At 43.6% G+C, this 52539-nt stretch overlaps 2 protein-coding genes across 6 annotated transcripts; both read right to left on the bottom strand.

The window, feature by feature from the left end:
* Positions 1–5133: 5133 nt before the first annotated feature.
* Positions 5134–14378, bottom strand: LOC133381165 (zinc finger protein OZF-like). The gene is made up of 2 exons (XM_061619814.1): positions 14299–14378; positions 5134–9719 (listed from the first exon to the last, which is right to left on the bottom strand). Exon 2 carries the CDS (start codon positions 9717–9719, stop codon positions 8367–8369), a length of 1353 nt encoding a protein of 450 aa, XP_061475798.1. The 5' UTR covers positions 14299–14378; the 3' UTR covers positions 5134–8366.
* Positions 14379–23911: 9533 nt separating this feature from the next.
* LOC133381164 (zinc finger protein 420-like) lies at positions 23912–36945 on the bottom strand. Of its 5 annotated transcripts, XM_061619812.1 has the most exons (3): positions 35057–35079; positions 34047–34440; positions 23912–28519 (listed from the first exon to the last, which is right to left on the bottom strand). In XM_061619812.1, exon 3 carries the CDS (start codon positions 28377–28379, stop codon positions 26871–26873), a length of 1509 nt encoding a protein of 502 aa, XP_061475796.1. In that variant the 5' UTR covers positions 28380–28519; positions 34047–34440; positions 35057–35079; the 3' UTR covers positions 23912–26870. The 5 variants fall into 5 exon arrangements, with proteins under 5 accessions (XP_061475796.1, XP_061475797.1, XP_061475794.1 ...); XM_061619813.1 differs by lacking the exons at positions 34047–34440; positions 35057–35079 and adding an exon at positions 36753–36945; XM_061619810.1 differs by lacking the exon at positions 34047–34440 and having other exon boundaries at positions 35057–35118.
* Positions 36946–52539: the final 15594 nt, after the last annotated feature.

Genomic DNA, 52539 nt, shown 5'->3' with positions numbered 1-52539 from the left:
CTGTCACTCCACAGCCTTATATGTTAAACATTGTTCTCACCTACATGAGTCCTGTTTTTGACAGCAGATGACTGGCTAGGTAAACCCAGAAGAAGAAATCTTACCCAGGACACTTCTTGGGGTTGAGGGTGTATCGGGAAAACTAAAAATAGAGTTCCACAGCAGAAAATCCAAATTTATATATTTATTTCTATATTAAGGTCTAGACATGCTAGACATAGAGGTAGACGAGAGTGGCTGTATACTGTAGCCAGCATGGATTTTTCACATTCTGCCATGTTAAATTAAAAATACCCCCATGTCATTCTGATGCTTCCCATAAGCTCACTTCAAAACAAAACCTTACAAAACTTACAGTCCTGAACTCAGAAACGCTTGCTTAACAAACCTCTTAAGTTTTCATAGCGATACACAAAACACTCAGAGAGATTCTAGAGTTCAAAGTCTAAAACAAGAGTAAAATAATCCAGACCCGTTGGACTTTTTTCTGTCAGTGGTCTCACAATTTGTTGAAATTAAAAATCAGCACTGTTTACAGAGTACCTGTAATCCTGTTACTGACCTTGCCCCATTCTCTGACCTTCATCCTCTGCAGTTTAAAAGTTTTTAAAAAATGCATGGCTGATTTTTAATTAATTTAAGATTTTTAATGTAGGAGTGTATGATAGTGCCGGCATGCTCAGTAAGAACTAACTGTCAGTGTTCTAAAACAGACTAACAGATGTTTGGCTTGGCTAATCAGGGGGCACACCTATGCCAGACCTTTATGCCACTTTAAACAGTCATGGCTTCCCCCGAAGAATCCTGGAAAATCTAGTTTGTGAAGGGTGCTGATAGTTAAGAGACTCCTATTCCCCTGACAGAGGTCCAGTGGCCTGAGTGGTTTAACAGTTGGCCTCTCTTCTGGTGACTGTATCTCTAAGCATGATTGCACAGGAGTAAATCCCATTGAATTCAATAAGCATGGAAATGATCAAATATACCCTTCCCTCCTCCTCCCTTCTATCCCTCCTGCCCTTTCCCTACCCCTTCCTTCCCCTGTCCCCTTCTAATCCCTTCCCGCTTCCCTCCCTCCCTTCTCCCCTCCTTCCCCCTTTTCCTCCTATCCCAGGTTATTTCACCTATCCTACGCATGATTGCACAGGAGTAAATCCCATTGAAGTTAATAAGCATGCAAACAATCAGACCTGCCTTTCCCCTCCCCTCCTCCCTCTCCCCTCCTCCTCCCCTCCCCCTTCCTCCTCCCCTGCCCACTACAGCCCTCCCCCTATCTTCAGTTTCACTATCCTAAGTATGATTGCACAGGAGTAAATCCCACTGAACACAAGCATGCAAATGATCGAACCTGCCCTTCCCCTCCCCCTCCTCCCCTCTGCCGGTTCCGCTCCTCTCCCTTCTGCTCTGTGGTCAGTTTCACCTATCCTAAGCATGATTGCAGGGGAGTAAATCCCATTAACCTCAATAAGCATGCACATGAGCATAAGCACACCGCAAAATGCGGCAGGGAGACTGCTCACTGGGGCAGGGTATCGCCAGCATGTCACCTCCCTGCTGAAAGAATTGCACTGGCTGCCCACTTGCTACCAGACCAAGTTCAAAGTTCTAGTCTTGGTGTACAAAGCCCTGTACAGCTTGGGACCAGGATACTTGAAAGACTGTCTTATCCCTTATATACCCAGTTGATCACTGAGCTCTGCAGGTGAGGGCCTCCTGCAGATATCTTATCAGGAGGTCCGTTCTGCACAACATAGGAAACGGACCTTTAGTATGGCGGCACCTACCCTGTGGAATTCCCTCCCCTTAAATATTAGGCAGGCACCATCTCTGTTATCTTTTTGGCGCCTATTGAAGACTTTCCTCTTTCAACAAGCCTTTTAAATTGAGCCCTATCCCAGTCTGTGTCTGTGTTGGAACTGCTTTTTAATATGTTCTTAAACCTTTTTTAAAATGTGTTTAATCTTGGAAGATGTTTTTAAAGCTTTTTTAAGTAACGTTTTTGAAGATGTTTTGTTTTAATGTGTTTTAAAGTTTGTTTTTATGATGATTTAATGTTTTTAGTGCTTTGGTTTGCCTCCATGGGCTCCTGCTGGATCTCATTTCTTACCACCTGGATTAAAAAGCAGAGAAATTCACTAATAGGCAAAAACCCTTGCAGTTTAAGAACATACCTATAGCCCACAGATATTTCTATCAAACTTTAAAAAGCAGGGAAATTGGGCATAGTAAATGCACCAGGGGAGCAGGAGATCTGACCTCCTCTCTGAGATATTGTACTGCCCTACAAATGTGTAAAAATGCAAACACAGTTTGGGTTGGTCTTTCATAATCCAATCCACTTCCTGTGTAGCTTGGAAGAATTTGGTAACTTGTGCCTCTATTTTTTTGGCCTATAAGTGAATGTAAATTCTTAAACAAGCATATAGCTGGCGTTATAATAATTAGAGAAGCATATAGCTGGCTTTATCTTAAACATAATAAAGCGGTTCATAGCTGGCTTTAACAACTTTAACAATTTGCAGTTATACAGCCTTATTATGGCTGGCAATTGACCCTTACCTAATAACAGCTTTATGCAAATAGCCTTATTCTCCAAGCACGTGTCTAATAACAAAGAACTTAGTGCATTTCTGATTTGTACAAACAGCCCCTTAGTTGTACAAACAAGCCTCTCTTTGGCCTTAGCCAAAGGGTTTTTAAACTTTATATAATCATTCTCTCTTCAGCCTTGGCTGAAGGATTTTATACTTGACATAATATTCTCTTTAGACACTGCTAAAGGCTCTTCAACTTATTTAATTATTCTCGCTTCAGCCTTAGCTGAAGGCTTTTAAACTAATATAATATTCTCTTTTTTATTTCAGGAAATGTTTATAACACCTGCCAATATTTACAATACAAACTTTTCACTTGGTGCAAAGGCAAACTCTCACCCTCGTGTGGGGAATCTATGAAATGTCCCAAGTTGCTTAGCTTCAGTGTTGGGCAGCATCTTTTCCTTTAATTTCAAGGACAGGCTTCAATAACCTATCTCTTTACTTTTAACCAGGGCTGTGGAGTCGGAGTCGTGGAGTTGGAGTCGGTGGCAATTTTGGGTGGAGTCGGAGTCAGAGTCGGCAGAAATGTACTGACTCCGACTCCTTCATAAATGGCAAATGTATATTAACTAGTAATAACAAATTTACTGTAGTAAAATGGTAGCACAAGGCATTTCATCACCACCACGTGAATCCAGAGCTTGGAAAAGTTATTTTTTAAACTACAACTCCCATCAGCCCCAGGCATTGCATGCAAAAGCCTCTGACTTCAAACAGCCTCAACCGCTATACAACTTTCCCTTTTTAGACATCCATAAATCTAACAAAGAATGTCCACGTACACTATCTGCCTTTCTGTCTCTGGCCTTCAGCCTCCATCAATCAGTTGAGCAGCGCGCTTAACGGTGGACCGTCTATAAAGGACTGCTAAAACCAGCCGCTCAGATCCAGCCTTTTTATAGTCAGTCTCAAGGCTGGATTCCAGGAGATTTTCCCTGAGGCACGACACGTTCAATTCTGTCACTTTTCAGAGTCTTGAGTCAGTGGAGGCAAAACATTTCAAAGGAGAAGACATTGGACAGACTTCCCAGCCAGCTGGTCACTACAGTGTGCGTGCGCGTGTGTGCAGCAGCTAGAAAACATACACTTCTGTTTTTTTCACTGCACAATAAAACTTTTATCTCCCCATTTTTACACATTTTGTTTAACGGAGACCTTGAAAGGGCCAAAATGAGGAAAGGAGCCTACAACAACATAAAATGCTGTAGAAAATAACGATGGCAGTGGATTCTGGGTAGAAGGAAACACCTCTCCATGGGATGTTCAGGTTAGAAAAGTGCCCACTTAAATTACATATCCCACACAGTGTGGGAGAAAGTCCTGAATTTTCCATTCTCTGTGCATCTTTGAGGGAGGGGGGTGTGTGCCTAATAAGATGTGTGCTATGTCCACCCCGAAAGCACCTGCTGTACAAATGGTATCGATACCCTTTTCTTTGGTGGAGTCTCTGATCAATAAGCCCTAGATGTTTGCTCTGGTTGAAGCTTTCTGCCATATCCAAATTGATTTACACCAGGGTAGGGAACCTGTGGCTCTCCAGATGTTATTAAACTGCAGCTCCTATCAGCTGGCATGTCCGATGGTCAGGGGTGATGGGAGTTGCAGTCCAGCAACATCTGGAGGGCCACAAGTTCCCAGTCTCATATTCTGTTTCCTGGAAGACAGGCCTAGCAGTATAACTTGTAGCCATGATTGCTAAATGGAACCTCCAAGTACAGTGGAAGCTTACTAGATAAGGCATGAGAATGCCATCAGCCTTTATGCCCTCTGTGTGAATCTTCCAGCAGCCTATCGATATCTACTCATGAAAACAAATGCAGGATTAGATGGACCATAATCTGATCCAATTAAGACATCTGTTTATCATGATCAGGAGGCCTGTTCTGCAAGATATAGGAACCAGGCCTCTAGCAGTGGTGGCACCTACCCTTTGGAATTCCCTCCTGTTAAATATTAGACAGGTGTCCTCCCCGTTAACTTTTTGGTGCCTGTTGAAGTTCCTCCTCTTTCAACAAGCCTTTTAAGTAGAGATTTTTCCCAATGTGCATCTGTACTGGAATTGTTTGTTTTACCACTTACGTGTTTGTTTCTCTGGACTCCCTTGGGCGGAAGGATGGGATATAAATTTAATAATAATTGTATAAATACAGCAGGTCTGGGGAACTTGTGGCCCTCCAGATATTGCTAGCCTACAATTCCCTGACCTTTGGCCATACTGGTGAGGCTGATGAGAGCCGTGGTCCAAGAACACTGAAGAGGCCACATGTTCCCAACCCCATTCTAGTTTTGCTCATATCTAATACATTTATGGCACCTACTAATGCATTCCAAATGCTATCAATGCACTCACAGTAGGACACCCAGCAGCTAATTAGATGTTGGATCCAATTGAAGCTTTCTCTAAACTAAAAGCATTGCTATTCTTCCCAAAGTGGCAGGTACTTCCAGGGAGCGCTACCTGGGATTTCCCACAGAGGAGGGAGTACAGTGTCTTAGTAATAGTTGCTTTATTTAGAAATATACAAACCAAGAGGTGCTTCCACACAGTGGCACATCTGCTACCCCAAATCTGATCCCCAGAAAATGGCTCTGCATCCTCCCCAAAGATGTTTCAACTTCAGCCAACTTACAGCTCTGCCCATCTCATATAAGCTGTAAACTGCTTCCAGAGGAGTAGCCATGATAATCTGCTGCAGCAAAAACAGTCTTGCATCTTGCTTTGAAAAAGTTTCATGAGAAAGAGCCACGGGTGTGTACACACACATCTTAGTATATAATATACAGGTAAGGCTGTTGTCACACAGCAGTTGGCTTGGCTTCCAACAGGTGCCGCTATGAATTACAGCGTGGTGACAGACTTCTGAGAGCTGCTGGGCCAGCAGAGGAGGGAGATGGTGTTTTCCTTCACCAATTGGGTTTATTATTTTATAGGTAGGTGTACCTGACCAACCTATAAATAGGATCTTTTACATTCTCCAGAACCAGCCAGTACTCTGATACACCCAGTAGACAATATGAACAGGATATGTTCATTCATTCATATCCTTTATTCACGACTTATAAAGAGTAAAACTCTGACAAGCAACACTCCACGTGCACACATAAGTTTATATACAAGCTATTAACCTGATCTATGGACAAAACAGATAGTTTACCATACCTATAGATAGCATTAACCTTTTATGTAGGTGATCAGTCTGTTTGTCTAGACTTATCTTATCTAAGCCAGGGGCCTGATGTTGTCAGATATGATTTAGCCCCTCTTTGATGAGATGGGATGTGTTGAGTGTCTGCTGCCATCACTGGTCGTCTATACAGGCCTTGCTACACCTACTCCACCTTGGGTGTTTCTACCTTATCCTGGCCACTTTGTCTATAAAGGCTCACGATCACCCCATCTGCGTCTTCTAACTTATACAACTAATGACCTCATTTGTTTTTCACTTTGAGCATGTCATTCTAGAACTTCCACTTTTCAGAGCACATTTACCCCTTATCTTCTATTCCTATCCAACATTCTACTCTACCCTTTGCTATAATTTCTCTTCAGCTGCTTTCAGGCTTAATTATTTCACTTCTCCTTAAATAACCTTATGGCGTCTCTATAGGTGGTATTGAATCCGGCCCTATTAGAGGTCCTATCATAAACAGCATCTTTTGGGGTTTCAGGCTCTCCCCAATTCCACACATACGAATTATCAGAAGGTAACAATGGAGACAGACAGGTGTAAAGGGAGGGAATACAGGTGGGTGGGGTTGGCAAGTGAAGTGAGCAGGAATGCGGCCATGTATGATATATTTGTCTGGTCCATCAAGGGTCTTCTTTTGTTTCAGCGCAGGCCAACATCCACTTGAGCTTAATGAGGTTATCAGTCCTTAATAGCTGGATTGATAAGGAAGCTCTGTGGCAGAGCAGGGGAATCTGTGGCCCTCCTGATGTTGTTGGGGCTCCAACTCCCATCAGCCCCAGCCAGCATGGCCCGTGGTCAGGGATGATGGGTGCTGGAGTTTAGCAACATCTGGAGGGCCACAGCTTCCCCACCCCTGCTCGCTGCATTTAAATATTTTTTCTCAAACATGGGTTTCTCCATGGAAAGCTGGGGTACACAACAGCAGTCAGTCCTCCCTGTGACGTGATTATGCTTTTTTGACATTTCTATCAAAGCTTAATAGCTACATGGGAGGGGAGACAGTGCCAGAAGGAAGTGGGGAGAGGAAAAGAGACTGAAGGGGAAGAAAGTGGCGGGGGAAGGTGAAGAGAACAAAACACATGGAAGGGTGTATGTATCGGTGGTTGTGTGCAGAAGAATGTGGAGTATTTATTTATTTATTGAATCTCTTAGTCACCCATCTGGCTGGCTATCCTGCCACTCTGGGCGACGTACAAATATAACAGACATTAAAAATCTGGAAACAATGACGATAAAATCTAGCCCACCCCAAAAGCCTGCCTGAAGAGCCAGGTCTTCACAGCCCAGCGGAAACTCATTATAGAGGGGGCATGGCGGAGATCATTTGGGAGGGAGTTCCACAGGGTGGGGGCCACAATTGAAAAAGCCCTCTCTCTAGTCCTCACCAGTCTGGCTGTTTTGACTGATGAGATAGAGAGAAGGTCTTTTGAGGCTGATCTTGTTGGGCGGCATAGCCGATGATGCTGGAGGCGCTCCTTCAGACAGACTGGGCCGAGACCATATAGGGATTTAAAGGTCAAAACCAACACCTTGAATTGGGCCTGGCAAGCAACTGGTAACCAGTGCAACTCTTTTAGCACTGGAGTTATGTGATCTCGCCGCCACATTCTGTACCAGTTGCAGCTTCCGGACCGTTTTCAAGGGTAGCCCCACATAGAGCACATTACAGTAGTCTAGGCAAGAGGAGACCAGGGCATGTACCACCGATGGGAGCAGATGATTGGGAAGCTAGGGGCCCCAGTTTTGGCCCCAAGCTCTACTTACCGCTGGCATGTTGCCCTTAGAAGGCTCCTTCTAAGGGAATGGGACCACTGAGCTGACCCTAATGTAAAGTAAGAACATCATTCTGACAGAAGGTCTTTCAACATATCCTATCTTAATAGGATTTCTCTTCTCTGTGGGTTCTTTGATGTGTACTAAGTTGTTGACTCCAAATGAAGCTCTATCCACACTTCTAGAACTTAAAAAAAGGGGGGGCTTGTCAAGGTTCAGCCTGAACAGGACTCCTAAGGAGACATCAGAAGGGGAGGCATAGTGTTGGGATTCTCGAAGAGCTTGCTGACTAGCTAGTCCCAAGGACATCTTGCTCTTCCCCCCTGATGAACACACACACACACCTTACAACTCATATTTTTCTCCTTTCATCTCCTGAGGTTGAGGAACTCAAAACACAACAAAACCTGGTGGGCAATCCAGAGCCAACAGAGTGCACATCTAGCTGCCACAATACTTTACCCTGAAGGAGTCTACCTAGGAGGAGGGAGAAGCCAGAGACATACCATGCATACCTTGCAAAACAGCAAGAAACTAGGAAGCCTTGCAGTAGTACCATGGCTTTTTAGCGTGTGACAGCACACACAGACATTAGTACCGATACCTCTTTTTTTTCTTGGCTGCCCATGACCGGCATTTCGTACTGGCACCTGAAAAGAATGTGCTGGCCTTTGCTGGGATACCAGCTCACCATAGGTTTCCTTTGGGCAGTCCTAGTTATTATGTGGTTTCTGTTGGCTTTAGCAGCCCTCCAACATCAGTATACTCTGTTGTGAATCCTGCTTCTGTACCAGATTCATCCTCACTCTTACTCAGGCCCAGCTTGTTTGATATGAAGGGTATGAGGAATGGACCTGACAGGTTTCTCCTTTGTGTGGGTTTTTTGATGTGTTTTAAGGTTTCTGTTTTTGCTAAATCTCTTTCCACAGTCCATGCATTTATATGGTTTCTCTCCTGTGTGGGTTCTTTGATGTAAAGTAAGGCTACTGCTCACACTGAAGCTTTTTCCACACTCAACACATTTATATGGTTGCTCCCCTGTGTGAATTCTTTGATGGGAAGAAAGACTACCACCCACACTGAAACTTTTCCCACATTCCATACATTTATATGGTTTCTCCCCTGTGTGGGTTCTTTCATGTGAAGTAAGGTTTCCACTCTGACTGAATGTCTTTTCACATACCAAGCATTTATATGGTTTCTCCCCCGTGTGGGTTCTTTTATGGATGGTAAGACTTCCACTATCACTGAAGCTCATTCCACATTCCACACATTTATATGGTTTTTCTCCTGTGTGGGTTCTTTCATGTGAAGTAAGGTGCTGATGTTGACTGAAGCTCTTTCCACATTCCATACATTTATATGGTTTCTCCCCTATGTGTGTTTTTTGATGTGTATTGAGGTTTCCACTTTTATTAAAGCTTTTTCCACACTCCATGCATATATATGGTTTCTCCCCTGTGTGCGTCCTTAAATGTAAAGTAAGGCTACTGCTTACAGTGAAGCTTTTTCCACATTCCATGCATTTATAAGGTTTTTCCCCTTTGTGAATTCTTTGATGAGAAGCCAAACTACCACTCACATTGAAGCTTTTCCCACATTCCATGCATGTATATGGTTTTTCCCCTGTGTGGGTCCTTTGATGTGAAGCCAGACTGCCACTTACACTGAAGCTTTTTCCACATTCCAAACATTTATATGGTTTCTCTCCCGTGTGGGTTCTTTGATGTGCACAAAGACTTCCGCTGTCACTGAAGCTTTTTCCACATTCCAAACATTTATATGGTTTCTCCCCTGTGTGGATTCTTTGATGTGAAGCAAGACTACTACTTACACTGAAGCTTTTCCCACAATCCATACATCTATATGGTTTCTCTCCTCTTTGGATGCTGAAGTATCCATTTAATATTGATTTATCTTTGAATATTTCCCCCTGCACTAGACATGTTTCCCTTCTCTTTCTTTTCTGATCTTGTGGGATCAGGAATCTGTAGATGTCAGCATCCTGAGAAGTAGTGGACTCCTTCCCATTCTTTGATTGGCTTCCTTTGGGTCTTTTTCGTCCCCTTTGATTTGCAATTGTTTCTGCTCCTGCTTCACCTTTGGTTGTTTCTGGTGAAACCACAGATGGGTTCTTATAATTGTCTTGCACATCCATCATCTGCTTGAACAGAGAAAAAAAATCCCATAAGGAGTTCGGTATAGAAACCAAGGATCTCATCCAGCACAAATACCTGCTTCTTTTTAAAAAAAAAAAACTCCAAAATTCTCCACTTTCCTCTCTGGATGTCTTCCTGAAACCTACATCATCTTTTGAATATGTTACTGTCTCACACAACAACAAGAATTCCTTTGGGTCCATTTCTCCCTTGATTTCGCTTGGCATAAAAGTGGATGGACTTTTTCCTCCTGTGATCCAACTGTGGTATCAATTTCAACAACATTATGTAATGAGTAGTGAAGGGAAAAACAGAAGCACACCAAAGCTAGGGGAAGAAGCAAGATCATCTTGGGAAAAGCTCACTGGTCTGTCATTCTAAATACTTTGGCTGCAGTCAAAAGAGTGGGTCAGAGATAGCCAAAGTCTTGCCCAGGAGACATTTTGAACTACAACTGATAGCAGCCTGAGCCAGCATGGCCAGTGGTCAGGTACAATGGGACTGTAGCCCAGAAAAAACTGGATATAAATCAAATAGTAAATAAATAAATCAAATAAAGAACTAGAGTAGGGTTGGGGAACCTCTGTTTCCCCAAAATCATGCCCGCTTGCCCTACACACGGCAACATACGTGACAGAGCTGCAGCTGGACATGAACACAGCAGGAGCCTTAAAGTGCACTCTTGATTGTTCCTTGGCAAGCAAAGCTTGGCCAAATCACTGCAATCATCTGGAGAAGCCTCGCCAATCTATCTCACAGTGATCTCAGCTTTGTTTAGTTTCCATGCAAACTAAGGCTTTTAGCATAATGGCACCACTACTTTGGGACCCTACAGAAATCAGACAGGCAGCTAGAATTCCGATATTTTATTGCCTGCTTTAAACATTATTGTTTCCTCAAGCATTTTTAGAGAGCTGATTTGATTCAGGGTTGGTCATTTGTTTTGTATTTTATAATCTTATAAATGCTGTTTTTATTATTTGATTGTACAATGCAATGATTTTTTTTAATGAGTTGGTGGTTTATAAATATTCTTATAGCAGACAGACATTAAGATTGGATTTGGATTCCCTTATTTATATTTGAATAAGTATCTATTGGTGTTTAAAATGATACGGTTTTTATGGTGAAAGTGATGGATTTCCAACTAAACAGGTCTGTTAAATGCAAATAAAGAGTTGATTTGCTGTTTGTCTGAGTTACTGCATCAGAATTGAAGCTCCCATGGCAGTCAGATCTTCTTTATAAAAGTATTTCTATAGTGACATATCATAAAATATCATGGCAGTTTAACATACTAAAGCATAACACTATTTATAATTAATACCTGACAGAATATCTCACCTCTTATGTATCCGTTCAATCACAGAGGTCAACTTAGCACAACATAGGAATCAGGCCTTTAGTGTTGTGGCACCTACCCTTTGGAATTCCCTCCCCTCAAATATTAGACAGGCACCATCTCTGTTGTTTTATCAGCGCCTACTGAAGACCTTCATCTTTCAACAAGCCTTTTAAGTGCATATCTTTATCCTAGTCTGCATCTAAGTTGGAATTGTTTTAAATATGTTTTTATGTTTTTATTGGTTGTTATTTGCTGCCTTGGGCTCCTTGAGAGGAAGGGCGGGATATAAATGTAAATATTAATACAAATAAAGATACAGATAAGGTGAATGGCTAAGCAAAATAAAAATTAAATAGCTGCAAAGGCCTGTCAGCATAAAAAGGTCTTCAGGAGATGCCTGGAAGTCAATAGTGAAGATGCCTGTTGAATCTCTGCCAGAACAGTGTTCCACAGCATGGGACCAGCAACACGAAATGCCCGACTTCTCATTGAAGCCAGAACATGGGGGACAACTAACAGTGCTCCTCCAGATGATCTCTGTGATCAGGCTGGGATAAAAGAGCGCAGGCAGTCCTTAAGGTCTCCTGGACCCAAGTTCAGGATTTATCAACACAAGAACATTGAACCTTACTGGTTCACTTACTGGTTTACTGGATGGACTGGCAAAGGTCAGCTGTTGGGAAATTTCCAAAGGAAGTCCTAACAGTGGTAAACCAATGTCACAATTGTACCCTCTGCCCAGTTCTGGGTACCACATTTTAAGCAGGGCACTGATAAACTGCAGAACATCCAGAGGTGGGTGTCTGGATGGTGGGGAGTCTGGAAGTCCTACAAGGAACATATGAAAGAACTGGGAATGTTTAGCCAGGATGAGAGGCGGTCAAGAGGAGACATGGTAGCAGTCTACTAATATTGGAAGGACAGAATGTACAGAAGGTGGAAAAAAGCTTGTTCTCTGTTGATTCAGAGGGCAGGACTAGAGCCAGTGGGTGGAAATGGCAGATTTCAGTTTAACATTAGGAGGAATTATTTGACAGTGCAGCAAGCTGCCTTGGGAGGTTGTGAGATTGCCTTCACTAATGTATGGATTTTATGATTGATTTTACACTTGTAAATTGCTTAGAAGCTATTCTGGCATGTAAGTGGCATATAAATATAAATATTATAATAATAGTATTTAAGCAGGACAGCACAACAGCCATCTGTCAGGGGTGTTGTAGCTGCATCCTCTTGCATCAAGTGGGGTGGAGATCTGGACTAGATAATCTTCAAGTTCCCTTCCAATTCTATAATGCTCTGATTTCAGGCTGCAGAAGTTCTCACATGAAGGAAGGCTCCCTCTTTCACACAAATAAAATAAAACATTACACACACCACACACACAGACATAGCATATCAGGGATACAACTTGGCAAAAACCTTCCTAGTTTCCTATGTGTAGTGAGCTTTTTCCTCACTCACATCAGTGATGGATAACTAACCTAACTAACTCTGCTATGAAACCTCTACAGCACTACAAGCCTCCCTCCCCCCTCAGTCATGGATTTTCTCAGGCAAGCTGTGAGGTTGGGAAAGAGTCGGGACGGCACCAGCAGTTAAGAACCTGCAGCCCCAGCAACACTCAGCTGCCAATCCTGCAAAGGAAAATGGAAATGGACTGCCTTCAAGTCGATCCCGTCTTATGGCAACCCTATGAATAGGGTTTTCATGATAAGCGGTATTCAGAGGGGGTTTACCATTGCCTTCCTCTGAGGCTGAGAGACAGTGACTGGCCCAAGGTCACCCAGTGAGCTTCATGGCTGTGTGGGGATTCGAACCCTGGTCTCCCAGGTCCTAGTCCAACAGTCTAACCACTACATCACATTGGCTCTAAGCAAGTTTCATTTGGCAGTTTTGGTATATATTTGTAAAATATTTATCATTCCTTTCCATGGCAGACAGACAAATCAAACTCTCAAGGAGAGCTTTTAAAACTTTTTAAAGTTGCTTTGTTTTAATGTATTTTAAAGTCTGTTTTTATGATGTTTTAAAGTGTTTTTAGTGCTTTTGTTTGCCTCCCTGGGCTCCTGCTGGGAGGAAGGGTGGGATATAAATCAAATACAGTAGGGCCCCACGCATACGGCAGGTTACATTCCAAACCCCCGCCTAAAAGTGAAACCCGCTGAAAAGTGGAACATTCAATAAAATGGTGCCCGACGCCAGAAAAACACAGGAAAAGCAGAACAAGCACCGTATGAGTGGGGCCTTACTCTAATTGAAAGCCACCGTATTAGCAGAACGCCCAAAAGCGGGGCCCTACTGTAATAAATAAATAAGGAGTCTGGACAAGCCCTTTCCCCTTGAGGAGTAGCAACTCCAGCTAAAGGGGAGCATTTATTTTTCCCAATTCTTTAGAAGGCAAAGAAGAGTCTAGTTAGTTGAACCCCTACACACACTCTCTCTCAAATGGACAAGCCTCAGTTCATATAAAAAAATTAAAGGACAGCTCTCCCCCAGCTCTGGCCCAGAAAATGTCCTCCCTCCTGAGCATCAGGGCAGCCCCCTCCTCGCCCCATCCACACAATGCAAGTTCGGGATCCATTTTGCAGCTGGATCCATAGGATGCCACCTGACACTGAGTCAGACCACCGAGCTTAGTCTTGTCTAAAGGCAAATATGAGCCTGTGCAGTTCAAACAGAAGGAAAGCCAAGGGGGCCTCTCCTCCAGCTCTGACCCACAATAGCAGCACAGCTGTTTTCTCCCCCCCCCGCCTTGCAGAATGCCCCCTGTGCATCAGGGCAACCCTCCCCATGTCCCGTCCGCACAATGCAAGGCTATGGTCCATGTGGCAGTTGGATACTTTTGGGTTTTTTTCAGGATTCCTGTCGCACGACTCTCTTGGAAACCGCCCGCGGAGATCAACCCAGCCCCCTTGGGCTTTGGAGAGGGGGGGTGTGCATTGGTGCAGAGAAGTCAGTCTTGATTGGCTGGGGGTGGGGAAGCCCCCCCGTCTCTCCTACATGCACACAGAGAAACTCTCCCCCCACTCCTGCCAGCAAGCAAATGTTTCAACTGGGTGGATCACCAAGGGGAGCTCCGAAGAGGATCCTGCAATCTTGCAGTTGGATTGGAAAGGTCAGCCCCTGCTTAGGATCCGGACAGCAGAGTCGGGGGGGGGGGTTTCTCCTCGGCTATTTTTATCCCCCCTCCCAAAAAAATGCCCCCTCCACATAACTTTCACCGCAGCATCTTTTACCGCTTTCTCGAGGCGCTGCAAAGGAACCTCCAGAGGCTGATTTCCCTTCCGGGAAGTGAAAAGAAAATGTGTGTTCACTATTATCTTCCCCGTTTAAAAAAAAAAAAATCCCGCTCATCTAGGAAACAAAACTCAGTTCATTTAACCCTTGGAGACCTGAAGCGCAGTCCCTCTAACTCTGTGCTCTCCACTGGACTAGCGTTGAAAGCAGCGGAGAATTCCAGACTCTCTCCCCCACAACTCCCTCCCCGTAAATCACCTGGTTGGGTGACTAAGCCTATTTCTTTCCCGTGACCCCTCTAGAAGCCAGTCCCCACAGCGTACACACCCTACGTTAAAGCACGTTATTTCTCCTCAGAGAATCTTGGGAACCGTAGTTTGTCAAAGGTGCTGGCAATTATAGCTCCATGAAGGGTAAACTACAGTTCCCAGGATTCTTTGGGGAGAAACAATGTGCTTTAGAAGTATGGTGTGCATAGGTAGAGATCTAAATAATCTGTTTGCAAATTGCTCAGGGGAGCTGAGCCCAGACCAACTCCATTACTATCAGGGAACAGACTGAGGCTAAATGCATTTCTTTTATTATTTATTTATTCCATTTACATTCCATCTTCCTTCCAAGGAGCTCAGCTGCATTAGAGAGGCATTTTGAAAGAATCCCATTGTAGAATCATGTCTGTTCACGCAGAGATGGTAGTGTTGAAACAGTAGCCCACATATTGCTGTTTTGCTCTTTCTGTAGAGGTAATCTCTAAGCAGTATTCACAGGTGGTTTACCATTGCCTTCCTCCGAGGCTGAGAGGCAGTGACTGGCCCAAGGTCACCCAGTGAGCTTCATGGCTTTGTGGGTGCCCACACCAAAATCTGCTCTGGGCCAAGACAAATCAAACACCCCAGAAAATGATAGGGTGTGCCCTATGATACTCCAGGGCTTATGGCCAGTGCTTATGATCCATGTGGAATTTTTTAATGTTTAATGTTTGTTACTTACCTTGTTACAGCGCAATTATTATTATTAAAAGCCATTGATGTTGCTGACAGAAAGACTTGTGGCAGATCAACAAATACTGATTTCCTGAAGATGTTATTTCATAGATGACACTCTAAAATATGCATGGATGGCATCTCATAGAACACACTCTTCCAGATACATGGAAGTATGATTTGTGGTGCCCCAAATCATCTTTTAGGATGGGCACCCCAGCTTCTTGTTTTCTTTCCTCTACATATTCACTATTTTTCTAATACATATATGCCCTTGTCTGTACCATATATACAAAAGAAGCTCTGAACTGGATGGGAACCCTCTCCCGCATGCATGGATGTATGACTTGTTGTTCCCAAAGCTTGTTTTGGGGTGGGAAGCCGCAGTTCCTTATATACGTTCTATATTGCTTGTGGTGCATAGATGCACATATCCGTTTTGTGTTTCCACAAGAAAATCCATGTGATGGAAAAAATATACTGGAATCCATCTTGGTCTCAGAACCCAGTATGTTTAAGACTAAGCTAGAATCCATTTCTGCTAGGCTGACAGGTCACGTACACAGTTTGCAACCTAAACTAGGTCAGGTTGTGGTTAAGCCAGTTGATGGGGAAATTTGAAATTATTGAGGGGGCACATCTGCTCTGGGCACGGGTACGTGAAATGTTGCAAGTTCCCCTTTCCACATCCTGTTCCCCATATCCTGTTTTTGCTTGCTTGTAACTTGTTTACTCAACCCTATAAAATATGTGCACCCTGCCCGGGAGAGGCAGAGAGCTTCAATTTTTGTACCTTGCACTTGGTAGATCTCTCTCTTGCTGCAGCATAATAAACTTGTCAACCCCATTTCTGAAGTGATCTACCAATATTTCCACCACACATGCCAGGCAGGATGTAGTGGCATCTCGTTGAGGACATTCTCCCCTTTGCTCAGGTGAATGATGCTTCATGGTCCACAGCAGATTTTGGAGTGGTTACCCCAAATTAGAGAGCCAGTGTGGTGTAGTGGTTAAGGTGCTAGACTATGACCTGGGAGACCAGGGTTCAAATCCCCACACAGCCATGAAGCTCACTGGGTGACCTTGGGCCAGTCACTGTCTCTCAGCCTCGGAGGAAGGCAGTGGTAAACCACCTCTGAATACCACTTACCATGAAAACCCTATTCATAGGGTCGCCATAAGTCGGGATCGACTTAAAGGCAGTCCATTTCCATTTTATCCCAAGTTAAATATTTTTCTCTACTTACTCTTCATTATTTTAGATCTGCATAATGCCCTTATGAGTGCCCTGTGCCCAGCAGAAACTATGGGCCAGGTGGGAAGTACTGGCATCTTGTAGAGGACACCCTCCCCCTTCCTGGGATGTATGATTTGTCCTGGCACAGTGCAGAGCTTGGGGTGGGCACCCCTAGGTACATATTTTGTCTACACAGTTTTGCCTATTAGATGCCCTTATCCGTGCGCTGCGCTCAGCAGAAGCTCTGGGCCAGATGGGAAGCACTGGCATTTCATAGAGGACACCCTCCCCTTACCTGGGGTGTATGATTTGTCCTGGCCCAGGGTAGATTTTGGGGTGGGCACCCTCAGTTACTTGTTTTTTATGATTTTATGACATCATGCATTTATGAGCTTTTTTGAAGCATGATAATTTTGATGCAATAAAGTTATTGTTATTCTTGACAGAGAGAGTCCCCACATTATGGAGATATATGATATGGGGTATGCCAACATATATTTGGGGGTTCAGAGACATGCTAACTTTGCTTTAGAGTTGCTGTAGCTGTGAACGTTGTTTTTTAGCGTTTTGAACTTTCATGCAAATTAGGAGCTGTGAACTAGGAACCATCTTCAGAGTCGTGGTCCAATACAGTGTTGCTGATCATCCCAGAGGTTCCTGTGTCATTGCAGGGATGTCATGCTATCTCCCATTTCCCAATGAGAGGGGCAGCAACATGTATGACTGGTGAATTTGGTAGGTGACTCATTGGGAAGTTGCCGTTCTGGGCCAATTTCCATAAAATGTATTATAGCCTGGAGCAGGTATCAGAATGTGGTTTGCAAGGACGTTGTGTGGCTTCATCCATGAATCCCATCTAATCATGTGTGACTGGTGTATTTGATAGGTCCGATTCGCTGGGAAGTTGCCATTCGGGCCAATTTCCATAAAATTTCCTCTTCTCCGAGGCATTTTAGCATGTGTTTTTAAATCGTTTTTTAAAAATGTGTTTTTAAAATTGTATATTTGTTTTTAATGTTTTTAATTGTTGTAAACAGCACAGAGAGCTTCGGCTATGGGGCGGTATACAAATGTAATAAATAAATAAATAAAATGTATTGTTGCACGCTACCTCAATCTCCGAGTGGTGAGAGAGCTCCAGGGGTCCTGCGCTTACCAGAGTTTGGTTTCCTTGGAAAGAAGGCCAGTGGAGGACTGTGGTGTCTTTAAGAACGTAAGAACATAAGAAGAGCCTGCTGGATCAGGCCAGTGGCCCATCTAGTCCAGCATCCTGTTCTCACAGTGGCCAACCAGGTGCCTGGGGGAAGCCCGCAAGCAGGACCCGAGTGCAAGAACACTCTCCCCTCCTGAGGCTTCCGGCAACTGGTTTTCAGAAGCATGCTGCCTCTGACTAGGGTGGCACAGCACAGCCATCATGGCTAGTAGCCATTGATAGCCCTGTCCTCCATGAATTTGTCTAATCTTCTTTTAAAGCCATCCAAGCTGGTGGCCATTACTGCATCTTGTGGGAGCAAATTCCATAGTTTAACTATGCGCTGAGTAAAGAAGTACTTCCTTTTGTCTGTCCTGAATCTTCCAACATTCAGCTTCTTTGAATGTCCACGAGTTCTAGTATTATGAGAGAGGGAGAAGAACTTTTCTCTATCCACTTTCTCAATGCCATGCATAATTTTATACACTTCTATCATGTCTCCTCTGACCCGCCTTTTCTCTAAACTAAAAAGCCCCAAATGCTGCAACCTTTCCTCGTAAGGGAGTCGCTCCATCCCCTTGATCATTCTGGTTGCCCTCTTCTGAACCTTTTCCAACTCTATAATATCCTTTTTGAGATGAGGCGACCAGAACTGTACACAGTATTCCAAATGCGGCCGCACCATAGATTTATACAACGGCATTATGATATCGGCTGTTTTATTTTCAATACCTTTCCTAATTATTGCTAGCATGGAATTTGCCTTTTTCACAGCTGCCGCACACTGGGTCGACATTTTCATCGTGCTGTCCACTACAACCCCGAGGTCTCTCTCCTGGTCGGTCACCGCCAGTTCAGACCCCATGAGTGTATATGTGAAATTAAGATTTTTTGCTCCAATATGCATAATTTTACACTTGTTTATATTGAATTGCATTTGCCATTTTTCCGCCCATTCACTCAGTTTGGAGAGGTCTTTTTGGAGCTCTTCGCAATCCCTTTTTGTTTTAACAACCCTGAACAATTTAGTGTCGTCAGCAAACTTGGCCACTTCACTGCTCACTCCTAATTCTAGGTCATTAATGAACAAGTTGAAAAGTACAGGTCCCAATACCGATCCTTGAGGGACTCCACTTTCTACAGCCCTCCATTGGGAGAACTGTCCGTTTATTCCTACTCTCTGCTTTCTGCTTCTTAACCAATTCCTTATGCACAAGAGGACCTCTCCTCTTATTCCATGACTGCTAAGCTTCCTCAGAAGCCTTTGGTGAGGTACCTTGTCAAACGCTTTTTGAAAGTCTAAGTACACTATGTCCACTGGATCACCTCTATCTATATGCTTGTTGACACTCTCAAAGAATTCTTTATGAAATATGGTTTATTTATTTACACACATTCCAACTTGAGCTTAAGATGGAGAGGTTCAAAGCATCAGCAGTCCAGTTGCTGTTGTTATATGCCTCCAAGTTGATTATGACTTATGGCACCCTATGAATCATCGACCTCCAATAGCATATGTTATAAACAACCCTGTTCAGATCTTGTAAGTTCAGGTCTGTGACTTCCTTTATGAAATCAATCCATCTCTTTTTTGGCCTTCCTCTTTTTCTGCTCCCTTCTGTTTTTCCCGGCATTATTGTCTTTTCTAGTGAATCATTTTAGCTTCTAGTAATAGTTCTGGTTTAATTTGTTCTAACACCCAATTATTTGTCTTTTTTGCAGTCCATGGTATGTGCAAAGCTCTCCTCCAACACATTTCAAATGAGTTGGTAGATCTTGCTTTTCCATCAGGCTTACAGGAGACATCCTAAAGCCGTGGTGCAGGGAGCTGCCTCTCTGCATGTCTCCAGTTCCCAGCTTTTTCTCGACTCAAACTAAAAACATGTATTGCCTTCAAGTCGATTCTGACTTATGGCGACCCTATGAATAGAGTTTTCATGAGGCTGAGAGGCAGTGACTGGCCCAAGGTCACCCAGTGGGCTTCATGGCTATGTGGGGATCGTAGTCCAACACCCTAACCACTACACCACTCTATTAGACTAACAAAGGGAACTCATCTGACCAGCAGAGCGGGTTTCTCAGCTGCAGAGCCCACCTCCAGGTGCAGGGTTCCAAATCAGAGGCTGGAAGGAGACTCATAGAAATCATCGATGTCAACCCCAAACCCATAACAGTATTATACCCTGGAATGGGTATCAGAATGTGGTTTCCATGGAGGTTTTGTTGCTGATTGCATCAATCCATTTAGTCATGTGTGACTGGTGAATTTGATAGGCCTGGCTTGCTCAGAACTGTTTTCAGGGCTGTTCCATTCCAAATGGCATTTTGATTGTTAAAGGGTTAATGAAATATAATATCGTAATGGTTTTGGATCTTAAAGGTTGTTCTCAACTGTCTCTAACACATCCCAACATATTTTGCACCAATTTCTTTTATAAAGGGCCCATTCTGGCATGTTCTTTTAAACCATCCCCTTATTTAGTAGCCTGCTACACTCCTGAGCAGTTAGAAGTTCTAAGGCAGTATGGCCTGAGTTTTGTTTCTTCCAGAGGAAAGAAGAGTCAGGGCTGGCCCATCCATTAGGAAAAATGAGGCAATTGCCTTGTCTACTATCTCCCCACCTTACTTTTGGTATTTTGTGGCTGCTAAGTGCAGCCTTCTCTCTGCCTCGCTCTGAGGAAGGGAAGCGGGGTCCTTTCCTCAGAATGAGGCACTGTGGAAGAGCTGGCTTGTGAGTTCGTGCCTGTACCACAGCTGCTTGTTCCAGGATTGTAACAGACATAACTATAAAAATATTTAAAAGATCAAGTTTACTTTAAACTTAAGTACTTTTTACAAGGATTGTCTAACTGCCCAAAAAAAGAGGCAATGTGCAAGCTCTCTCTTGGCTGACGTCTCCCAGAATGCCTCACTCTGAGGTAGGGCCCATTTCCCTTCCACAAAATGAAACAGAGAAGAGGCAGAGGTGGAGGAATTCTATGAGAGGGAAAAGGGAGAGAGAAGGAAGAGGGGCAATGGTTGCAGGAGAGGAGGGATGACAGCAGCTCCACAAACTTAGGGTGGCACTGATGTGGAAAATTCCAGCCCCATGATGGGCGAGGGTAATTGCACGTACAAAGGAGGGTGGAGTGTTTGAAATTCCGGTGCTGGTTTACAATTTTCCCGTGTGTAATGGCTAACAGGGAGTTACTAAGCAATTCTTCTGGCACACATCGCAGATATAAATTCTTTCATTCGCTATGTGGGATCACATGTCCTTGGATGTTGCGAGAGTATATAAGGGAGCCTCAGTCTGTGTTCAGGTAGACATGCTTGTGTGATCACTGTCTCCTTACGTAAGTAATTAAAAGCTAGCTTTCTGTCTGGAAGTCTCGTGTGCACTAATTTCCTGGGTTCGAACCATCTTGACGTGGAATGAAAAGCAATTTCCACAACAGCACCATGTCTTGCGCTGGCCCTCCCTGGAGCCCAATGGGATCATAGGAAATGGTGGCAAAGACGCCCTTCTATGGGCTACCCCACATCAGAACCCAGGGCCAGCACCAGGTATGCCAGGACCCTTGGGTACCAGCCTGCCCCGGACCCTGCTGCATGCATGCAGCACCTACTTACCTTTCCCTTGGTGAATGCTGCCCGCACTATGCATGCATGCTGCTATCAACCATGATGGCAGCCGAGGCTTCCTTAAGGGACTGGTGCCTCCCCCGCCATATTGGTTGATGGCACACATGCATGCTACACGAGCGCATCTCTGCCATCAACCAAGATGGCGGCAGGGCATCAGCCCCTTAGGGAAACCTCAGCCGCCATCCTGGTTGATGGCAAGCTTGCACCTGCAGCGCAACCAGCATTTACGTTAAGGGAGAGGTAGGTGGAGCATGTGGGCAGGTATTGTGGGCCTGTGTGTCAGTAGGGGGTGCCTGTGAGCTCCCTCTCTCGATCCATGGCAGGTTCGGGAGCCGACACTGCCATGGATCACAGAAGGGAGCGCTACCCACCCACCCTAAGGAGGGGCCCTTCAGGGGCCTCTTGGGACCCAGGGCCCTTGACCAGGGCCCGACCTGGCCGCCCTCTGGCACTGGCCCTGCCCGAGAGAAATCCTCCAAGACAAAGACTCCATCAGTCTACTTAGAACTCTGCTTGTGCAGATATAAAACTGCAAAACACTCTCCATCATGCACAGACTCCTTTACCTGTGGGGAATGCCAATTCCCCCAAGCTCTGATGCGCATCTCAGATTGCACACTATTTCCCAACCATAAGCTCCCAGTAAGGAAAAACCAATAAACAATTTTGTATCATTCACCTGTAATCTGCCAAACAAAGCAGATGGCCAGACAGCAGTGTAACAATAGTTTAGGTTGTATTAGATTGGGTTATATCCAACTACTGAGTAGACTAGACCCATTGGAACTAAGTTAGTTATGTCCATTAATTTAAATGGGTCTGTTCTGAGTATGACTAGTACTGGATACAACCTGTTGTACTGAAGCATCACCTATGCCCTGCCTCCATAGTCAGAAGCAGCAGTATGGTTCTGAAAACCAGCTGCCGGAAGCTGCAGGAGGGGAGAGTACTCTTGCACTCAAGTCCTACTTGCGGGCTTCCCATAGGCATCTGGTTGGCCACTGTGAGAAAAGGATTCTGGAGTAAATGAGCCACTAGCCTGATCCAGCAGGCTGTTATGTTTTATGTTCTTTGCAGGTGAGGGCCTCCTGCAGATACCATCTCATCAGGAAGTCTGTTCTGCACAAGACAGGGAGCGGACCTTCAGAGATGTGGCACCTACCCTTTAGAACTCACTTTCCTTCAGTATTAGAACGGTACCATCTCTGTTGTCTTTTTGGTGCCTGATGACCTTCCTCTTTCAACTAGCCTTTTAAGTAGAGACCTTAATCTGCATCTGTGTTGGAATTGTTTTAAAAGATATTTTTAGATTTTAAAAAAATATTAAGACATTTTGTTTTTAATGATTTTTTTTAGATGTTTCATTTTTAAGATGTTTTATAGATGTTTTTAGTGTTTGAGCGCCTTGAGAGGATAAATAAATAAGTTTATGTATTTTCTACATAAAGCAAGCTCACTTTTCTTGAAACAAATGAAATTTCACACAATTAAAGATCTAAGATTATAGCACAAATCTAGCAGTTATCAAGATCTCAATAATTCTTTGCAACAACCAACTTTTAAATAGTTACTTTTTAAAAAAGGACAAATAAAACCAACCATGATTCCCAACCCACTCACACCTCTAAAACTAGCTCTCTCCTACTCTCAACCATAACCCTATCGGCTTATCAGCAAGCAGCATCTATTACATATAACTGACGTCACAGAGTTGCAAAATAACAACAACAAAAAATCAAGCACACAAAAGAGAACAGTGGAGTGGGGGGAAAGGGAACAGGGAGGATAACTTCTGCTTCTGAGGAACAGCTTTTGTATCTCCTCACAGATTTCAATTTACCATGAAAAATTTCCTGGAACGTGGTCATAGGGTTGCCAAGGTGTCGTTTTTGCCCAGAGACTCCAGATTTTTGGGGTCCTCTCCAGGTCTCCGGGTGAGTCACCTTAATCTTTGGACTTTCAGCGTTCATTTTTAAAAAAAGTTTCTAGGTGGTCTGGTTCACGAGATATACACCAAAACATCAGCCGTTTCCCCCCCCCCCCAACTTCTATGAAACAATATCTTAGCTGGCTGGTCTAACCCTGCCCTTTCAGGTTTGCAGCCAAAAAGTGAAGTCAGGGTTGTGATTGACAAGGGATTTATTGGCCTCTAGGCAGTACCTAGACCCCATTGCAAAGGTAGAAACTGGTTTTTTTCCTGTTTGTCTGAAACTCTCATAAATTGAGTAAGGATAGAGCTTTCAGCAGTACCAAAAGTTGTTTTTTCTCGTGTGCAGGAGTCAAACAAGTTTAAATTTTGAAGAGGGCAGTGCTCTGAAAACCCCAATATGAAGTTTTAATCCAGTACTTGCTTTTCTGGGAGTAAAGCTGCAATGCTAATCCCACATACCCGGAGTAAGCCCCACTGAATTCAATAGGACTTACTTTTGAGTAGACATGGTTAGGCTTGTGATGTAAATTAATGGGACTTTTGACTGACCATAGCAAAAAAATCTGTTTGTGTTATAAATCTTTTTCTCCCCCTCCAAACCTATTTTTTAAGCAATCAGGCAAGACTTACATAGGTGTTACTGCTTTTATTATGTAGGAAAAGAATACTGATTTTTTAAAAAAATGTTCTGTAATGACCAACTGGTTTTGACAAGAAACTATTATATGGGGTCAATGTATTTTTACATCTCGTGTGTGTCTGTGTGTGTGTGTGTCTCTCTCCCCAACAACCCTGTGAGGTAGGGTTGGTAACTGGAAACCAAGGCAGTTCACAACAAGAAATAAATCCCTTTAAAATGCAGTAACCATAAAAATCAAGTATAAACAGTTGCAAAACAGCTTAAAGTGGCATGATTCTGAATTTTGGGTTGGGTGAGTAAAGTTCCTTATCACTTGAGGCTGCAGTTCTGTGCACGCTTCTCTGTTTGAGTAAGCCCCATTGAATACACTGGGACTTGCTTCTGAGTAAAGAAACATAGGATTGCACTACAAATATATTTACAGGTTGTGTAAATAATAAACATCTTTGACAGTCATGCTTATATAAATATTTCTTCATATTATACCCCAATAAGTATCAGTATGGTTGTACAGTATTACTTTCTCTACATTTTGAGTGTGCCCTTCTTCCTCGAGGTGGTCATAGAATCATAGAATAGTAAAGTTGGAAGGGGCCTGTAAGGTCATCAAGTCCAACCCCCTGCTCAATGCAGGAATCCAAATCAAAGCATTCCCGACAGATGGTGTCATAGTTCCCCTCTGTTGTTTTCATCCTGTGGGGTAGATTAGGCTGAGAGATGGTGAGTACCCCACAGTCACCCAGTAAACGTTATAGCTCATTTCCATTTTAAAAAATTAATTAAAACAATTTGTTGTTATGTGCCTTCAAGTTGATTACGACTTGTGGAGACCCTATGAATCAGTGACCTCCAAGAGCATCTGTCTTGAACCACCCTGTTCAGATCTTGTAAGTTCAGGTGTGGCTTCCTTTATGGAATCAGTCCACCTCTTGTTTGGCCTTCCTCTTTTTCTGCTCCCCTCTGTTTTTCCTAGCATTATTGTCTTTTCTAGTGAATCATGTCTTCTCATTATGTGAGAAGTATGATAACCTCAGTTTCATCATTTTAGCTTCTAGTGATAGTTCTGGTTTAATTTGTTCTAACACCCAATTATTTGTCTTTTTCACAGTCCATGGTATGCGCAAAGCTCTCCTCCAACATCACATTTCAAATGAGTTGATTTTTCTCTTATTCGCCTTTTTCACTGTCCAACTTTCACATCCATACATGGAGATCGGAAATACCATAGTCTGAATGATCCTGACTTTGGTGTTTAGTGATACATTTTTGCATTTGAGGACCTTTTCTAGTTTTCTCATAGCTGCCCTCCCCAGTCCTAGCCTTCTTCTGATTTCTTGACTATTGTCTCCATTTTGGTTAATGACTGTGCCAAGATATGGTAAAACGATTTACATGCAGGCAAAGTTTATTAAGTAGATCCACACAATACATTTAAAGCACATCCAACTCACCTTTAAAGGGCATGACTTCCCCTAAAGAATCCTGGGAAGTGTAGTTTTCCCCACACAGTTATTGCTCCCACCAGATGTTAAATAGCACTGGGGACAAAACAGTGCCCCATAACACAAATGCCAGAGGGCCACAGAGCATTCTCTCAATGTTACTTGCTACAAGTAGGGCTAGAACCACCATACTCTGTGCCCCAACACCCATCCTGCAGAACTGGTGCAGGAGGATACTTCAGGATGGGGAACCTCAGGCCTCCAGGCCAAGCATGGCCCCCATGGGGTCCCATTTGGCCCTCAAGACCATTTTCTCCAAACCACACCCACTTGCTGACATCACTAGTGATGTCAGCTGATGGGCAGGAGGACAGGGTTTAATCCTGTCTTGGCTGTGCAATCCTGTTCCCATCAGGGAACAGGATTGCACAGCCAAGGCAGCAGGACTTAATCTCTGCTCATCAACTGTGTGGGGATTAAAGTCTGATGCAAAAGCGCCAACTGAAGCAGCTTGCGCATCTACACACTATTTTAAAGAGGCTTTACAACAGCTCCTGCACGCCCATTTGATCAAACTAGAGTGGGGGATATCTTAAAGCCTTTTCCAAGTCTTCCTGTGTTCCCTGTTTCATCCACAGCTGGGGACTTAAAGAGGAGGGGAGATTTGGAAGAGGCCTTTCCAATATGATTTGATATAAATTCATTATACGTGCCATACTTCAAACTGTTTCTTCCTTATGTCTTTTCACTGTATTAAGGCTTCCTCTGTGACTGAATCATCTTCCAGAGAATATGCATTTAAATAATATTTTGCTTTAAGTGGATTTTCATATGGAGTAAGAATACATTTTATACATTTAAATTATTTATCTGCTGTATGTGTTCCATTATATAAAGTAAGCTTTCCACTAGAACAGCTCTTTCAACCTTTCAAATATTTCTATGGTTTCTCCCATGTGGATTCTTTCTCATCTGACTGAAGCTCTTTCAATATTCTATTCATTTATATGTTTTCTCACCAATGTGGATTCTTTGATAGCTCTTAAAGTTACTACTATCATTGGAGCTCTTTCACTACTTCATGCAGTGTTATGTTTCCAATGTCCGAGTTCTTTGATGTAAACTAAGGCTACTGCTCACATAAATTCCTTGTATTTATATGGTTTTCCCTGTACGGGTTCTTTCATGTTAAGTAAAGCTTTTTCTGCATTCTATACATTAATATGGTTTCTACCCTGTATGGGTAATTTGATGTGTATTAAGGTATCCACTCTGACCAAAGCTATTCCCACACTCTATACATTTATATAGTTTCTCATCTGTGGGTTTTTTTTATGTTGTGCCAGATTTGACCTATGATTGAAGCTTTTGCCACAGTCCATGCATGTATACAGTTTCTCCCGTGTGGGTTCTCTAATCTTTAGTGAGGTTTCCACTACTGTGGAAACTCTTTCCACAATCTATGCATTCATATGGTTTCTCCCATGTGGATTCTTTGATGAACACTAAGACTTCTACTCTCACTGAACATCTTTCCACACTTGATGCATTGATGTGGTTTCTCCCGTGTGGATTCTTTGATGTTTAGTGAGCTTTCCACTAGTACTGAAACTCTTTCCACACTCTACACATTCATATGCCTTTTCTCCTGTGTGGGTTCTTTGATGTATAGAGAAGTTTCCACTACTGCTGAAACACTTTCCACACTTCATGCATTTATAAGGTTTCTCCCCTGTATGAGTTCTTTGATGTGAAGTGAGGCTTCCACTATCACAGAACATTTTCCCACATTCTATGCATTTGTATGGTTTCTCCCCTGTGTGTGTTCTCTGATGTGAAGTGAGCTTTCCAATACTGCTGAAACACTTTCTGCAGTCTATGCATTCATATGGTTTTTCCCCTGTGTGGGTTCTTTGATGTAAAACAAGAGCTTCATTCTGTGTAAAGTCCTTTCCACATTCTATGCATTTATATGGTTTCTCTCCTGTGTGGATTCTTTGATGTGTATTAAGGTTTCCACTTTGACTGAAGCATTTTCCACACTCCATACATTCATATGGTTTCTCACCTGTGTGGGTTCTTTGATGTTTTGCAAGACTTCCACTGTCACTGAATCTTTTTCCACACTCCATGCACTTAAATGGTTTCTCCCCTGAGTGGGTTCGTTGATGTAAAGTGAGTTTTCCACCATTACTGAAGCTCTTTCCACACTCTGTGCAATGATATGGCTTCTCTCCCGTGTGTGTTCTTTGATGTTTATTAAGGTATCCACTTTCACTGAAGCTTTTTCCGCACTCCAAACATTTATATGGTTTCTCTCCTGTGTGGGTTCTTTGATGTTTTGCAAGACCTCCGCTATCACTGAAGTTTTTCCCACACTCCATACATTTATATGGTTTCTCTCCTGTGTGGGTCCTTAGATGTGAAGTAAGTCTTCCACTATAACTGAAGCTTTTCCCACATTTCATGCACTGATATGGTTTCTCCCCTGTGTGGGTTCTTAGATGTGAATTAAGGCCTCCACTGTCTCTGAAGCTTTTTCCACACTCCATGCATTGATATGGTTTCTCCCCTGTGTGAGTTCGTTGATGTACAGTAAGGCTTCCACGATCACTGAGCATCTTTCCACACTCCATGCATTTATATGTTTTTTCACCTGTGTGGGTTCTTTGATGAGAAGTGAGCTTTCCACTAGTACTGAAAGTCTTTCCACATTCCATGCATTTATAAGGTTTTTCCCCTGTATGGATTCTTTCATGTGAAGCAAGATGTTGATGCTGTCTGAAGCACTTTTCACATACCATGCATTTATATGGTTTCTCTCCTGTATGTGTTCTTTGATGTTTAGTGAGGTTTCCACTAGTGCTGAAGCTATTCCCACACTCTGCACATTTATATGGTTTCTCTCCTGTGTGGATTCTTAGATGTAAAGTAAGGCTTCCACTATTACTGAAGCTCATTCCACACTCCATGCATTTATATGGTTTCTCCTCTTTGTGGTTTCTGCAATGACCTTTTCTTACTCCCATTCTGCAATTTGTTTTCTTAATGCTTTTTTTGTCTTTCCTTTGATTTCCTATTGACTCTTTTCCGACTTCATGCTTGGTTGCTTCAGGCTTGACAGCACAAATGGCTCCCAATAGTTCTCCGTGTCCTGCCACTCACCTGACTGGGATAAGAGAAAAATGCAGTTAGGAGTACAAGGCAGAAATCAAAGCCCACTTAGCGGTTTCTGTTTTCAGTAACTTCAAGATTCTCCTCTTTCATCTCCACATGCTATGTAAGCTAGTGTCTTACACAATAATGTGACATTGTTTTGATTTCTTTTCCTACTTGATTTTACTAGAACAGATATGTTTGTTTTCCTGTGATGTAACTGGTATAAATTCCACAAGATTATGTAAACTGGGGGGGGGAGAACAAGGGAAAGAGACCAAACTGAGATCATAAGAAGAGGCTGCTGGGTCAGGCCAATGGTCCATCTAATCCAGCATCCTGTTCTCACAATGGCCAGCCAGATGCCCCAACAGGAAGCCCACAAGCAGGGCCTGAGCACAAGAGGATTCTTCCCTCTGGCAGTTTCCAGCAACTGGTATTTGGAAAGATACTGCCTCTGTCTATGGTAGCACAGCAGAGCTATCATAGATAGTAGCTATCAATAGCCTTATCCTCCATGACTTTGTCTAATCCTCTTTTAAATCTATCCAAGTTGGTGGTCATCACTCTCTTTTGTGGGAGTGAATTCCATATTTTAGCTGTGTGTTGTATCAAGAAGTCCTTCTTTCTGTCTATCCAGAATCTTCCAACATTCAGCTTCACTGGATGTCCACGAGTTCTAGTGTTAGGAGAAAAAAAAAACTTTCCTCTATCCACTTTCTCCATGCAATATATAATTTAATACACTTTTAACATATCACCTCTTACTCGCCTTTTCTCCAAACTAAAAAGCCCCAAATGCTACACCCTTTCCTCATAGGGGAGCCACTCCATCTCTTTTATCATTTTGGTTGCCCTTTTCTGAACCTGAAATGCTCACTGCACTCTGGTTCCTATCAGTTTAACCTCAGTTAAAAAAAGAGAGAGGAAATTATCAGTTACCAGTTATGGCCCAAGATAACTACACAGCTTTGCACTACTGTTCTGTACTTCAAGGGTTGCATTCCATCTGCAACCTCTGAATCTTGTCTAATGAGGGCTGGCGTTGCTGATTAGCCATTTGAAATGTTGTTTTCATTATAACCTTTCCCTCAATGAATGGATTCTCCCTGCCCTTTCCTATCAGGCCTCATCAAAGATTAGGCTTCACGCACTCACAATGAGGCAGCTGTCAGTCCTAATTGGGGGGGGCAGAGACAGGTGTGTACCCCCAAACAGGTAGAGGTTAAGTTCTAGAGCAGCAATCAGAGATTGGTGAGTCCAGTGTCATCATCCACAGTGAAAAGGATCTGAACCTTATGCAAGACAATGTCCCCATATTACAGATGAGGTGTTGCCATTTAGCCATCTGAACTCCACACACACACACACACACACACAGCCAGTCCCTCAGTGAACAAATTCTTCCTGTCTTTTCCTATCAGGCAGGGGGCAAGTTCTAGAGCAGCAACCAGGGATGGTTGGGATCAGAGGCCAGTGTCATCATCACCAACCCAGCACACACAAAGGCCTTTATTAGCACCCCTGGGTAGGATGCCCAGATTCTCAGCTTTCATTTGTAAAAAAAAAAAAAAAAAGTAAACTCTAGCCTTCCTAGAAAGCTATGAAGGTAAATGTGCAGGTACACTTCTAAACAATTTCTGTGAAATGAGTCAGCCTACATGCTTCCGCCTATCAGTAGTTTTAGCCAATGAGTGAAGTCAGAGCTGTAACTGATAAGTGAGTTGTTTGGACATCAGGCAGTAAGAATCCCTGAGGTCCTAAAGAGCTCCTGTTTCCCCCTCCTCTGTAGTACACTTTTCCTGCTTATGTCTTATTTCCTAGTCCTTGGAATCGCCAGAGTTTGCCCGTTCCTGTCTCTAGCAACCAGGATGCATCTTTCTTGTGGCTGGTTTGTCTGAAATCATGTACTCCCTAGAAGTTATTTCCTGCTAATACACCCACAGTAAGTGTGGGTGAATGTTAAAGAATGCCCCTCCTCACCCCCAAAGGCAAATGTGAAAACTTTGCAATGAGGTTCAGGCATGTCACCTCCTTTGCCAGGCTGTCATTAACAATTCATTGTATAGTTAACTTATGGTACAATGGTATGTGTGTCTACTCAGAAGCAAGTCTCTGTGTTTTCGGTGAGTTCTCTGATGTTTAGCAAGATGGAAGTTTTAGAAATGATCATCACTCAACTTCCCATTGACATGGAACACCATTGAACCAGGTCTGAAAAGACAGAGCTGGTTTAACATAGGACCACCCAGCTCATCTGCCCAAGCTAGCTCCCCTCATTCACAATCAAGTTGTGTATGGTCAATGTTTTATTCTGAACAGAAATGATGTTTAACAACATCACCACCAGACTAGGGGTTAATTGACTGGCACCCCCAGATTCTGAAATACAGGGAGGAAAGGAGAGGAGGCAAGAGCTTTGCTGTGACTAGCCTTTCTCTTCCCCTCTGCGTACCTTCACCCACTTCTGTACTTCACTCTATCTACCTTCCGGGGGATGGCAATCCCACTGGTCTGGTCCAGGCACATTGCACTTGTGGTCCACCTCTAATAACACACTAGATAGCAGATTACACTCAAGCAAAGCAAATCTCAGAGGACATCATACTAAGAGACACTTGCAATGTAAAAATATCAGATGAGACCCACACACCAACTTTTAAGATGAAATTTAAGAAATTATGATAATCTAAATGGGGGAGGTGTAGAACTAGGCACTGGGAGTACAGGGGAACAACAGGCTAGCAATTCTCAGAAGCCAAAGCACTGCAGGCCAAAACACAAATGCCAAAGACACTTCAAAAAGTGGACTGTATATATGCTAATTCTAGAAGCCTACGAGCCAAGAGGGGCAAACTGGAGTGCTTGGTCTTAAAGGACAGCATTGATTATCATGGTCATAACAGAAACCGGGTAGAATGGAGATAACCCGTGGCACACTGTTATAAACACTATCAGAAGGACAAGGAAGGACATACTGGTGGTGGTGTTGCTCTGTACGTCAAAGAGGGCATGGAGTCCAGCAAGCTACACATCCCAAAAGAGCCTGACTCCTCCACAGAATTGTTGTGGGTGGTGATACCAGGCCCCAAGAGTAACTTAGTACTGGGGATGTGTTATCGTCCCCCCTGATCAAAATGCACAATAATGCCTAATATGGATGATCAACCTGACAACACATTGCTTGAACCCCCATCTGGCCACTCCAAACCGATTGGCTTGTATCCAATGCAGAGCCAAATAAGCGTCAGTTCAGCACAAAAAATTCTGCTTAAACAAGGGGATTTCCCCCAAAACCTTCCCCCTGTGCGCACTCTGCACTCTCCCCAAGTCTGTTCTGGAGGGTTGGCGGAATCCCTGGAACAAATGTAGGGGGTATGCTGGAAAGGAGAGGGGAACTCCTTGCACTGACAGGATGTGCAGTTAGCACTGCATTGGATACTAGCCACTAAGCATATTACAATCAGATTTTTTTTTTTTTTTTTTAAATCTCCTTAAAATCATCTACTCTGTGAACTCCTCCAAACAGGTTTGCTTCCTTGGGATGTCGTAGATGGGGCAGCACAATAAATACCAACAAACATATTTCATTGTAAACATGTAGTTCTGGGAAGAAGGGTGGGATATAAATTTAATAAATAAAATAAATAAATATGCCATATTACATTTTATATACACAGACTGTACTCTGGTGATACCTTCTTATTTTGCCCTTCTAAAAACTGAGCGAAAATGCCTTGAGGGTCATATGGAGAAAGTGCATACACAGAAATGACTGACCACACTTCCTCAAAACAGCTATCAGGTACACTAATGAACATTCGGAAAACCACTTTCCCGTCGTTTACATAATTTATAATAGTAAGGGGTGGGGAAACCCCTGAAAATATGATATCCAATTGGCACAAAACCCATCTAAGGTGAGCAGCTGGTGTACAATGAAGAAGGCTTAACAGCACTAAAAGCTACAGCACAGGCTGTGGTTTATACAACTGAAAAAACAACTCTGTAAAAGGAAGGACCGTAGCTTGGCGTTAGAGCATCTGCTTTGCATGCAGAAGGTCCCAGGTTCAATCGCTGGCATCTCCAGATGTGGCTGAGAAAGATTCCCTGCCTGAAATCCTGGAAAGTGGCTGCCAGTCAGTGTAGACAATACTGACCTAGATGGACCACTCTCCAGTTGCCACAAAACAGGCCACAGCTGTGAGGTGAGCATCTGGTGTAAACGAAAGCTGAGTAGCACTCTCACCTACTGTACAGACTGTAGCTTGGACTCCTGAAAGAACCACTCTGTGAGGAAGTGTTGGCTGAGAGACAGCGGCTGGGTCAAGGGCAGCTGCTAAGCTTCACAGCTGAGAAGGGATTTGAATCCAAATCTCTCTCTCTGCAGAGGTGAATCCCTGAAAAGTGGGGAGGACAGGTGTGCAATATGGAGGTATTCACAAAATTTACTTACGGATGTCAGTGCTTTTGATGACAGCATATATACCCAGAGAAACACAGTGTTGGCAAAATAAAAAATAATACTTTTTTTGTAATATGGTCAGATACTGGGCGGAAAGGTGGGATATAATGTTAATAAATAAATAAATACAATAATAGTTGAATATTACTATTATATCATTATGTACATGTTTATTCATATGTCTGTCGCTATTACTACTGTTATTATTGTTTACATTTTTATTCTATTTCTCCAAGAACTTCAGAATGGCACACATGATTTTCTCCCTTTCCCCCCTCACAACAGCCCAGCTAGGGAGGATGGGAGGGCAAGTAGCACAAGGGCCGGGATCTCTTCTTGATCATCCCAGAGTGCAGGACACGGAATAATGGGCTCAAGTTGCAGGAAGCCAGATTTCGACTGGACATCAGGAAAAACGTCCTAACTGTTAGAGCCATACGACAATGGACTGATGAAAGTTAAAGAGGAAAGTACAAAAGCAGGACTACAGCTCAACGTCAAAAAGACTAAAGTAATGGCAACAGAAGATTTATGTAACTTTAAAGTTGACAATGAGGACACTGAACTTGTCAAGGATTATCAATACCTCGGCACAGTCATTACCAAAATGGAGACAACAGTCAAGAAATCAGAAGGCGGCTAGGACTGGGGAGGGCAGCTATGAGAGAACTAGAAAAGGTCCTCAAATGCAAAGATGTATCACTGAACACCAAAGTCAGGATCATTTAGGCCATTGTATTCCTGATCTCTAGGTATAGATGTGAAAGTTGGACAGTTAAAAAAGCAGATAAGAGAAAGATCAACTCATTTGAAATGTGGTGTTGGAGGAGAGCTTTGCACATTACATGGACTGCGAAAAAGACAAATAATTGGATGTTAGAACAAATTAAACCAACACTACCATTAGAAGCTAAAATGATGAAACGCAGGTTATCATACTTTGGACACATAATGAGAAGACCTGATTCACTAGAAAAGACAGTAACGCTGGGAAAAACAGAAGGGAGTAGAAAAAGAGGAAGGACAAACAAGCAATGGATTGATTCCATAAAGGAAGCCACAGACCTGAACTTACAAGATCTGAACAGGGTGGTTCTCGACAGATGCTGTTGGAGATTGCTGATTCATAGGGTCACCATAAGTCATAATCAACTTGAAGGCACATAACATCCAAGAGAGGTAGTGGGCTCTCCGACACTGGAGGCATTCAAGAGGCAGCTGGACAGCCATCTGTCGGGAATGCTTTGATTTGGATTCGTGCATTGAGCAGGAGGTTGGACTTGATGGCCTTATAGGCCCATTCCAACTCTACTATTCTATGATCACTCAGGGAGCCATGTAGCTGAACAGGGATTTGAGCCTGGGTCTCTCTGGTCTTCAATAGGACACCACCACACAGGCTCTCACCCTGGCTCACTTTGTAGGGCTGTCAGGTAATCTTCTATACTTAACCCTATGAGGACCTCCAGCTGTAAATGTTTTGAAGGCAAGTTGTGAGTCTGGAAATAAGCAAGGTGGGCACCAACACAAAAGAGCCCTAATCCACAAGTAGCCAATTTTTAGGGGGGTGGGGAAGGGGAGATGCATCTGGCAGCTTTTGTCACCATTCAAACCCTCAAAAGGGCGCCTGGAGAAGCCCCTTCCCCTTCAGGAGCTGGAAGTTAATTTTCTCCAGTCTTGAGATTTTAAGTTTAGAAGGAAAATAAGAGGTATGGGGACCGCTTTGCAGTTGGACACGCCTGGTTTTTTGGGAGGGAGCTTCTGTTTTTCATGATCCCCACCACCACCTTCCCTCCGAGATCAACCTAGCCCTTTCCCCGGGCTTGTTGTGCAAGATGGGGGTGTTCCGTGATGAGGACACAGTCTTGCTTGGTTGGAGGGCGGGGAATGGAGAGATCTCTCTCCCCTTCTCCAAGGGGAGACGGTACAAAGAGTAGCCTGCAAGAGAAACCATGCAGGCGGGTTTGGATAGTTCACCCTTCTACCTATGAGGCAGAAACTGGGGTATGTGTGTGTTGAAGGCCCTTTCCTCTTTTTTTTCGCGAGCCGCCCCAAACCCACCCAGCCCCAGTGCTACACCTTTACCTCTTGGGGGAGGGGAAATCCTCACGACAGGAAAGTGCATCCACTATAGTCTTCCCCCTGCATTAGCAATTTCCTGCCTCTCTAGGAAACAGCTCAGTTCCTATATCCCTTGGAGGACTGTGGCAACAAACAAGATAGCAACCTGCCCCTTTATAGACCTTTAAAGATATATTAAAAAATTGTTCTGTTTGTTCCCGGCTTTTCCCCTCCTCCCTCCCGGAACAAACTCAGAGGGAACCTTTACGCTGCAGGGGAGATGGAACATCCGGCTGTTCTTTTTCCCCTTGCCCAGAAGCGATGAAAGAGACGACCATGGGTTGCCAGGAACGCTGTATCTTAATATGTTCGTGTTACAGTTTTCTCCCATGAAACTTCCATAAGGTTCCCAGCTGCTCTGTTATCCAGGCCCTGACGAGATCCAAATCTGCTTAATTTCAGCAAGTGGCTCCATCGTGGGCCTTCACAACATGGCTCCAGGACCTTATACCTCCACCCAGAACTCAGTGACGGTCAATATGGATAAATCAGACTGCAACCCCAAACTTTTTCTTCTGTCACTTTTTACCTGTTCATTTCCCTGAGGACAAGCAGCCCACTGGAATGACTATGTTTCATGAGAGCTGTATGGAACCTCCAGGTCCAGAGGCAGTATACCACTGAGTAGCTTTTGCTGCACAACAATTGTGGGACAAGGCTACCGCCTTCATGTCCTACATGAGGGCTTCCCTGAAGCATTCAGTAGGCCTCAATGAGGAACAGGATGAAGGATGAGATAGATCGTATCTGATCCAGCAGGTTCTTCTCTTGTTCCAACATTTTCATTGTTACAGAGCTGCCTAAAATGAAGCATGTAACTCTTTGCATTGCCAGTGAGAAAAAAGGCATTACTTCTTTGTTGATGCAATCATCCACTTCACAGATAGGTTAGAAACTTCAATCACTGACGAACACCAGAAGGGTCCGGCGGGATCGGGCCAAAGGGCCCTCTTGTCCAGCATTCTGTTCTCAAATGGCCACACAGATGCTTCTAGGAAGCTTGCAAGCAGGACATGACAGCGCAAGCCCCACTTGTAATCCCCATCAATTTGTATTCAGGGTCAAAGACTCTAAAAGTGGGGGTAGAGACTGTCTTTGGGCAGGATTCACAGACCTTGAATTTACAAACACTTTAGAATTATTTTGACAGGCCTCCTATAAACAGGTTCTGAGAGCAAAGTAGTTTATTTATTTATTACTGCATTTATATCTCGCCATTCCTCCAAGGAGTGCAAGGTGGTATACACGTTTCTCCTCCTCCCTTGCACTATAGGTCTCCCCACCAACCTCTTCCTCAATGGCTGTGATTACTCTGCCAGCAAAGAGGAGTATAAGGAAGCTGCCATACTGAGTCAGACCATTGGTCCATCTTGCTTAGTATTTGATTGGCAGTTGCTCTCCAGGGTATCAGGCAGGGTTGTCTCCCAGCCCTACCTTGAGATGCTGGGGATTGATCCTGGAACCTTCTGCATGCAAGGCAGATGCACTACCACTGAGCCATGGCCCTTCCCCTAATGGGTTTCAGCATGGAACTATTTCAGGTGGCAAAGCACTTCTGTATGTTTGCAAGAGCAAGGTAAGCCCTTAGCGTTCCATGAAAGAACATGCAAGGATCCCATTGGATGTGTTGGAAAGCAAATATCACGGATACTAAGCTTACCTTAGTTGGAGGCAGCATGCTTCCGAATACCAGTTGCTGGAAACACCAGGAGGGGAGAGTACTCTTGCACTCAGGTCCTGCTTGTGGGCTTCTCACTGGGGCATCTGGTTGGCCACTGTGAAAACAGGATGCTGGACCAGATGGGTCACTGGCCTGATCTAATAGGTTCTTCTTATGTTCTTTTGCTGGTGCCACATCAGATGAGATCTGGTTACACAGCAGCAAGAGGAAAGGTAGTAACGGTTTCTCATGCGGGCCCTGCCAGATTGTGAGTTTAGGAAGGGATTATTATTATTATTATTTTATTTTTATTGCCCCAGGGCAGGTTACAAAATCTAAAATACAATATTAAAAATAATTAAAGCACTTTCAATTGCAAGAATAGGGTGGGTTCTGAAAACATACATCTCAGAACCCAAAGGCCATGATTGTAGCCTTGCATGCAGAAAGTACTATGTTTAAGTCCCTGTAATCTCCAGGTAGGGCTGGGAGAGACTCCTGTCTGAAATCCTGGAGAACTGCTGCCAATTGGACTAGACCACCCTTTCCCAACCAGTGTGCCTCCAGATGTTGTTGGACCACAATTCCCATCTTTCCTGACCATTGGCAATGCTGGCTGAGGCTGATGGGAGTTGTGGTCCAACAACATCTGGAGGCACACTGGCTGGGAAAGGCTGGACTAGACAATAGTGAGTTAGATGGACCAATGGTCTGACTGAGTATAAGGCAGCTTCCTATGTCAACTCCAGTATCATTTGGAAGAGGGTTGGAAGCAATATATTGTAAATATGCATCCAGCTATGGATGGAAAACTTCCCAACCTTCTGGACTGACCGCCTGTCTCTCCCACTGATATAGAGGATCTGGTTTTGACTCTTTAATCTGGTAAGTCGCCGGGGAAGACTGCAACTCTCATCACCCCTGACCATCAGACATACCAGCTGATGGGAGCTGTTGTTCAATAACATCTGGAGGGCCACGGGTTTCCTACCCTGGTGTAAATCAGTTTGGATATGGCAAAGAGCTTCAACCACAGCAAACATCTAATGGGGCTTACTGATCAGAGACTCCACCAAAGAAAAGGGTATCGATACCATTTGTACTGTAGGTGAGTTTGGGGTAGACATAGCACACATCTTATTGGGCACACACCCCTCCCTCAAAGATGCATAGAGAATAGAAGAATTTCTCCCACACTGTGTGGGATATGTAATTTAAGTAGGCACTTTTCTAACCTGAACATCCCATGGAGAGGTGTTTCCTTCTACCCAGAATCCACTGCCATCGTTATTTTCTACAGCATTTTATGTTGTTGTTGTAGGCTCCCTGTTCCTTTCCTCATTTTGGCCCTTTCAAGGTCTCCGTTAAACAAAATGTGTAAAAACGGGGAGATAAAAGGTTTATTGTGCAGTGAAAAAAACCCAGTATATGTTTTCTAGCTGCTGCACACACGCGCACACACACACTGTAGTGACCAGCTGGCTGCCAAAGAAATGTCTTCTCCTTTGAAATGTTCCGCCTCCACTGAATCAAGACTCTGAAAAGTGACAGAATTGAACGTGCCTCGGGGAAATCTTGAATCCAGCCTTGTGACTGGCTATAAAAAGGCGGGATCTGAGTGGCTTTTTTTTACCAGTCCTTTATGGACGATCCACCGTTAAACTCGCTGCTCAACTGATTGATGGAGGCTGAAGGCCAGAGACAGAAAGGCAGATAGTGTACGTGGGCATTCTTTGTTAGATTTATAGATGTCTAAAAAGGGGAAGCTGTATAGCGGTTGAGGCTGTTTGAAGTCAGAGGCTTTTGCATGCAATGTAGTTTGCTCAAGCTATAGCACTGTCTTTATACCTATCAGCCTACTGAAATATTATGCCAGTTTTGTATCTAAGTGTTACGCACTGGCTAAGGCCTCGTATGTTCTCTCAGTTTGAATTTGTGCATAACACGGGCAATGCTCTTGCAGACGCATTAGCTCAATCCACCTCCAATGCAACAGTTCCACAAATGCTGACACGAACCAAGCAGCAACAGTTAGAAGAGTCTACTTCTGCTGCATAACTCCCTTGTAGAGAGCTCTTTGGCCTAGATCCAGGCAATCTCACTCCCCCTTGGTGAAACACATAACCACCTCCACAAAGGACAACAGCAGGGTTAAGAAAAAATAGATTCTCTACTCAGAAATAACTTCCCCTACATACATTTGCACTCATACATGCACGCCGGAAATAATCTCCGCATTCCAACGGGGAAGGCTGGATAGTTTTGTATGTGAGTTTTATTTTCATTATTCAGGATTCAAGACTTCATGGCCTTCCATGACCATCTTCATGTGAAGCAACTGGGGTTTTTTTCCCAGCAAGCCTAATACAGAAAGTTAAAAACCTTTCCGTCTGCATGCCAATCCTACATCATGTTGTGGAAGACTGGACTTGGATCCCTAATCAATATGGGGACAATCAATAATCAGCATGCTTTAAACAAGTTAATAAGCTAAGGGCAGAGCTTGAAGGCCACATATTAAGTTGCATTTGTTGCTTACAGGGGAAATGCGGAAACACTGCTGTGTCAGATGGTTCCTGAGGAAAAAGGGAAGTTGTGGTCAGAGAAGAATTTCACATCCAATCTGGGTACTTTTAAGGAATAAACTGGTATCGGCCAGATTAGTAGACAGGTGACACGTGTCAACAAGAAGATATACATCACATGTATGAATAACCTCACCCTAATAGTTACGTTGCTTATTATACATGGAAATTGTATCCTGATGGTTGCACTCTGTGACTATATAACCCTATGTAGCCATGCCAAGGAGAGAGACTTGCTGACCATCATTGGGCACTCTCTCCTGATGGCCATCAGTATTCTTTTGTTGCTTATCAATAAACTTCTGTCCATTTAGCAGTCCATCTGCAATTGGCGCTGAAAAGCGTATTTTAGTTTTCCTACAACAATGTCCATGGCACTAAATGGGCTTTGTTAATCCTTGGGGTAAGAGGATGATGTCAAGCAACTCAAGCTTGGGGCTACAATTCCCAGAATTCTCTGGGAAGAGAGACTGACTGTTAAACCACTCTGATAATTGTAGTTCTATGGGGGGAATAGGAGTCTCCTACCACCTCTCATACAGACCGTGGTATTCCCAATCTCTATGTACGGATGTGAAAGTTGGACAGTGAAAAAAGCAAGTAAGAGAAAAATCAACATTTGAAATGTGGTGTTGGAGGACAGCTTTGCACATACCATGGACCGCAAAAAAACAAATAATTGGGTGTTAGAACAAATTAAACCAGATCTATACTAGAAGCTAAAATGATGGACACATAATCGGAAGACATGATTCACTAGAAAACACAATAATGGGGAAAATAGAATGGAGTAGAAAAAGAGGAAAGCCAAACAAAAGATGGATTGATTCCATAAAGGAAGTCACAGACCTGAACTTACAAGATCTGAACAGAGTGGTTCACGACAGATGCTACTGGAGGTCACTGATTCATAGGATCACCATAAATCATAATCGACTTGAAGGCATATAACAACAACAACAACCACCTCTCAGCACCCTTCACAAACTACCCTTCCCAGGATTCTTTGGGGGAAGCCATACCTGTTTAAAGCAGAATAATAGCAGAATAAATGTAAGGTTTGAATGCGGCCGAGAAAACAGTAAAGTCAATGTATACTTCTGATGGGATATTTCTCGTGGCCCCCAAGAAAACAAAAAGGCAAGCTTTGGGTATATGAATAGACAGGAAGCAAAGCAAGTGAAAAGTGCCTCTTCTTCAAGTGAGCACATGAGCCCAGCTGTGCAGGTGTGGGTGGGGTGACAGACTAGAAGTCTGGGGAGCACTTCCCAACCTGTGGTGCCATCTTCACCCAAATCTGTTGAATAAAGTTCATTCCATTTTTGAATCGTTTCCCATAAAAATCCCCAAGCGAATCCAAAAACAGATACTTACAAATAACAAGTGTTGATGCACCCAAAGTGATTCTCAACATACAGAACTATTTATATCTACTTAAAGAAGCACCACCCCCCATAGGATTGGAAAGATCTCTCTGTAGCCTTCACTGCATATTTGCTGAATCCCAACATAATTTCAAAAACATAAAAAACTGCAAAAAAATACCTGTGAATATTGGGAAGTCTCTTATATTTATAGAAATCAGGATATGAATGCCTGCAAAGTAGGGGGCATAGATCTGTAATATGGGGTATTCACAAAATGTACTTCTCCAAGAAGGTCAAGGTTGGCATCCATTATTCTCTCCCTTTTTTCAGCCCAGCTAGGTAGGCTGGGAGGGCAAATGGCACAAAGTTGCCCAGTGAACCCTGTGGCTGTGTTGGGATTTGAGCCTGAGTCTCTCTGGTCTATGCTCAACAGGACACCATGCATAACACAGGCTCTCACAGGGTTGGCAGCAGGATTGCTCTCAGGGATTGTACTGAGACTTAGTAAGGCTGGCACCAGCAAAGAAGAACCTATAGCCTCAAGACCCTCAGGAGCCAATCCTACAAAAGAAGCAAGAGCCACTTTGCTGCTGGACAAGCCTTAAGTCTTTGGGGGGGGTTCTGTTGCAAGATCTGCTTTGAAAACACCCCAAGAGATCCACCCGTTTCCCTCCCCGCCCCCAGGTTATGTTGTTAAGTGCCTTCAAGTCGATTTCAACTTATGGCGACCCTATGAATCAGCGACCTCCAAGAGCATCTGTCATGAGCCACCCTGTTCAGATCTTATAAGGTCAGGTCTGTGGCTTCCTTTATGGAATCAATCCATCTCTTGTTTGGCCTTCCTCTTTTTCTACTCCCTGCTGTTTTCCCCAGCATTACTGTCTTTTCAAGTGAATCATGTCCTCTCATTATGTGTCCAAAGTATGATAACTTTGATGCAGAGAACACAGCTTTGCTTGGAAAAGCATCTGTGATCACATCCACGCCATACATTCAAAGCACATACTGCCCCCCCCCAAATCCTGGGAACTATGGTTTATCCCTCACAGAGCTACCATCCCAAGCACCCTTAACAAACTACAGTTCCTATGATTCTTTGGGGGAAGCCATGTGTTTTAAATGTATGGTGTGGCTGTGACTGGAGGTGGGGGACGGCTAAAGACAACATATCTCACTCACGCCCCCAATATTGTTTCCTCAGCATTCTCTCCCCCCCACCCCTATTTATCCCAAGGGCACTGGGTTGATCTCTGAAAAGGGCATGCATGAGAATACTGCAACGGAAGCCATCCAGAGCTGTCGGCCTCACTTTGTAGCTGGATTTGGATAGATTAGCCCGGGTAACTACAACGCAGGGAGACCGGGGGGGGGGGCTCTTCTGTCTTCTTCTCTCAAGCCTCCCGCGAACCAACCCCATCCCGCCAATATCGCTCCTTTGCCTCTTTGTTTTGCCCACTCCCCACGTCAGTGTCCCCGTTCGCCTCTCCCAGGAGGAACCTCACGAGGCGGACAATCCCAAGGTGCCTTCGCTATCGCCGCCTTCCTCGCTTTTAACGTTGCCTTGCCTTTCTAGGAACAAGAGTTCGCTTCAGTTAACACTTGGAGGACTGAGTGGCAGAAAGGACTGTCTCCCCACCCACCCGCACCGCCCTCCAAACCAGTAGTTAAGTAGCAAATTCAGAAGTCAGGGTCACTCCATTATAGTAGCAGCCACGCCACGCCACGCCCCCCTCCTTTATTTGCTGCTGGGTTGAGAATAAGAGCCTTGTTAACGCCTTTCACCCACCACAACAGATGTTCCTAGGAGCCAATGAGCATGAAAGAGGAGCATTGTTAGCTACTGAGAAGAGTCTTCTCAGTGGCTGACTCACCTCCTGAAAAAGCCAAATTTCAGCTGAACATCAGGAAAAAATTCATAACTGTTAAGAGTGGTAGGACAATGGAACCAACGACCTCAGGAGGTGGTGGGCTCTCCAACACTGGAGACCTTCAAGAGGCAGCTTGGCAGCCACCTGTTGGGGATGCTGTAATTTTGATTCCTGCACTGAGCAGGGGGTTTGAACTCGATGGCCTTATAGGCCCCTTCTGACTTGTTTATATGATCTATGATCATTTCACTCTGATTGGCTCCAATTAGCAGGAAAGGACAAGGAAGCATGTTAGAAGACTCTTCTTAGTGGCTAACATTCTCCCCTTTCATGCTGATTAGCTCATAGGATGCTAGAGACATAGAGATACTGCTGGGACCCTGCTCCTAAAAAAAGTAAGAGGTCTAAGACCTCCCAAGGCCCTGGATGACTACACCCCTGCTCCAAACCTTTAAAGTGGATTTAATTGCACCTTCATAATGGTTTGGTTTCTTCTTCTGGATTACTGATTTTCTCCCCCAGAATAAACTAGGCTATGTGGGTAGTGGGAGGGAGCCCTCCAGCCTTGCAGAGTTGAAGTCCCCATGAAACTAAGGTGATCTTCAACCAGACAGTACTTCTCAACCTGACATACCTCACTGGGTTGTTGTGGGGATCAAAATGGGGGAAATATAAAGAGATCCTTGAAAAGAAGGTGGGATGTGAAGGCAGGAAGTGCTGTGGAAGGCTTCCTTTTCTCCTTCAGAAACAGTGAAAAGAGAAATACATACTTTGCCAGAAGCTTTATTGTCCCTGCTTTCTTCCTTGGAACTCCACAAAGTTTCCAGCTGCTCTCCTATCCAGGCACTGACCAGACCCAGACCTGCTTCATCTCAACAAGTAGCTGCGTCCTGGGCCTTCAGAGCAGCCCTTGTACCCTATACCCAGGAAAGTGTAATGAGGGGAGGGGGAAGACTGTAGAGGGAGCACAGCTTTAATGAGCAGGAGAGGTAATGTCATCTGCCAGAGACAGCAAATGAGAGGCCTTACTTGCTCTGACTTGGGAATGAAGTGATTGGGGCTTTCAAGTTTTACTATTTTAAGTTTTACTATTCTCGGAGATGGAGGCTAACTTGGGCCACATTCACATCATTCATTTATTCCATTATTGTTCCACTTTAAACAGTCCTGGCTTCCCCTAAAGAATCCTGGGAAAGGTAGTTTGTGAAGGGTGCTAAGAGATACTCCTCTTACACTCACAATGCTACAATTCCCAGAGTGGTTTAACAATCAACCCCTCTTCCCAGGGAATTAGTGTGTTGGTGTGTGTGTTTTGTAGGGTTGGCTGCTGCCCTGGGCTATTTCTAGGAGGAAGGGTGGAATATAAATTTAATAATAAATAAATAAATGTATGGTGTCAGTGTGGTCTTGGTATTTTATGTCTGTCAATAATTTGTAATAAAATGGTATGTGCTGGTATGTGTGTTTGTATTTCTTTAATGAGTCAATAAATCTGTTTTTTTGAACCTGAGGTCATAGCTAAGGGGCTTGTCATGGTGAGTTCATGCACTTCAGAAGTTACCATTTTACCACTCCCCAAACCTGCACCTAGAATCCAGAAGTAGTTACTATGAACAAAATATTTTGAATGTGATTGACAGCTGGGCAGCCCCTCCCACCTGTCCAATGTGGACCTTGGGGCCACTCCTGATAAGGATCTGGCTTATGGAGCCAAAAAGGTTCCCACTCTGCCACAGAACCCTGCTTAAGGTGGCTCAAAATAAAATATAGCAAAATTTAAGCAATGATAACCTATAGGCTAATGAAAGTATCTCACTGATAAATATACAATAAAATTAAACAATCCCCTGATCATTCAAAATAAGGTCTAGCAATAAAAATACAAAACATAATCCCAACAGCCAAGGTAACACATCTCCACAATTAAATCTTGACCGCAAGAAAAAAAAACCTAAATAACATCTCCCCCTGATAGGGGCTCCATTTGCACTATGCATTTAAAGCAGTATCATACCCCTTTAATGGCTCCCTCCAAAGAATCCTGGGAACTGTAGATTGTTAAGGGGCTGAGAGTCGTTATTCTCCTCACAGAACAACAATCCCTAAAGTGGTTTAACAATCAATCCCTCTTCCCAGGGAACTCTGGGAGAAGGCGATTGCCTTCAGACCTTGCTTGCGGACTTCCCAAATACATGTAGTTGGTCACTATGGGGAACAGGATGGATGACTTTGTTGAATGGCTACTTGTTGTGACAGGTCAGGTGAACCTCCGAGTGCAGAGGTGGTATACTGCTGTGTACCTTTTGCTTGGGAACAACAGCAGGATCTAGTTGAAGCCTTTCAGACAAGCCAAATATTTACATCGTAGCTTGCTCCCCAAGCAGTGAAAAGTTGTAAGGGCAACAATGATTGATTGATTGATTGCACTCGTATACCGCCCCATAGCTGAAGCTCTCTGGGCGGTTTACAGCAACCAAAAACATTAAAACAAATATACAATTTAAAACACATATTTTGAAAACAATTTGAAACACAATTTAAAAATTCAAAACAATTTAGAACACATGCTAAAATGCCTGGGAGAAGAGGAAAGTCTTGACCTGGTGCAGAAACGATAACAGTGCTGGCGCCAGGCGCACCTTGTCACCATGAGCTGAGCTTGGTTTCCTCCAGAGGAAAAAGAACTTGAGCCAGGGCTAGCCCACCCAATAGTCAAAATTCAGCAATTTTTATTTATTTATTACATTTCTACCCCGCCCTTCTTTTCATGATAGAAACCCAAGGCAGCTTACATATGGTTCCCGGGTGGTCTCCCATCCAGGCACTGACCAGACCTGACCCTACTGTCATGGCCCCGTCAGAGGACTCATCAGACGAGGATGACTCTGGAGTAACAGCAGCAGACCCAGAAGGAGAAACGGAGGAAACTCCTGAGAACCCAGCTTCTTCTCTCCCTCAGCTGCAGAGCACCCCAGACACAGCTGAAGCCCTTCAGCCAGACACAGACAGAGAACAGGATACTCCCCCCTCACCTGCAGAACATAGACAACAGAAGGTCAGGCAGAAGAGGGGCAGGCCTGTCCGCTTAAGGCCAAAACGCTGATGGCTCACACCTGCTGACAAACCTGCTCCTTAAAAGACAAACCTTGGTCTCAGGTTGTTACTGACTACAACATCAGGTGTGGGTTTGTGTGTTCCTAGATTCCCTGAACCTTATCTTGGACTGATCCCTTGGCAATTGAACCCGGACCTCTACTGACCTTGCTTCTGGACTTCTGGCTTGGCATGTAAGCTTGGAAAGGGCCTTGCCCTTATCATGCCTCATCCTCGTTAGCCTGGCAGATTTACGACCAAGCTGCCAGCTAAGGACTTTCCTGCCCTGGTAAATACCCAGGAATTTCCAGCCCCTGCCTGCACTGCTGTCTCGGTGCAGAGCTGACACCTGCTCAGGTGCTGGCCTCATGTGCCTTCAGACCACAGCTTGGAAAAGTTACTTTTTTTGAACTACAACTCCCATCAGCCTCAGCCAGCATGGCCACTGGTTTGGGCTGATGGGAGTTGTAGTTCAAAAAAGTAACTTTTCCAAGCTCTGCTTCAGACCATAGCCTGGGCAGGGGCCACAGCATATGTGCCCCCATATCTTAACTCATTTGCCTTGGCCATCACCACCCTCTTCCTTTACTTTTAACATTTTGCTGCTGCTAACTGCTGCCTCACTGTGAGGAAGGGGGCCTTTCCTACGAGTGAAGGATTCTGCAAGAGATGGCACAACGGAGTGCCAGTACCACTGCTGCTTTCCCAGGCTGGCTAGATTATTTCTTTTAAAAGTATTTAAAATATGGAGAAGCCTTTGAATGGGTCCTTCTTATGACAGCTTTATAGAACCTCCAGGTTGAGGCAGTATATCACCAAATACCTTTTGCTGGAGAATAACTGATCACCTTCAGACCTTACTTGTGGACTTTGCAGAAGCATTTGGCTGGCTATTATGAGGAACAGGATGGACTCCGACTTTTGTCTGATTGAGCAGGTGGTTCTCATGTTCGGATGCTGTTACAGTGTACATGTGTCTCCAATTCAGCATTAACAGGGAGGAAAAGCTGTTTTCTCCTTGGGGATGCAACCCCCACTTCAGATACCCCTGCTGAAAACTTCAGTTGCTTGGTCCTTTGCTGAAAGGAATGAGAGGGGGCAACTGTCACTGGACAGGATTCACAGATCTCGAATTACAGATCTTATTTTGATAGGGCTCCTGTAATTGGCTTAGCAAAGTAATATGCAACTAAAAGATGGCATTTTACACTCTGAGCCGCCAGTCAGCTCACCCGCATCCTAGGTCAGAATCCTGACTAATGCAGTCTTTGCTGACCTGATGCCTTCCAGAAGTTCATCAGCTTCAGCCAGCATGACCATCTTCCTGAACCAGGATAGCTTGACCACAAATTGATGACTACAAGGTTGGATTACTGCAATGCACTCTATGTGGGGCTTCCTTTATGCTTCGTCCAGAAAGTGCAGTTAGGTACAGAACACTGCAACATGAGTGCTGACAAGGAGAAGACCTCAGAGATCTGCACTGGCTGCCAAATTGTTACAGGGGCGAATTCAAGGTGTTAACTATTGGTGTATAAAGCCTTTAAATCTCGGGACTAGTTTACTTACTCCATATATATCCACTGGACTGCTGCAATCTGCAGCACTGGCATTTTTACAAGTGCCATATAATGTTCATTCCACACTTGCAAGGAATCTGTTTCAGTGTGGCAGCATCTACTCTCTGGAATTCCTTGAGAAGTTGTTTGTTCCTTAAATTACACTCAGGTGCCAATTAATTTAGCAATATTAGGATGTTTTTGTTATCACAAAGTCCTGTGGTTGTGAATGACCACCGTTTAATTGCATGGATTAAAGCTTTCATTTATGGACAGAATATGGAGAAACTGATTAGTTCCCCATCAGAAAGGGTGTGAGACGCGGGTGTATTTTATCTCCCTATTTGTTTAACCTATACGCAGAACATATCATACATAAAGCTGGATTGGACCAAGATGAAGGAGGGGTGAAAACTGGAGGAAGAAATATCAATAATTTGATATGCAGACGATACCATACTACTTGCAGAAACCTGAAATGATTTGAAACAAATGCTGATGAAAGTTAAAGAGGAAAGCACAAAAGCAAGACTACAGCTGAATGTCAAAAAGACTAAAGTAATGGCAACAGAAGATTTATGTAACTTTAAAGTTGACAATGAGGACATTGAACTTGTCAAGGATTATCAATACCTTGGCACAGTCATTAACCAAAATGGAGACAATAGTCAAGAAATCAGAAGAAGGCTAGGACTGGGGAGGGCAGCTATGAGAGAACTAGAAAAGGTCCTCAAATGCAAAGATGTATCACTGAACACTAAAGTCAGGATCATTCAGACCATGGTGTTCCCAATCTCTACGTATGGATGTGAAAGTTGGACAGTTAAAAAAGCAGATAAGAGAAAGATCAACTCATTTGAAATGTGGTGTTGGGGGAGAGCTTTGCGCATACCATGGACTGCGAAAAAGGCAAATAATTGGGTGTTAGAACAAATTAAACCAGAACTGTCACTAGAAGCTAAAATGATGAAACTGAGATTATCATACTTTGGACACATCATGAGAAGACAGGATTCACTAGAAAAGATAATAATGCTGGGAAAAACAGCAGGGAGTAGAAAAAGAGGAAGGCCAAACAAGAGATGGATTGATTCCATAAAGGGAGCCACAGACCTGAACTTACAAGATCTGAACAGGGTGGTTCACGACAGATGCTATTGGAGGTCGCTGATTCATAGGGTCGCCGTAAGTCGTAGTCGACTTGAAGACAGATAACAACAAGATTTCATTGTCATAGACTCTGTCCTGTTTTCATTTCCCTTATTCTCCCCGCACCCACCCACTAAGGCTCACACTTGGTGCATTTCCTGAAATGGATCTCTGAGCTACAAATCCTGATGCCATAACAAATTTGCTTGTCTTTTGAGATGTCACAAGACTCTGGCTCTTCATTACCACACTGATTAAAAAAAATGATACAGACTTTCATATTTTCATAATTCATTACTTCAATCTTTTATTCTTTGTTAATTTAAAATGTTAAAACTCAAATGCAGAAAAAAGGGCTACAAGTTATTATTTTGTTTATTTTATTTCCTCCCAGCAGGATAATGAAATTTTCAGCTACAACCGAACCCAGCTCTTTTCTCATGCCTTAACAAGGTTAAAAATAGATCCAACAGAAAAATTAACAAAGCCCTACAATAAGGTCTCTTCCCTATTGTAACTTCTACAAAAATACTATTTGGAAGATGTTTGCAGGTGTACACTGGATCTTACTCGCAACAAGGTGTGAAGAAGAATGCATATAAGAAAAGTATAACAAAAACAGGACAGGTGGGACACCACCTGCCATATATATGTTGAGTATTCCCACAGCTTCTAATATAGATATTGGTTAACTGGATCTGTTATCAAGTTTGTTCTCTCACACACATGCACTTCTCATGCTTATTCCTTCTATTAATTACTCCACTAGTCTCACGGCTCCCTTTCTCAAATCCTTCTGCTACTAGTTTAATTGACCTACATGAGCAGTTCCCCTTCACTGCTGAAAAGAACCTTGAATGTGGGGAGCATCCTTCAAAGTCATGCACCATATAGGGTGCATACCCAATGGAAAACACCTCTTGCCACATAAATCATAACTATGCTCCAAAGAGCAAATTCTGGGGCTGGCACACTGATGGAACCAATAATCCCCAGGAGCATGAGTGCAGAATACCTACTCTACAGGAAAAGTCATAAAAGCATAATCTTAATGAGTTTCGCACATAATTTTTAACCATGGAGTGAGCATTTGCAGGATTTGCCTTCTTGTGCATTATCTGATGCTTAGGAATATCTTTGACAGATGCTCTTGGAGGTCACTGATTCATAGGGTCGCCATATGTCATAGTCGACTTGGAGGCACATAAGAACAACAAAGGAATATCTTGATGCATGGAAGTGGGTTCTCTTCTGTGTAGGTTCTCTGATGTCTCATTATATGTTGATTCACGACCTTTCTGCACCACATGCATTTAAAAGGTTCCTTATGTGTATACTATAATGTCCCTTTGACTGAAACTCATTTCACACATCATACATTTATATTTCTTTCTTCTGAAGCAACTTTCTTCTCACATATATATTTAAATAATTTCTCTTCTGTATAGGTTCCTTCATGTAAATTAAGAAATCACTCCATCTGAATCTCTCTCAATATATATGTTTATAGTTTCTCCCCTGTATGAGTTTTTCTGATGTTTAGTAACAGTTGTGCTCTGACTGAAGCTCTTTTAACACTTCATAAATTTGCATTGTTTCTTCGCTATGTAGGTTCTTTGAACTGTATTAATATTTCTGCTATTGATGAAGCTCTTTGAACAACACAACCCTCGTTATCCCTGATTGTTGGTAATGTTAGCTGGGACTGATGGGAGGTGGAATCCAACAACATCTGGAGAGCACCCAGGTTGGGGAAAACTGTTCTAGATATTTATATGGTTGCTCCCCTGTGTGAACGTTTTGATGTTAAGAAAGGTTTCATTCAAGGCTGAAGCTCAATCCAAACTACATGTATTTATATAGTTGCTCCCTTGTGTGGGTTCTTGGATAAGCAGTAGCATTTCCACTCTGCCTGAAACTCTTTCCACACTCTATTCTATTGAATGGCTTCTCCCCTTTGTGGGTTCTTTGATATTTAGTAACATCACTTGAAGCTCTTTCCACACTTCATGCATTTAATTGGCTTCTCCCCTGTGCAGATTCTGGACTGTAATGATTATTTAGTGTTGATTTGTCTCTGAATATTTTTACACACACTGGACATTTTTTCATTGTCTTTTTTGGGGGGATCTTGTGGAAGTTCATGGAGGTCAGAACATGAAGCAGAATATTTCTTCCTCCAAAACTTTGACTGGTTTCTCTCCTGTCTTTTTGATCCCCCTTGATTTCCAAATGATTGATTTCCATCCATTATGGCAGATCAGCATCAAGCACGGTGCGTTAGATGACCTTGAAAATACAGGAGAGGGACTTGCATTATAGAAGGCAACTAAAAAGAAACACACACAAATAAATCGCCCACATGTAGACAACTAGTCTATATCCCTTGCCATTAAAAACACAGGTCTAATATTGGGGGAGTTGCAGGGGAGAGATGGCATTTTACAGTTTTCTAAATGGCATCAGTCAAACACAGGTCCAGCACAGTGTGGCATAACAGGCAAGGCCAGAACACATGGTCTGGCCACCAGTTCCCATGCTGACATCCCTACACTGCAATGAGAAGAATTCATCCCTTTGGCATCACTCCAAAGAAAAACAATCCTTACCCAGAGATGCCACTTCCTCATTCTCCGGCATGACATGTAGAGAGCTCTTTGGCCTGGATTCAGATCTCACCCCCCATTGGTGAAATAACATAAGAACATAAGAAGAGCCTGCCGGATCAGGCCAGTGGCCCATCTAGTCCAGCATCCTGTTCTCACAGTGGCCAACCAGGTGCCTGGGGAAAGCCCACAAGCAGGACCCGAGTGCAAGAACACTCTCCCCTCCTGAGGCTTCCGGCAACTGGTTTTCAGAAGCATGCTGCCTCTGACTAGGGTGGCAGAGCACAGCCATCACAGCTAGTAGCCATTGATAGCCCTGTCCTCCATGAATTTGTCTAATCTTCTTTTAAAGCCATCCAAGCTGGTGGCCATTACTGCATCTTGTGGGAGCAAATTCCATAGTTTAACTATACGCTGAGTAAAGAAGTACTTCCTTTTGTCTGTCCTGAATCTTCCAACATTCAGCTTCTTTGAATGTCCACGAGTTCTAGTATTATGAGAGAGGGAGAAGAACTTTTCTCTATCCACTTTCTCAATGCCATGCATAATTTTATACACTTCTATCATGTCTCCTCTGACCCGCCTTTTCTCTAAACTAAAAAGCCCCAAATGCTGCAACCTTTCCTCGTAAGGGAGTCGCTCCATCCCCTTGATCATTCTGGTTGCCCTCTTCTGAACCTTTTCCAACTCTAGAATATCCTTTTTGAGATGAGGCGACCAGAACTGTACACAGTATTCCAAATGTGGCCGCACCATAGATTTATACAATGGCATTATGATATCAGCTGTTTTATTTTCAATACCTTTCCTAATTATCGCTAGCATGGAATTTGCCTTTTTCACAGCTGCCGCACACTGGGTTGACATTTTCATCATGCTGTCCACTACAACCCCGAGGTCTCTAAGCCAAGGACACCAAAGCCAAGGACACCAGCTGCTGAAAGAAAAATATAATATTCTCTTTGTGAGGTTCCCAGCAACAGCCGGCTGTCAAGAAATGCTGGGACGTTGGACATTGGGGAGGAGGAAGAGGGGCAGTGGCAGTGGTCCACCTCATTGTGAATAGCATCATATCTTGTTCCAAAGCAGACTGCAGCCTTACGGAATCTTAGTGAGTGGAGGCAAAGAGGCCTTCCTGTGTGCTACCCAAACATCAGATTCCCAAAGAGAAGCCCTCCAAGACCAAGATTCCACCAGCCTACTCGCAACTCTATCTTACTCTACTTCTTTGTACCCCAAGCTGCAAAACTGTCTTGTATGCATGCACACACAAACACACTCTCTCCCTTAGCTGTAGGGGATGACAACTTCCCCATGCTCAGACACAAGGGCACCTCAGATTCCCCACTATTTCCTAACCATAAGCGCCTAGTGAGGAAGCACCAACCAACCATTTGGTACCATTACACGATATCTGCCCAATTAGAATGGATGGTCAGCCAGCAGCCTAACGATATAGTTTCAGTTCTCTTTTTTTTCTGAAACAGAGTAAGCAAAGTGTTGAACTGACTGAAGCATTTCCTGCAGACAAAGTTTTGAAAGGAGTTTAACTCCTGTATG

Source organism: Rhineura floridana, chromosome 3 (genome assembly GCF_030035675.1).
Source record: "Rhineura floridana isolate rRhiFlo1 chromosome 3, rRhiFlo1.hap2, whole genome shotgun sequence".
In the NCBI taxonomy this organism is placed as follows: Eukaryota; Metazoa; Chordata; class Lepidosauria; order Squamata; family Rhineuridae; genus Rhineura; species Rhineura floridana.
The sequence above is the reverse complement of the archived record's forward strand: the minus strand, read 5'-3'. Positions and strand labels throughout refer to the sequence as shown.

Excerpts from the sequence above, each read along its gene's own strand:
- LOC133381165 (XM_061619814.1), bottom strand. The coding sequence starts at position 9,719 with ATGATGGATGTGCAAGACAATTATAAGAACCCATCTGTGGTTTCACCA.
- LOC133381164 (XM_061619813.1), bottom strand. The coding sequence starts at position 28,379 with ATGGGAGTAAGAAAAGGTCATTGCAGAAACCACAAAGAGGAGAAACCA.